At 43.7% G+C, this 72,089-nt stretch overlaps 1 long non-coding RNA gene across 1 annotated transcript; it reads right to left on the bottom strand.

Moving 5' to 3' along the window:
• Window positions 1-20,693: 20,693 nt before the first annotated feature.
• Window positions 20,694-66,485, bottom strand: LOC126512917 (uncharacterized). The gene is made up of 6 exons (XR_007595189.1): window positions 66,386-66,485; window positions 65,771-65,939; window positions 48,927-49,051; window positions 43,068-43,878; window positions 22,217-22,285; window positions 20,694-21,307 (listed from the first exon to the last, which is right to left on the bottom strand). It is a non-coding gene; the product is annotated as an uncharacterized lncRNA (long non-coding RNA).
• Between the last annotated feature and the right edge of the window lie 5,604 nt (window positions 66,486-72,089).

Raw genomic sequence — 72,089 nt, 5'->3', positions numbered from 1 at the left:
GAAGCCCATAATTCTACCTACCAAAGACAGTTTCTCACGGAAGGTTGGTTACATAAAGCGGGTGGAGTGGGAAGAGCGCTATAAAATCCCACTAACTGTCAAAAGGTTTGCTCCGGGGGACTTTGCCTAGGAATAAAACACCGCATTTCCTTATTTCTCCAACCGAGATAAGGAAAGACAAGTCCTCCTACCCTCCCACTTCCCTCTCCCTTTCCCTTAAAAAGTAGACAAAATTGTAGGATGCCAAAATATTAGGCAAGCCTGGCTATAAAGAGATCCCTGAGTCTCAAAAGGTCAACTCTCTACAAAAGCAGCACTTGGCAAGTCTCGGTAAAAGCTGTGTCCCTCTGCATTTGGGTCTCATAGTCTCCACTTGGTGTTTGACCTTTACCTTGCTCTATAAACACAGACACCAACCTTGCTGCTTGACCAATAGGAATGAGTGTTCCAAGCAAGCAGAAACAAAAGTCTCTAAAAGCATAACTCAGAAAGCATCGGGGCCGAACTTTACTACAGAAAGCCAGGAGAGGCCTCCAGAGACATGGAATCCCTGGATATAGCTATATTTACTTTTCCTTGTGTTGGCTCAGCCATTACAATGAGGTTGCTTTTATTGGGGAAGTATAAATTTATTTGTTTTGATTTTTATTTTGTTAAACTGGGTTATATAAGGCTGTTCTCATTCAAATCTATCTTTACTTTGAGCATTATCCCTGCCCCCCCTTTCTTACTACCCTTCCCCCTCCACTCTGTTAGTCCCCCTTGTTCCCCTAAAGAGTTTCACTTCTACATTTGTGTCATATATATAGGACCACAAATGACAGAAAACATAGCCTTTGACTTTCTGAGACTGACTTAAATTCGCTTAAAATACGACTATTTCCAGTGTATCTATTTTTCTGCTAATGACATAATTTCATTCATATTTAGGACTTAAAAATAACTTCACACAGACACACACACACACACACACACACACACACACGTATACAATTTCTTTATTCATTCCTCTGTTGACAGGCACCAAGATTAGTTCTATAATTTCACTGTTGTCAACTGTGCTGTATGAACACTGAGATGCAAGCTTCTTTTTGATATGTAGTCTTTTGGGTAAACCACCAAGAGTGGCATAGATAGGTGTGATGGCCGGCTTAATTTGTTATTTTATTTTTGATTTTGTTTGTCAGGTAGGAACCTGATTTTTATAGTGCCAGGACTGGTGTCCATTCGTGCCTGCAGTGGATACTGACTTCTGTCATTCCACACCCTTATCAGTGTTGGGTGTCAGTAATCTTCTTAAAGACTGCCACTCTGATGAGGACGAGATGGAATCTCGGTGTAATTCTCATTTGTATTTCTCCGATGGCTAGTGAGGTTGGGCCTTGCTCCATATGTTTACTGGCCACACCTATTTCATCTTTTGAAAGCCACCTCTCATTTTATTAGCCTTGTTGGGTTGCTTGATTCCTTGTTTAGTCTTTTGAGTTCTTTGTATATTCTAAATACTAATTCTCTACTAGATGGATAGCTAGCATAGTTTTTCTCCCATCTTGTAGACCATCTCTTCACTCGCATAATTGCTGTTTTGCTGTGCAGAAGCTTTTTAAGTTTATGAAGCTCCTCGTGTCAATCATTGTTGGCCTTCTTTCCTCTCCACTAAAGTCCTGTTCAGAAAGTCCTTGCCTAGGTTGATTCTCATCTGCACTTCCTTAGATTAGGTTTATTCCAGGGTTTTGTTTTATGGTATTGGACAGTCACGACTAGTACATTTCCCTGACTTCTTCAGTACATTTGTTACTATTTAGAAGGCTATGGGTTCTTCATATGTCACTTTGTATTCTACCAGTTCCTTAAAGTGTCTACGAGATGGGAGGTCTCAGACTCTCTCACATATAGAAACACCGTCTGCAAACAGAGATACTTTGACTTCTTTCCTCCTATTTTTATCCCTTTCATCTCCCTCTTTGTCCAGTGTTTTTGAATTGAGGACACACAGTTTCGGCAGGAAACCAGATTGTCTGTGTACCCCTTGGTATCATTGCCGTCCTGTCTTATTCAGACAGCTCCACGGTGCCAATTTCTGCAGTTTCCAAGAATCAAAGAAATAAACTCTTTCCAGGGGTCTATGCAGCATACGGGCGCCTTCTAGTCCCCATTCCTTAAGCAATAGGAAATCTTTAGTGTACCATGGTGTACAGCCCAGTATTCAGATACCTTCCCAGCCTAGATTGCAAGCCCTTTCAATCAGCAAGTGCAGTGCACGTTACTGCCTTGGAATGGAAGATAGAAAAGAAAGAACACAATGTCTTCTCTCCACAGGAAGTGCTGGCCAGCCACTGATGGCTTCAGAGCTTATGGTATTAGTTGCACTCCAGCTGGGAAGTTAGGGGTTAAGGCTTTGGGCTCCGCTTATAAAAACACAAACGTAAATCAGATAACTAACTTAGAAGCAATTGCCACGCACTTTCCTCTATTCTTCTGCCAAGGAGCACCTTATCATAGCCTGCTTTCCTCTGGAGTCTGTCTTTTAAGTCTCAACGATATCTTCTCCCGAGCCAGGAAAGACAATAAGCATGCACCTTGCATACTGCAAAAGGGGCTGATACGTGTACTGGGTACCCCACATTACACAAAAGAGAGTCTGAGTTTCCTAACCAGCAGGCTCTACAGACTTAGTCAAGTCTGCCTGATGAACCTCCCAAGAACATATGGACTGTGTTAGTGTTTAGTTTAAAAAAGAAAGCAAGCAAAAAAGCAAAGCTAAAGTCCAGTACTTTTTATTACAGCAAGGCCTGGTTCCTTTTGTGTGCTAGTTAGTACAGTATCTGTGGTTATATGAAAATAAACATCCTTAACATAATTAAGCCCGACTGTCTGTCGAATGTTCTCAAGGTCTACAGTGAGCGCTCTTGCAGAATAGCCTAAACCTATCCATGCTCAGTCCTCCCCTGCGCAACTGAGTCGCACCTCTCCAATTGTCTTCAGTTGCTCCTTTATGTTATACATCTCCTGGTCTGTTTCCCACACTGCTGGGAGTGAAATCCACTAACTATGCCTATTTTTCAGGAAGTTTGTCCTGCTACCTTCCTTTACTGTGAATTCCAAAGGAGAGACAGAGATCCTCTTGTTAGCAGAAGAGACTTGAGCTATTGGATTCACTGAGAAACACTGGAGACCGCTAGATCAGTGCTTCTACACCAGAAGTGACCGCTAGGACAGTACTTCCACACCAGGAGTGACCGCTAGGACAGTACTTCTACACCAGGAGTGACCGCCAGATCAGTGCTCCGACACCAGGAGTGACCTTCCCAACCTATGCCTAGGCACCACGGAGCCAGGCTTTTCAACAGCATTAAGCCCAGATGCAAGCCATCTCTCCACCTCTATAGAAGCTGTAGTGTGTCACCAGATCAGGAAGAGAAGGGAATGCCAGCTGTCCATGCTTAGACTACAGCAGCTCTGCTAACTCCATGCCAATCAAGACTGTTGGAGCTACTGATCTAGCAAGACTCCTCTGTCTACATTTCATCTGAAGTAAAAGAATAAGGAGAAAAGGCAATTTTCACATAAATATGAAAGGTCCAAACACTAGAAAAGGTGACAAATATTTCCTGGGATAACGACATCTTAGGAATTCAGTCAGAAAAAAAAATTGTTGAAGAATGGGCTTGCTAAACACAAGATTCTGGATACATGAAGCTACACTCCCCAAACTATGAGACTCACTCAAGTTCCCTATGGTGATGTTAAGTGTGTCACTAAAACAAATTCTATAGTCAGATGAGCTTGGGGAAACCGCAATAAATACTCAAGGCCATCAAATCTCAAAATATGCCTGCAGAGTATTACCGTAAATATTCTTAATAATAAAGACCTAACTTTTGCCCACTCAAATTTTTCTAAATAAAATAGTTTTATATAAGGACTCTTTATTTATTTATTTTCAATAAATTGTCTACAAATATTCCCCTAGGACCTGGGTATTATGTATATGGGCCCTGTGTATGCGGAAGCACTCACCCATGTGTTTGTGTGGAGAGTCCAAAGGTTCATACAGGCTTTCTTTCTGTATGGCCCTTTAACTTCCTTTTAGAGTCAGGGTCTGTCCTTGAATCTGGAGCTTGGAGTTTCAGCTGGACTGGCTGGCCAATGGTTCTCTGGGATCTGCTCCATAGTGCCGGATATGGATGCCCCACGACACTGGCTTTTCCTTGGGCACGGGAATTCCTTGTGTTTTCATGAAAGAGCATTTTACCGTTTTCATGAAAGAGCATTTTACCAACTGATTCCCCTCTCAAACCCTAGCTGGTACTTAGATATTTTACAAACCCTTTCTGTGGGCCAGGTGGTGTCCTCGATACTTTAGAACAATTAATTTACTTGATTGATTTTCATAACACACCTGTGAAGTAGGTCCTATTGTGTATGTGATTTATGAAACACAGTCTCGCTGCACAGCCCAGGCTGTGCTCTAACTTGCAACCCTTAACATCTTTATTTGACAGATGAGAGAAACTGAGGTACGTGCAGGACTGCCTGTGTCGTTCTGCAGTGAGGTTTTATGGTGTGTGGGTTTTTTTTTTTTTTTTTTTTTTTTTTTTTTTTTTTTTTTTTTTTTTTTTTTTTTTTTGCAACTGATATATAAAGCAGCGGTTCTCTACCTGTGGGTCACGAACCCTTTGGCAAACCTCTATCTCCAAATATATTTACATTACAATTCATACCAGTAGCAAAATTACAATTATGAAGTAACAACAAAAATAATTTTATGATGGGGGAGGAGGGTACACCACAGCATGAGGAACTATATTAAATGATCACAGCATTAGGAAGGTTACAAACCACGGATGGAGAGTATGGTAAAGGAAACAGTCCCCAAGTAGGCTATCTGGGGAAGGAACCTGGTGGGAATCAGGCTTTGTTTGGAAAATCCCTTAATCAGCTTGCGATTATTCTAGGCACCCCAATGATATGTATTTCCATGCTGTGGCTCCAATAAAGTCTTTCTGTTAGAATGATCTGAAGGCAAAGTTAAGAAGAAGAACGTACTGGGCCGAGAGTGCCAGCACAGATTGCCAAAATAAAGTGCACAGCAAGAGACAGCGTGTACTTGGAGGCACACTACAGACACAGTCAGGGACTGCAGCCTCGTGGGGGATTTAGAGAGCAGAGCTCCTGCCTCTCGCTTTACACACAGGAGAGAAAACTGGGCCTGAGAGGAAAGTCTTCCTAAGAGCTCGCAGAGGTAGCTCATTCCTCTTTCTCTTCCTGATGTAGATGTCTCTCTACTCCTGAAGACTGAACAAGTCACACTGTGCTACCCTGAAATGGAAACAAGCAAGTCAGCCCTATTGATGGCAGTGACCTTGAGAGCTGCTAAAGTTCACTAGCACCCCCAGCCGTCCTCAACCCTTGCATTGGTTTCCTTAAGTGATGAATACTGCTTTAAAAATATGTATTATTGGGGGGGGGGTGTGGGAGGAAGAGAATGCTTGGGATGCCTTGGGAGACCAGAAGAAGGTATCAGAGCCCCTAATGATGGACTCATAGACGTTTTGAGAACCAAACTAGTCCTCCACAAGAGCAGCAAGTGATTTAAACACCGGGCCATATCTTCAGGCCCACAACTTCCTTAAAGAGCAAAGGACATTTCATCCCATTGAATTCTCTGGGTTAATTTTCGATGTTTAAACAATCCTTAATCCATATATGAATGCAATATCATGCATTACATGATAAATATATCCAATTTTTATTTGTCAGACAATTAAATAAAAAGGAAATGGTGGTGTTTAACAAAAAAAAAAAAAAAAAAAAAAAAAGAGCCTGTGAACAAAGTACAAGTTCTGAGTCTTTAATTTCTCCAAAGTGCTTCTGCTTGCCACGGCAGGTAGCTGTACTATACAGCACTCTTCCGAAGAAGGGAGCTCTAAATTGCTGGGAGGTAGAGATGAGCACCCTTTGAAGGTTAGTGTGGGAGGGAAGACTAGGGAGCCACCCCACAGCTGCAGAATCTGCCAAAGTCCCTGGAAAAGTAGCATAAATTCTGCCCCCACACATGTCACTGTCGCTGAGCCAGGCGTGCTAGGTCTAAGAACAGGAGCCTTAAAGAGAGCTCCTGACGCAGGCCTGTGTGTCCTCCTCCAAGCCCTGAATCAGGCCAGGCAGAGGGGAACAGGTCTGCCACAGAGCCCTGAGAGCTTTCCTCTGGCCTGGTCCAGATCAGCCCTGGACCTGTTGGCTACCCGATGCCTGTTTCCTGTGTCGTGTGTCCAGCTGCACACAACACAGAAGACACAGCTGGCTTGCCTCTCCCCAGAAGGAAACTCAGCTAAGAGATGAGCTTTCTAGACCATGAACACTAATCTAAGGAGATGGAAAATAAGCAAATGCAGATCTGCATGAGCAAACAGGACAGAGGGGAACACAGGAAGGATCAGACACACAACAGGGTCAAGGAAGCAGCCAAGTGCTTAGAGCATGCAAGAGAAACAAAGAGCCCTCGTAATGCGTGGAGAACAGAAAGGTAGGGTGGAGGGATGGCGAGCCTTGGTATCACAGAGTGTTAAAGAAATTCCACCTTGTTTGTGTAGGCTTAAGTAGCTTTTTTTTTTTTTTTGATGAGCCCTAAGGGGAAAAGAGTCAATCAGCACTCAAGTCCCACCCCTTCCATTAGGAAATCCTCTCCAACCTCTCTATTTCACATGGATGTCTCCTTTCTGTGTCGTGTTCTTAAATGGTTTTGCCTATGTTTATTTGCCTGTTTTATCTGCTTTTGGGTTGGGGGTGGTGTGTGGGTGCCAGCGCACAGATGTAGAAGTAAGAGGACAACCTTCAGAAATCCTCTCCTTCCGTCGTATGGGTTCCAGGTATCAAAGCCAGGTCATCAGGTTCAGCCGCAAAGGCCTTTATACACTGAGCCATTTTACTGTGTCTTTACTTTACTGTGTTTATCTTGTGTTCCGAACTGGACACAAGCAGTTTGAGTCAGGCCAAGGTGTTCGCTTGAAGACCATAGCCCAAAGTTCAGGTGTGCCTCAGAGTCTCCAGTGGTCTTCTAACAGCAAAACAGAGAGGGAGTCAAAAGTCCAGGTATGAGACACTGAAAGAATCAAGTGGGTCCTTTAAGTCAGCTCACGCAGAGGGTGAAAGCAGGGAGAAGCTAGCACCGTGTGACCTGATCGGGACGTGAGAGGCCATCCATCTCAGAGGGCAATATGTGAGAGAAGCTGAAAACAGAAAATCACACAGTAGGGGCCCCAAACCCAGGGCCAGCTTTAGGACAGGTATGCTTGCCTCTCTGGCCTTATTTATTTATGCTTGCTGTGTGACTTTCCCTAGGAAGACATGAGGACACTTCTATTCAGCCCAGACAGGGGAATCAATGGCTGACCAAAGACGTGATGCCATTCAAGTCTAGCTTAGTGAACCGGTAAGTTTAAATGGTTACTATAGCGTATGGGTTAGGGGGTATCCATACTATAGAGTATGGAAGTGGGGATGATTCAAAAGCACCTGGAATGTGAAAGCCCACACCAGCATGGATGACAGTTATGGAAACACCTTATCCCTAGAGCTCTCTGCAGGGCTGAATCTGAATTTCAGATGCTGCAATAACTTTCTGCGCCTTATACATTTCATTTACTTTTATTTCCTCATATGTGGGCACATTCGTATGTGTTCCCATGTGTAATGGTTACTTCTTGAGTCTCACAAGGCCGTTTCCCCCTCTAAAGACAGTGTTTCAATTCAAAGAAAATGCAGTCATTCTACAGCAATGAGCCGAACTTTCCATTGTCATCGAGTAGTCCCTGGTCCCCAAAAGAAAACAGATTTGGACATGCTGTTTTGAAGAGGAATACTGTGGGACTATAGTCAACACTTACATTTTCTTATCATCCTTGACAGGGAGAGCGGAGGGATTTAGAGAACGAACAAAAAAATATTCAGATCTTTGATATCCTTCAAGGTACAATGTAAGGCAGTGTGAACACTGGGGAACAAGATAGAAGCAACCCCTGGCTCCACCAAGCTCTCCGAACAGCCTGGAGATGTTCTTTCTGTCTCCCGGTTCCTCTTCCTCATCCACTCCTTCCTTCTTTCCTATCTGTTTTTCTTGTTTTAAAGGAGTAACTTCCATAGGTTCAAGTAAAAGCCCGCCATATCTATTTCCTATAGAGCAAAACTCTGCTTACCGAGGTAGAGACCTCAAGGTTACTCTTCTATATTGTTCAACATGTAGAATGAAAAAAAAAAAAAAAAACCAAGCTACTGGCTCTTCAAAATTACAAAGAAGAAATCTCAATACTTGTAAGATTACTTACTTATGAAAACAGTATTCAAGTGTTAGCCTCCCGTAACCTCTATAATATTATGAAATAATATATATTTCCTGTATCTAATCATAAACACACACACCATCAATGGTTCTCTTGATGTCTGCAGAATGTATACTAATACCAGCAAAGCTTAAGACATTAGAACGTTATACTCGTGTGCTGGTTACTCTTGTCAACTCAACACAAACTAGAGTCATCTGAGAAGAGGGAACCTCAACTGTGAAAATGCTCCCAACAGGTTGGCCTGTGAACAAACCTGTAGGGCATTTTCTTGATTGATGATTGATGTGGAAGGGCCCAGCCCACTGTGAACAGTGCTACTCCTGAATTGGTGATCCTGGGATATGTAATAAAGAAAACTGAGCAAGCCAGGGGGAGCAAGCCAGTAAACAGAATTCTTCCATGGCCTCTGCTTCAGTTCCTAGCTCAAGGCTCCTGCCCTGCTTGAGTTCCTAACCTGACTTGCTTCCTTGATGGAATGTGAACTGTAAGGTAAAATAAACCCTTCCCTTCTCTTTCCTTCCCTTCCCTTCTCCAAGTCATTTTTGGTCATGGTGTCTTTACCACCACAATAATAATAAATAAAAAAAAAAAACTAAGAAAACTAAGCCAATGCATCCAGCCATAATCAGATTATGAGCTAGACCTTTTATCCAAGAGCCACCAAGAAAAGAACACTGCATGAATGCCAGTTTAAAACACTAAATTCCAAGTGAGACCCTGGAACCTACCAAACTACAAAGCTTTCAAAGAATTGTTAAGAAAGACTGCAAGTGTGTCCTCTTAGCTAACAAAACAAAGGTCAGGCAATCCTAAAATACTCTGTTCTTCCTAACATTGTTCAGCTGGAATTACAGCCACAGAGCCTATTGTGTGTTTCCTAGAAGTCGGAGCTGGCTTTTCAAAAAGTTAAATAATTCATTTTACAATAAGCCCCCCAAAGGCATACCAGTTAACATTTAGGCTAAGTATGTGTGACATCACCCACAGCTGCTTTGTCTGGACACTCTCGGCAGGGCTGCCCCCTCCCCTCTGTGAGTGCTCTTGGAGTCCGGCGCAAAATCAGCTACAGAACCACATTCTCTGCCTGACAGGCCCCTGTGATGTGATCGTCTGCTTGGAAACCCTCGTTTTTTCAGAATAGCCATGGTAACATAACACATTTAATACCAGAAATGTCAAACCAACAACTTAGCAATAAATAAATAATAAAAACACTCTAACACTATCATGTGAAGAGATACCATGCCTGACAAGTTTATAAGTTGTGTGTGTGTGTGTGTGTGTGTGTGTGTGTGTGTGTGTTGGTTTTACTTCTTCTTTTAAATCCAGGGTTACCTGAGATCATTTTCACGCACATGTATAAAATGCTTTAAGCATATTCTTTTCCAGAGATTTTTTTTTGAGTGTTACATAAGAGCCACTATTGCAAGCACACATCTTTGGTTTTATGTAAAATTCATTCTAAACATCCATGAACATAAAAGAGGCATTATTAGTACAAACGTCACAGCTGTCTGTGTGAAAGAATCAGCTGAGGGTTGCATTATTGACCCTGGGTCTAGCAGTGAGAAACTGAAAAATAAATTGGATTGGGGAAAAGATCACTCAGAACTACCCAAGGCCCCTCAGAATGAAAGTGATTTCAACCCAGCTTGTATTGGCCTAGTTAAGCAAGGTTACAGTTTGGTACTTATTATTTCCTTTATTCCCAGTGTTTTATCACAGAAAGACTCTCTTCTCAGTCTCCTTTAGGATCAGACCAGGGACACAACCTGCCTGTGTGTTATATGTGTGAAACCAGGGACACATCAATTTACACCCCACAACAGTGAAAGTGGGGTACTCCATTAGCTCCTAAGTGTTTCTGCCTGCTGGCCATCTACCTACCAAGGAGCTAGAGATATGAGAACCACGGCCAGGTCATCTGTGAGAAGCAAATATCTGTCCTGTCTCAGGCTAGGGCAGCAACCACCAGCAGAACCCGCTAGGAGAAGCTAAACATTAAACCCAGCCATTCCCAGGCAGTTTTCTCCAGGCTCCTTCTATTAGGCGAGACTCCAATTCCCACATAAATGGTCATTCCCACAGCAAAGGACTCTGGAGCCTTGTGACATTTGTGTGGTGATTTCCCCCCATAAAAAGCACACATCAGTGTTTCTCCTGCTGAAGGACTGGGCTCTGTATGTACACACTTCTTAGCCCCAGGAGGACCTGGTTAGGCAGCTCCCAGCTTTGAGTGCTCAGTGTGGTCAAAGGAGTTTTGTTCTTTCCCACACAGACTTTGCTTTGTGTCATTGGTTTCTATTTTCGGACATGGGTGTGCTTACATTAATTTGATGATTCTCCCTAGAAGGAACACATGGAATGTGTAACGCTGCCTTCGTTCTTAACAGCTTCCGTAAAGTGAGGCTGCTGGATCCCCTACTATTCCCAGAAAAACGGGGGTGGGACATTTGGGGATTTGGATCTTCTTTTGCTGTTTAAACATTTTTTTTCTCTTTGCCATGGAGAACTCTCCATATAGCATTTTCCAAAAGGGTTAGCCAAGAACACATCCTAAACAGGAAGCGTTCCATGTGTTACCATTTAGCGTTGACGCATCACTTAAACATGGGAGCAGTTAGAATGCACGTCCCCCCCCCCGGAAGTGTGAACTCGTGCACATGGCCCCGGACAGGTGTCTGGGGTTCTCTTTCATCTCCTAAGCACTTGCATGTTGTAACCTAGATTGAGTTCCACAAAGAGGAAAGAGATGAACAAAGTTGTAAATTCATTTTCTTGGGGGAAAGCAGGATGGGAGTACGTAAATTGAACAGAGAGGTGTGAGTAACTGGAGAAGCATTTATGTGCTATGGTGCTGATGGGAGACATTAGCTTCATTCTGGTGGTTTCTTAAATGGTGTGAGGAGGACTAAGAATGTAGCTCACTCTGCAGCACCCTTACCTTGCTTGCATGACATCCTGGGTTCAATCTCCGGTGTGAAACAAATCAGATAATGGTGTTACACACTTTCATCCGAGCGCTTTAATTCCTACAGCCCTTTAATGCTCACGTTGCAGGCGGCTTGGCCAGATGGCCAATGCCATCCTTGCGAAGGCAGTTCAGGGCCAGCCTGAGATGCATGAGACATTGTCAAAAGCAAAATGGTATGAGTAGACCTCACCTTGATGACTCTGATAATGAATCAAGAGTGGTCTACTAGGGAAGGGTAAAGGAATGGAGAAGGAAGGGCAAGAGAGGGTAGCAGGAACCACAGATGCAACAAAGCCTAATGCTGGCAGGAGGCTGCTTGTTCATTTCCTGCCCACAAGACTCCCCAAATGATCACACAGAAAGCTGGATTCATTGCAATACTGTTTGGTCAATAGCTTAAGCACATTCCCAGCTAGCTCCTACATCCCAAACTAACCCATCTCCATTAATCTGGACATCACCACGAGGTCATGACCTACTGGCAAACTTTAGGTGGGGTTCAGCGCAGGAGTCTGGCCCTGGCCCTGGCAGTTACATGACTTCTCACTGACTCTGCCTTCTTTCTCCCAACGTTCAGTTTCGTTTTCCCACCTAGTTCTGTTCTGCTAAACCACTGGGCGAAACAGATGTATTCATTAACCAATAAAAGCAACACATAGACAGGACTTCCCACCCCAGCATAATATCTGCGTGTATGGGAACGTCACAGTGAAGTCTATTCATATGTATAACTTATTGGCAATAATAATTATAATAATAGTAGAATCATCTTACAACATTCTCTTATCACCCAAGATTTCTTACTTAATTTCTAGCCTCTGTTCCCCTATTAGAAAGTGATGGGTTTGTTTCCAGTCTGTTTACATTTTCAACTTACGTCTGCTGGCCAGATTGAAAAGTGTTCTCATTTCTTTTTACAGCAGATTTAATTTTACTTATTTGCTTTCCTTATCTCCTCTAGTCATCACCCGTGAACTCTGGCTGCTTTCAGTATGCAGTTCTGTAATACTTTCCAGAATGGAAGAGACTGCCTTCCTGGAAATATTAAGAGACCTGAGGTAAGAAATGATATCTCCATTCAAAATACTTGGGCAAATTGAAATAGTGCAATACTTGCTAGGGTGCTGGGTATAGCTTTATTTTAGAAGATGCTGATTTAAATTACTTTGGTTTTAAAGGTCAGTGATGGGCTGATGCTTTCATCTTTTCCCGTTACCAACAACTACCCATCTCCCTTCCTTTCTCTCTCTCTCTGTCTTTTCTTCTTTCTAATTCCTCATCCTGTAACCGGTCTTGAAATGCCTATGATAACTTTGACACCAATAACTTTGGTCAATTCATAGGGCTTTGTCACAGAATGCGCTCATTGGATTTTTTGAAAAAACATTAAATTTACAGAAGGTCCTTAAGTCACAAACTTGGCCAAGTGAGTTGTAAGAGATGCATTGGAAACCATCTCATGAAGATGCCAAGAGGACAGAGAGGAGTTCAGAAGATGTTAAGTCAAGTGAGGCAAGCCATTCCAAGCTGTGGAGCAGAGGTAACATGATCTCAGCTGTGCTAGGAAAATGATCAAACCTTGGTGAAGAACAAGGTGAAGCTGACACAAACTCCACAGAGAAATAACAGAGACAGGAGATTGCCTCTTGAAACTGACTCAGGGGGTGACAAAAGGAAAAAGACAATACTTCCAGATCTTCCTTCCCCATGTTTATTTGGGTTTTTGTCTTAATTTAGTCAAAATTTGACAATCTGTCTTTATATACGACAGCATTTTTTCTAGTTACCTGATGCTAAAACTGATCCTTATTCCTGCTGTTTAAACTCTGGTTTCTCCCTTACATTGCATTAAAAAAAAACTCAGGCAAAGCACCAATGAATGAAAAATATAGAGTTGCTGGAAACACTCTCATCCTCTTCCTGGACTCTGAGCATCCATGCCCCAGTCCCCAACAAGCTACTCCATCACTTAAGACCCAGAAAACCTTGGGACCACAGAAGAATACTTCCCAGAGAAGACTTATAGATGCAACCAAGCATTCCAGAGTGTCAAGCTTTAGAGAAAAACTTGGATCCCACTTGATTCACTTGGAACCATGGCAGGGAGGGGAAGAGAGAGAGAGCTATCTTATCTCAGTGAACTAAGGCCGCATACATAATAATAGTTCTTGCAAATATGTGGAAAGACTTGGTCACACCCCTACCCCTACCCCTACATCTACCTCTACCCCTACCCCTACCATTAAGGCTCAGTGATCTCTACAGAGGATGAGGCAGAAAGGGTGTAAGAGCCAGGGTGACAGATGACTTCAAGGAAACACAACAAGGTAGGGGAACTCAGAGACTGACAATATGCACAGGCTCAGACCAGATAAAATCTTGCTATGGAGGAGAGCAGGTGGGCACAAAGCCCCACCCCCTCACTGAGGAGCTAACTATTGGCATTTGATTATTGCTCAGTGAGGAAAAGTGAGTTTTCTTCAATGGAGTGACACCTGACATACCCAGGAGTAGTTGGCCAACATAAGTTGGACTCCATGGGTCTTCTATTGTGTTTTGAGATGGGGGACATGAGGATGGGTAGGTAGGGAGGTAGGGGAGGATCGGAGGGGAATTGGAGAAGGGGAAGGATTATTATCAAATAAAATACATGATATTATCAAATAATAAACAAAAACATCATTTAAAAAGAAAGAAAAAAGGTGAAAGGGAAGGCAAGGGAGGGAAAATTTCCCCTTTGAAATAAAAAATAAAGGTCAGAAAAAGGAGAAAAGAAGAAAAGGAAAGAATGGGAAAGGAAGGAAGGGGGAAGATGGGGGAAAGAGGTAAGGATAAGAGAAAGGAAAGGAACTTTAGCTGATGGCAAGTCAAGCCTTGCAAAAGACACACACTGATTATTCAGTTCTACCGTCTTCCCATTAAGGACCCATAACTGAGGAAACTACAAGATCCTGGAGTAATCAGAATGCAGAAAGCATGGTAAAAGAGGTAAAATAACTTGCCGATAATCTACACTAATTGTCTACACTTGTTACAGGAAGTGAGCAACCCAAGGTGGTTGAGTAAGGCATCATCAAGGAGCTAAAACTTGAATGAGGCCTTCAAGGAAACATTGCTTTCTATTGGGTAGAAAAGAAGAGAGCATGTTTGAGAAGTGAGATGCCCCATGCACTAGCAGAAAACATCAGTGTGGACCAAACAGAACATACTCAGACAGGTCCCACGCAGGGATTCAAGTCACCTCAAGGGCCTGTCTTTAGAGATTTAAATACCACGAGCAAAATGCTATAGTTCTCTCTCTCTCTCTCTCTCTCTCTCTCTCTCTCTCTCTCTCTCTCTCTCTCTCGTGTGTATGTATGTATGTGTAAAACTGTGAGAGAAAAAGTGAAAACAGAGATACTACTTACATGTAATCTGATTTTGTAAATTACATGAGACATCAGATTCCCCAGACTTCCAACACTAAAAAAACACCAGAATGAGTCTATGCTGTAACACGAACAGCTTCTTAATGTCACTACTCTCTGTTAATTATTCATAATTCATAATTTCAGCTAGGGATAGAGCTGTCTTGTTTAAACCCTAATCCTCAATGCATTCTGGGTTTTTTTTTTAAGTTATCAGTGTGTGGCTCCAAAAAAAAGAGTAAACACCCCAAATGTTAACCATGTTATCTGAAACCTAATGTTATTTTAAACTTAAACCGTCCTAAACATGAAAGACGAAGAGTTGGTTCAGGGCTGGGAACACAGCTCTGTACATCCGGTACATCCGGTCACCTGGGGTAAGACTTTTTTTCTAAACCTTTCATTTCCATTAGCTGTCTTTGGGTCAACAACTCTGAGTTCTGATGTGGTTGAGTGTATTTGTGTACAGTGACCCTTGAGGTTCATAAAAGAGGCAGCCAGCCTCTCGCCAGCTCTGACTAATGTCCACGGAGAGAGAGCCCCATAAACTAAACATACTCCACGTTGTTTGCACAGTGATGGCGATCCCTGCCCGCTGCTTCCCTGATGCCGGTACAACTGGTGTCTAAAAAACTAAGCAGATCCCATTTCAGTCTGAAGCTGGACCTGATGTGCTTTAAGCAGCGTAGCCATGGAGATACTCTGGGACAGCTCTTGGCTTGGTCATTATTCCACTAACGCCACAATTATTTCTGTCTACAGAGAAAACACAACGGCTTCTCTGGGCAGCCGAGAAGAGGGACCCATCACGGGAAACAAACAGGAAGAAAGGAAAACAGCCTCCCTCTGTCTTCTATCCCATTCACAATCCTAGCGTACACTCTATGAATTAATCTATATATTTTTTGCACATTGAAAACCTGAAATTCTCCTTAATTGAACTTATCCTAGAGAAATAATTAAATATGCATCCAAATTTAGCGACAAGGAATGTTGATGACCTAGATAATCGACTACAGTTATACTAGGTTTCGAGGCTCGGCAACGGAAAGCACCATAAAATGATGATCTGAAAGCTCTGTAGGGCGCAGGTTCCATGGGTTTGCCTGGCTTCTCTTCTTTTAATCTTTGCCAAGCTAAAATCTAGGTATTATCTGGGTTTTGATTTCCCTGTGGAGATTGTGGGAGAGAAGAGGTCTTTGTTTCCTCTGGTAATGGGACTGGGATCTCCACTTTCTTGCTGGTTTTCAGCTGAGGATTCTTGCCAACTTGTACAGCCTCGGCTCCATTCTCGTTCTGTGGAGCTTGACGAGTGAGGCCAGTCCTTGCTGCATGATGTCTCTGAGTCTCTATCTGTCTCCTCCTCCTACCACCCTCATCCAAGGGCTTGTGTTGGTACTACCAGTAATCCCAGATGGAGACTTCTGACCATAAATCCCTCCTGATCATCATTTAAGATAGTCACGGAGTCCTGGGATTGGGGCGTGCTGATTTTTGGAAGGCTACCACGGTGGGATACCAGTTAGACACAGAATTTACATGGAAGTAAATGGGATTTAAATAAATATGATGACATTAAAAATCTTTACTCGTGTGGGAAAAATGCTAAGTAAAATATTGCATTGACAGGAGTCAGGAGATTATAAACTTGAGGCCAGCCTGCACTTCCAAGCAAGACATTATCTAAAAAGGAAAAAAAAATGTGTGTATGTTTTGTGTGTGTGTTGTGTGCCTATGCTGTATCTTTATATGTGTGTCTGAAAAATAATAAAATAAAAAGCAGGCTTTCAGATATATTGATGTTTTCATCGCATTTTTAATAGTGAACTGAGTCTATAGTTTGCACATCTATGTATGCACACCCATGTCTACATTTACAGGGCATGTATATTTCTACTTAATTGTAAATGTTTACTCAAAAATGTTTAGTGCTTATCTCTGAGGTAAGACATTTCTGGTCAATATGTTTAGATTAACAAATACTTTTGAGCTTAACTAAAATGAGTGTGAACAGCTTCTACACCACACACATATTTTAAAAACCTCATTTACAAAATACACACACATTTAAAATTAGCTTTCTCTTATAAATTGAATGCAATAGGCAAGCCTTTGCTCCAATGATCCAGCATAAACACCAAAAACTGCCCTTTCTGTCCTCGGTATCATACTCATTATCATGGAACTGAACCTAGATACCATGGGCAACCCAAACCCAGGCAGCCTTCTGCACGCCTCAGACATCCATTCTCTCTAGCCCAGTGTCCCTGGAGTCATTAAGCCACGCTCTAACAGAAGAATCTCCCTATCATTGTTTGTGTCATCACTAGGAGATCAGACATGGTGTAGCCTGAAGCATCTACATGCCTGGGTTGGGTTTGGTTTAAATTTCACATAGCTAAAAATAAGTCTTCCTCCTCCTTTCTGGTTTTAAAGTATAAGCAGATCTAGTTTTTGCTGTACAAGGCTTCTAAACGAAACAATTTACTGTCTCCCCGAAGGCAGCTCACACAGCTCCAGAAGAGGCTATCGTTAACAGTTTATCTGTGCTCTGGCTGCTGTTTCCCTAAGAACGCGCTGTATACAAACTTTGCTCCTGAGGTTATTTCTGCTGGTGCCAAACTGACTTCAATTCACAAAAATCATGTGGTGCGTTCCCATGTAACTTGGATGTTTTGTTCTAAGGAAAACAAGGAATATTTTCCCTCCTCAGCACCCATTCTTGTTTATGGAAGATCCACCTCCACCCTGTAGATGATACTCAGGGCCAGCTACCAAATGCATCTTCCAGAGTTCAAGCATTCAAGACCAGACTACAGACTAGATTCTGTCTGCAGACTGTCAGAGCACACAAGGGCGTTATAGTGTACCTCGGAGACCATTACCAAAGTCTTGGGATGGAAACTCTGGGGGTCCTAACTCTATATCTGTCCTTTGCTATCTACATGGCTATCCGTGACACTGAACTCTTTGTAAAATGAAGGTAATGGAACTGTTGGGGGGAATTGTTTAATTGTGAATTAAACAGACAGAGTCCTGGACAGGATTCTATGTTCTAGAAACGGCGTCACACTAGTTGTAGTAGAACAAGGCAACGATAATTGTGAGTACCATGGAAGGGAGAGAAAAACACACTGGGGGCAGGGGCAAAGAGAGAAAGAGACAACACAGAGGGAGAAGGACAGACAGAGACAAGCTCCTTCTAGGGCCTTTGCACTTCCCTAGAGCAGGTCACACGCCCGCTCACAGAAATGCGCACATGGTCTATTTTCCTACTTCATTCGGGTCTTTGACAGAATAACAACTTCTCAGGAAAGCTCGTCTCAGTCACCCAGTTTAAAATTATACCCCTGTCTAGCACTCCCCATCTCCCTTCTCTGCTCATTTTTCCATTGCCTCTTAGCATATCATAGTTTAATATAGTTTATTTATCATGTTCCCTGTATATAAATCTCAGGAAGCACAGATATATTTTATCTGTCCTCAACAACTATGAATACTGTGTGATTCACAGCTGATCTCTACAAATGCCTGCCTAATGAAAGGTGGTCACTTTCCTCAGGAGTGAAGGCTTTGCCTCAAACAGGGCAGCGGGTATTGCAAAGGTCCAGCCTGAACTCCCCAAGCAATCCTAATGAAAACCGCAGAGAAAGCGTGTCTCCACCCAAGCACGGCTCAGTAGAAGTTCTAAAGAAAGAAACGGGCAGAACAATTGTGTGGGTGTTGAGAGACAGGGTTTTTGCATCTCTTTTTATTTAAAAACTACTAGGTAGATGTTTCTATTGCAAAATGAGAGGCATTTGGATCTCTGTTGGCTGTCTCTAACAGCATTAAAATATCGACTTGTGGGCAATAATTCAGGAACGAGCGTTGTGACTTTTAACATATAAAATTTTGGACAGTGAGGTTCCCATTGCATTTTGGACGGCTTTCAAGGCAACAGCTGCTATGGCAATATTAGCATCTCTACTTCCTGTCTGGGTTTCTGGGAAATAGAAAGCCCATGGGAGATGTAGCTCTTATCTCCTCATCTGATCCTTGGGATGTAGTGTTTGGCTTAGGTTTCTCATTCAGAAGTCTACCTGAGGACTCCTGGACTCCGAAGATGGAGCTTGCCTTAGGTTAGCACTTGCATTTCCCTGGGTTCAGTATAAACTGCTGAAATAAACATGTTGGCAGATCAGTCTTTCTCAAGTAACGGTTCTGTGATTCCCAGATCAAGGAAGGTATGGTGACGCCTCACAGCCCAGCCTTCATGCCTGAGTTCTGGCTGACTGATCTTGTGCCTACCATGACATCTGTCTTCCAGACAGCAGGATGAAGAAAGAGCCTGTAAAAACGCACGGCCCTGCCTTAAAGTCGCAATGTGGGTGTGTCAATCGTCATTTCCGCTCATACTCCAACTCCTAGGACATCTTGGGGGAGGGGTTTGTTTGTTTGTTTGTTTGTCGCCTGTTTGTTTTCCTGAGCTGTTTTAAGTCCAACTGACAAAGACATTCTCGATCAAAAGGGGAGAGAAAATAGAAGCTGGAGCACACCCACCAGGCTTCATCACACAGCACCTTTCTAGACACACTCTACCCATTCACACACTTCTGGCTAACGGAGCATGTGTGCCTCATCCCTGGCAGATTCAACACAATGTTCGAGCTACTTGCTGTATCTAGCTCCAGACTCTGGTTCCCCTGTGAGGAATTGTCTATCCACTAAGCCCAAACATGACTCCTCGTGATCTATTGAGGAGTTGCCTGCTGCTTCTACACACATACTCAAAGGGGCACACATATACACACAGGATCAGTCATGGCAGAAGAGAAACAAATTTTAATTTTTTAAATGTCTACTTGAGAAAATTGGGACTGCTACCTTTTAAACTTGGTGGGACTATAAGGACATTTCAAGACAAGCATAAACAAAGGCAGTTTATGACTACCTAGTCAACATGGCAGAAGATACTACGATACTATCTTCATAAAGAAGAAAGTCATTCTTAATCATGCGCATAAAGAAAAGGATAAATTTCATAGGCAGAGCTAGGAAGGAACCCATTGTGTCCAACACAATAAATCAGCAAATTATCTGAAATTAATAGAGAAGAAAGTGAGGAACAAGCAATAATCCCACTAACCAAAGTAACAATCAATGAATTTACAGGAACTTTATGGCATCTTTCAATAATAATCTCCCATGTAAATGGCCTCGACTTACCAACAAAGAAATTCAGATTAGCTAATTAAATTAGCAAACAGGGTCCAGCTATCCATTGTCTCCAGAAAACACACCTCATGACAGAGATACCCACAGAGAGTCATAGAATGTGGTCAATCAGAGATACCCACAGAGAGTCATAGAATTGTGGTCAATCAGATACCCACAGAGTCATAGAATGGTGGTCAATCAGATACCCACAGAGAGTCATGGAATAGTAATCAGTCTATCAAAAACCTAGAAGCTGGGGTTGACACAGATGTTCAATTGAAATGTTATAAAAGTTGGGACTCTCAATTTCATCAAACAAACACTAATGTTTGTAAACCATCACACAAGTCCTGTTTATAATGGGTAACTTGAATATCCTACTCTTGTCTTTAGATGGGTCATTCAAACTAAAAATAAGAGAGAACCGTACAATGAAATGACAACATAGATTAAATGGCCTCGAGAGATGCCCTCAGAATTGTCCACATAGAATATGGAATCCCCTTTCTTTTTAGCAGCCCACTCTACTTTCTGCAAAATCTAAAACAGTTTAGAGCACAGAACAGTTATTCTTCCATGTATATTATTATTATTATTATTAAATTTATTCATTTATTTTACATGCCAACCCAAGTTTCCCCTCCCTCCTCTCCTTCCATTCTCTCCCCTTCCCCCTTCCCCCCTTCCTCTCCCTATCTACTCAGAGAACATTTCTTTTTTCTTTTTTTTTTCTTTTTTTTTTGCCAGCTGATGTTGCTGCTAGGGTTTTTGTCAAGCCTTATCTGAAGTTCTTCTTCTTTTTTTTTTCTTTTAAATTAAATCCTTCTCATTCTAATTGTTTGGATAGGAAAGTGCTATACATTTTTCCCCACTCCCCTTCCACTCACAAATAATTGTTGTCTTACCAGATCATTGTGGAACAAAACTCAAGAGCAATAGCAAGAGAAATACACAAATACAGAGACTGAGCAGCGCACTCCTAAGTGACAAATGGATACTGAAGAAATCAGGGAGGGAATTTTTTTAAAAAAACTTTTTGTTTGTTTGTTTGTTTACTTATTTTTTGTTCGTTTTTATGTCCTGACCAAGATTTCCCCTCCTTCCCTCCTTCCTCCTCCTCTGTTTCTCTTCTGAAAAGAGACTCCCAGAAGCAGGAAATAGAGTCAGAGCAGCCCTTGTTCCCACTGTTAGGTCACAAGAAGACCAAGTTACACAATTGTAATATATACGCAGAGGGCCTAGGTCAGTCCCATGCAGGCTCCCTGGTTGTCAGTTCAGTCTCTGTGAGCCTGGATGAGCCCAGATTAGTTGGTTCTGTGACTTTCATGTGGTTGTCCTTGACCCCAAAGGCTTCAATTCTTCCTCACTTGTGGCTTTTTTAATTCCTAGAATTAAATAAAAGTAAATCAAAACTTATCAATACCTTTAGGATACAAATAAAGCAGTTCTAAGAAGAAAGTTTACAGCTATGAGTACTTACGTTAAAAACAAAAACCAGATCTCAAATCACCTAACTGAAAATCTTAGAAAAACACCAGGCTAAACCAAAAGCAGTAGAAGGCAAGAAATAATAAATACTGAGCTGTAAATTAATGAAATTGAGACTAAAAGAACTCTATGTAGAATTAATCAACCAAGAGTTGGTTCTTTGAAAAAATAAACAAGATTGACACATACCCCAGAAAAATTAATCAAAAGGAGAGAAAAGACTAAAATTAATAAATTAGAGACCCAAAAAGGGATATTACATCATATTCCAACAAAATCCAGAGGGTCATTGGAAAATACTTTGAAACTTTATGTTTTAAAAAAAAGGAAAATTGAAAAAAATAAATAATTTTCTATTAGTATATGACCCCAAAATTTATTCAAGAAGATGTTTAATTTAAGTGCTTTAATAACAACCATTGAGATTAAAACAGTAATAAAAAAAACTTCCCACATTTTACCCAACTGTGAAGCCTAAAAGCAACAATAATGACTGGTCTGGCAAGACGCACCCACTATTGTACCAGTGGGTGTGTCTTGCCAGGCCAGCTGTTATTCTACAGGAATTAATAGAAGTTCCTTGGAATATCATGAGAGTAACCAACCACTTTCTGATTGGATTTAAGTCCCACTCCACAAGACAAAAGCTGTATCTGGTACCATTGTTGGGCCAAGACTTATGGCTTGATAGGTCACAAACCCTAGTGAAAATCTACTACTAACTACTTGGGGAAAGAAAGTCAGTTGTCTAATGGAGTAGCCCCTGGCATGTGAGCCATGATCCTTGGATAAGTAGAAGGCCATACCATCAACAATAGTTTGGTGTCACAAATTAGTCTCTTTGGGTGGATGGGGAGGGGTAGATCCAGGAACAGCTGTGGGGGAGAGCAAAGATGAATGCCATCAAATACATTGTGCGTGATCTCAAATAATAACAACAACAAAAAGTTAAGTTTTCCACAAAGAAAGGCTCAGTATTGCATGTATTCGCTGCGGAGTTCTACAAAAACTTTAAGGAAGAGCTAAAATGCTTATCAAACTCTTCCACGAAATAGAAAAAAGAGCATTATCAAACTCATTCTATGACAGTAGTGTCCTAATATCAAAACTAGTATAAATTTTGACAAGGACACACAACAAACAGAAAACAATACACCACTTTTCCTGATGAACACAGACGCAAAAATTCTCAAAAAAAAAAGTCTTGTAAACCACATTCGAGAACGCATTAATAAAATTATATATCATGACTTAATTGGGTTCATCTGTGGAATACAAGGTTAGTTCAACATACAACTCAATAAATGTAATACAGAATATTAATAGAAATCACATGACCATCTCAATTGAGGGAAAAAGGTATCAGTCAAAATTTAGCATCCCTTCTTGATTAAAAAAATAAACTCTGAAGAAACTAGACAAAGAAAAACATATCTCAACATAATAAAGACAACTTATGACAAACCTATAGCCAGCATTATACTAAATGGGAAAAACAACGAATTCCCACAAAAGCCAGGAGTGAGACAAGAGTGCCCAGTGACTACTCTTAACATACTCCTCAATGCCTTAGCTAGAGAAGTAAGACAAGAGAAGGAAATAAGAGAGATACCAATGGGAACGGGAGACGTGACAAAGACTCTGTTGGCAGATGGCATAATACTCCTTACAAGAAATCTTAAAGACTTCATGAGGAAATTCTTGCACTTGATAAAGACTTTCAATGAAGTATTTTGTAGCAAAATACAAAATCAATCTGCTTACAAAAATCGGTACCTTCTCTGGGTGCCAATAATAAATACTGAGGAAAAAAATCAGGGGTAGGGAGAAATCTAGTTCACAATAGCTTCAAAAGGGAAGAGAGAGAAGAGGGGAGAAAAAGTAGCTATGGAGTAGGATGTTAAGTCCTCAGGACTAGCTGGGGAGTGCTATAGCTGGGTCTCACAAATACTGCGTGTTTTTTTCTCATATGTTGAATATAGATTTAAATTGATATGTGGTTATATGTTTTAGTTGTGAAAGCAGACCACGGGGAGGGAGTCTTAAGAGAGGGGGGAGGGGGAAGAGAGAACAATGGAATCCTCGACAATGAAAGCAGAAGGTGGACTTTTGAGGGAAGAAGCAGCCACCGAAGAGAGACAAGAGGAAGGGAGTAGGGAAGGGGGGGATAAATAAAGATACATATAATGACAGATATGTAGGGGGAAATGCCCTAACGAAACCTATTACTTTGTTTGCTAACTTGAGGAATTAAAATAAATAAGCAAGCCTTGCCCTAGGAAAGGTAAAGAAAAAAAAATAGCATGAATTGTGTCCATACCAGTCACCAAAGGCCCCAACTGTGACCTGAAATGTCCCCTTGACTTGATCCCTCTGAGGTCCTCCTTTCGCATTACCCGTCCTCCTGGAGCAAACATGGCTTTTGCAACTTTCTTCCTGCTTGGGGCATATTTGGGAGTTGGAGTATTTTTAGATGTGGAAGAATTGCAGTCTTTTAGAAAGAATTGTGGTTTCATTGGCAATTAAATAATTTCTCAAAAAAATATTTTCTGGTTTCTGACTACTCAGTCCCAGTTGTTTCCACCCTTATATATATTCTCATGCGAGCAGAGCTGCATTTTGTCTGCAGACACACCACTCTGAATGTGCCTAATCTTGTCTTTTCTTAAAGATGTATTTGAGTGTGTGTGTGTGTGCATGTGTGTGTGCGTGTGTGTGTGTGTGTGTGTGCATGCACGTGCACCCCAGAAGAGGGCTTGGTATCCATCCCCTGAAGCTGAAGTTATAGAGTTGTGAGCCACCACTGTGAGTGCAGGGAACAGAATTCAAGCCTTCAGAAAGAGCAGAAAGTGCTCTTAACCACTGAGCCATCTCTCCAAGGCCCAGAGTCCTGTCCTAATTGGTCTCCCTCCTCCTCTTAGGAACATCTTGGGTACCTTCTGAAACAGCATATTTGTATGGAACAGTTATATGCCTATTTTGATTTTAGGTCCTGGTTCAACTCCCATTATTTGAACTCACAGGCTTCGGGCAAGTGATGAGATCGTGTTGGTACTATATCATATGATAATGTGGCCCCTTTAGAGTGAGAGTTGCCTTTTATGATGGCTCAAGGTCATGCAGCTAAGAGTAGCAAAAAGGATCTAAGACATATTAATATTCTGAGTTTTCCCAGTCAGTTTCACTGACATCTCTAATTTAATAACATGCAGTCTATCTTTCAAAGTTTTAATAAATAATATTTTTCTGAGTATTTTTTCTAAACACAACAAGATTACCAGCTTCTTAGTCCACCACATTTACCTGTGCTTCTTAAGACCCGTTAAACTATTCTGTTTATTTTGCATTTCATCGTGGTGGGACTCCTAGAGGAATATTCTCTGCTGTGAAGGAAATGCCATCAGCTATAGTGGTGACAAGACTCAAAGGGCAAGGACTTAAACGAGATAATTTATGGGTCTGGAGAAACAGCTTGGCCATTAAGAGTGCTTGCTTCACAACTGTCTTAGTTAAATGTCTATTGCTGTGACAAATACCATGAGCACCAGCAACTTGGGGAGGAAAGGCCTTTATGACATCTTACAGGTTACAGGTCTTAGTGGAGCGGACTCAGGACAGGAACTTGGAGACAGGAAATGAAGCCATGGAGGAATACCGCTTGTTGGTTTGCTCTCCACAACTTGCCCTGCCTGCTTTCTTATACCACCTAGGACCACATCCCCAACGATGTCATCACCTACAAGTGGGCTGGGTCCTCCCACATCAATCATTAATCGAGAAAATGTCCTATGGACTTGACTATGGTGATCTGGTGGAGATAGTTCCTCAATTGAGGGTTCTCCTCCCAGATAACTCCAGCTGTGTCAAGTGGACAGAAAATCAAGAAGGACAACAATCATGAACCCAGCAGCCATGTAGCAAACTGGGCACTCTGCACATTACTGTGACCCCAGCTCCAGCTCAGCCAAAGACAGGAAGATCAGTGGAGCTTGCTGACTTTCGAGCTAGCCTGGGAAACATAGGCCCCAGGTTGCGAGAAAGACCCTACCTCAGAGTAGGAGGCAGCAGACGATAAAGAGGATACCTAATGCCCCTCTTCTGGGCTGTGCACACAAGTCCCTGGACACACTCAGATGGACACATACACAAAAATCAACAAATAACCTCTTTAAGAAGACAGTTTTTCTATTTTATTTTATTTCATTGCATTTCATTGCATTATTATTCCTTGGATGTCTGTTTGTTTTCTGACAAGAAACAGAAAAAGTGTGGTTCCAGATGGGAGCGGTGTTGGGTACTGGAGGAGATTTAGAAGAGGAGGAAGTATAATCAAAATATATTGTATGAAAAACAATCTATTTTCAATTTTAAAGAGACCATTTATCACATGCTCTTGACGGTAGGGCACAAATCTTTCATTTACAAGCCACTGCAAGCCGAGGTGTGACTTATAATCTGTGATGTCAGTAGCTGGTTATGCACGCTTGTCTTCTCCAGGCTGTAAGAGATGTGATTTTGAAACTTGGTGTCTTGTGTTTTGCTTTCCTCTCTTGCCCCAATGTCAGCAATCCAGGCCTGCTAAGAAATATCTATCCTCCCCAGCACGAGCAATCCAAGTTTAGGTCCAAAGTAGCTACTCCATCTCTTGCATGACTCACTGCCCAGTGAAAACAGGAAGCGTGACCAGGACATACGCACATTCTTTCACTTTAGGGTGCTATCTGAAAGTAATAGGTGTCATGTTTTACCGTACCTTGAGTTATCTTAACTTACATGTTCGCATGTACCCGAACAGCAACATTCCCATAAGGAACTGAAAGTTTCTTTAGTGGGGAGAAAAGAAATAATGTTTGACAATTGCTTGAGCCCTTTTCTGTGAAAATTCCTATTCCTTTAGCTAAGGCATGGCCTCCCAAGTCACTATTTTCTCAAATCCAATGTGAAGTCCTATCAGTTTCGAGGACCCAACAAACCCACTCCGTCCAGGAAATTCGTACCCCTCTAGCTGCACTTTACTGAAGGCACGGGCAGTGAAGAGGCAAGATTCCCAGTGCAGCCATCAGAGAAACTTCCGACTGGAGAGTGGACATCTGTTGGTGGGAGCCTTTCCATGCCCAGCCACCCACGTCCTGGGGCCTTTCCAGATCCCTTGTAAGTTTTCCCTCCCCACCTCCTGTTTTCTTCTTCCTCATCACACATCCTCCCCTTTCAGCCTACATTCAACTGAGGCAACTTTGCCTTCTCCTGCCTGTCAGCCTGTGCTTGAGGGGGCTCGTTCTCCTCGTTAGCACCTTAGGAAATACTTTTCCTGAGTAAAGACAGATATCCACCCTGAAAGGAATTCTGATGATGTCAGTGGCAAACTAGCATTATCGCAGTACTTCAGAAGACTATCAGGAAGCCCAGATATAGAAGTCAAGGTCAAATGCCCAAAATCCTAGTAAATGTCTCCTGACAGAAACTTAGCCTGGAAAAAGTGTACCACATAGGTACAGAGCTGAATGCTATCTTAGCATTTTAAAAATGGGTCACAAAGTAACTTTTCCTGTCTTCTTAGCCTCTCACCACATAGTCGTCTGTATTCTTCAAAGGTCTTTAATAATGTCCCTATGAACCACACATCAGTGATGTTATCTGCTCAGGTGAGCTGTGCTGCTGTGGTTTAGATGTCAGTAATAAGTATCGATGAACCCCAGTTTCAGAAGGGGCTTCTGTCTTCCTGTTGGCTCCCTATTGCCGTACATCAACTGTTCATATCTTCCTTCTCAATGCCTGTTCTCTGTTCCCCATATTCTCTCTCCCTATTGGTTTAAAGTAGACGAGTCTGCTAGCATTAAAGTCCACAGGCTCTACCTGACGTTGCACTTGACACTGTCCATCCAGCTTTCCCGGCATCTGCAACTGACCACCATTCATGGGTTTCCCAGATGGGGCAGATCTCAGATGCCACCAGCATCTCGGCCCAAACATGGAGAGTGGTAGCGTGTCTTTGATGCCTCTGGAGGTGGAGGCGAGTCTAGAGCCCCCCGCCACTCACAGACTGCCCCTAGGTTTGGATCAATTCCTGTAATGACAGAAATGATAGAACGCTTCTTTTTATAAGAAGTAGACTTTCAGGTTTTGCTTTCATGGAATGTCTCGAATGGTCAAAGGAAAGAAGCTCTGCACTCCTCTATTTAACTGTCGCAAGCAACTCCCACTGGTCTAACTCCGTCCAGATGTGGGTACCCAGTGCCCATGTAAATTAGACGGCTTTCTTCTTGGCCCTGTCGAGAAGCTGCACTCTGACTCACACAGGGGGAAAAAATGGAAAGAATGTGTGGCAACTCCACACAGGACATGCTATTTTAATAGTCCACGCTCTGTTGAAGGGAAAACCGGGGCTTTTGTACTGCAAACAGCAGCATTTGCATTTCGAGGGGCTAGACACTATCGCTCAGTACCAACCATGTCAACATGGCCTTTCGTCCTGGCTGACAGCTATTCCCGTAGCTGAATTTCTGGTTTGGGTTCGAAGTATTCTTGACTAAGAGCCACATCTGTTCTCTGTCCCCAGCCTTGCTGTGGGGACTTTCTAAAAGGGAATAATTATTTTGAGATAATGGGCTCTCTGTAGTGCCTACAGCACTTTCTGTTCTATTCCTCTCTCTCTCTCTCTCTCTCTCTCTCTCTCTCTCTGTCTCTCTCTCTCTCTCTCTCCCCTTTTGTCCCTCTCCCTTCTGCCTTCCCTCTCTCACAGTGAGCCTAAGTCAGGCAAATACGGACACCAAAAGTGCAATGCAAGAAGCGATTCACATTGTTTATCATGCTTCATATCTCATGGAGTGTCCTGTGCTGACGCATGTCATTAATCTCTGTTTCGCTAAATTTGACTCTAACAAAATGGAGAAGGAAGAAGAGAGGAGGGAGAAAAAAAGAAAGGAAGGGAGGGAGGGAGGGAGGGAGGGAGGGAGAGAGGGAGGAAAGTAGAAAAAAAAACCAGCAACCATCGTCTCAGCTTTTCTGGGCCCACTTCTGGGCTCTTTGAGAAAACCTGCTCCCTGTGTGACAAAATAGAAATCATCTTCAGGCAGCCTTTACCCAAATCCACCTTCTTCTCGTGAGACAGCAGGGAGACAACCCACAAATGTTGGGGGTGCCTTTCGATGCCAGAAATTTATTAGTATTTAATTACATTGCTGGGATGGCATGCTAGCAGGCCCTGGCCCTGTTCCAGTCCTGGTACTCACAAGTCTTGCCCTCACCCATCCCAGAGTCTGCCTGAGACACAATGGGGAGCATTGTGTCTGTATGTGTGCCTATCCCCAGCTGAACGTGTGGATGAGGAGTGGAAACCGGAGGAGAGGATAACTCATAACCGAGCCCGTGTCATTAAAGCCCAAGTGCCCTCGGATGACAAAAGCTCCTGCTGCTGACCAGGTTCTTGGCACACTCCAAGTGCTCTCTGATGCATCATCACAGTTGATCCCGGCAGCCATCCCATGAAGAGGGCTGGGAACGCTGCACTCGGGGTTCACAGATGGGAGAAATGAAGCAGGAGTGGTAACTTGCCCAAGATCACACAGCTCCCAAGAAGAGAGAGAAAGGAGCTGAGCTCCTGCTCTCCAAGCCCACGATGGCTCCTGTGCACTAGAACACTTACGCTCAGAAACAAATAGGACCTCTATTCTCTGTGCCATGACTGTTAATAGTCTACCTCTGTGTATCAAAACCCTCAAAAATACACAGGTCCTTTAGACATTTAATTCTGAAAAATTACATCTCAAAAGAATGGCCTGCGTACAACATATATAAATATCCATGTAAATAAATATTAGTCAGGGCGGTGGTGACGCACGCCTTTAATCCCAGCACTTGGGAGACAGAGGCAGGCGGATCTCTGTGAGTTCGAGACCAGCCTGGTCTACAAGAGCTAGTTCCAGGACAGGCTCCAAAACCACAGAGAAACCCTGTCTCGAAAAAAAAAAAAAAGAAAGAAAGAAATAGTCCACATAAAAATAATAGGCTTCAAGATATGGTTTTCATTTGTATAAAATCATTGTACCCTGCTCTTACCCCGCCTTCCCCAATCCTTCCTCTTGGACTTTTGTGGATTTCCTTCCTTCTACCAAATAGTCCCCTTTACCCACCATGCACATGGCCTACATGAATATATTATTTAAGTATAAATTTTGCATATTTTGTCTTACTTTCTCCTAAGCCCCCTCCTTTAGACTTCTTCCCTACTCTACTTTCATATTCTCTCTCTCTCTCTCTCTCTCTCTCTCTCTCTCTCTCTCCCTCTGTGTGTGTGTGTGTGTGTGTGTGTGTGTGTGTAGATAGATATGTAAATGTGTATCTATTTAAATAAGATTTTTGCTGGGCAGTGGTGGCACACGCCTTTAATCCCAGCACTTGGGAGATAAAGGCAGGCAGATCTCTGAGTTCGAGGCCAGCCTGGTCTAGAGAGCTAGCTCCAGGACAGGCTCCAGAGAAACCTTGTCTTGGAAAAAAACAAAAAAAAAAAAAAAGAAAGAAAGAAAGAAAGAAAGATTTTTCTTTTAATGGACTACAGAACGGTGCCAAATAAAATCAAAAGAGAAAAATCAATGATGACTGACAAGAGATCTTGGGAAATAAATAAAACAGCTTCAACAATTTCTGCCAATCATCTCTAAATGGCAGCAGAACAAGAAGTCATGAGATATTGATTTCTGTTTCCAGTTGGTTTTGTATTTCAAAAATATATTTCTTTATCAAACTGGAATTTGAAAAGGCATAAGTCAACTGAAATGAACTATGGTGTTTCAGATATATATTTATATGGAACAAATAGGTGTGTGTGTGTGTGTGTGTGTGTGCAAGCACATGCGCGTATGCTTCAAATGAAGGGAATTAACCTCCATAGGCGAAATGAGCAGGAAAAGTTTGGGGGTCCGAATTGATCAGGTTTAAGCAAGAAGAATTTGGAGCACATCCCATGGACTTGGAGTTTTGGGAAAGGTGAAAGTAAAATAAGGGTTGGGAGGGGAATAAAACCGCAAGAGGAGACTTTCACAGCCCAGGGTGCATTTTGAGAGGTGGAACAGAGTGTGCCACCTCTTCTCTGGGCACCTAGGCTATTGAAGCTGGTGAGTCAGTTCTGGAGTACCTGGTCATGGCAACCCCTGTACAAGAAGGGACGCATCTGTAAGTGCATGGGGAGTGGCTTGCTCACTCAGCATTTTACCCGTTCTGATGGAAATGCCTTACCATCTTTACTTTCCAGTAAGCTACAGGATTCGAATTTTGTAGACTTTTAACTTACCTCCATTCATGCAATGGCAAGTCAAAAGCCACGGGGCCTATGTTTATGTAATGCAGATACATTTCAAAACAAAACACGAGCCACGCCTTGCCTCTTGCAAAAGCAGTTGCACAGAATCGTAAGTCGACCCAGTCTTCGCTCGGGAAGACTCTTTCATTTTGTCTGGTCTGTATCCCAATTCGTGTTTTGTTTTAGAATTCTGCTCGTTTTCCTTCCTTGCAAAGGAGCTATTTAAGGCTAAGTCTCAATTTCCTCAAACACACTGGTTAAAAATGAATTATTGATTAGAGAGAATGAAATGCTATCATCCCGGATATCTTGTTTTCTTCCTCGGCTCCAGCTGTGGGCTTACCACTGGTCCTCTCTAATTTCTGCATGGAAAAACAAATGTACTGAAGGCAGGAAGGGACTGTGCCTGCAGCCAGCGGGCGTGGGGGGGGGGGGGACTGCAGGACTGTAACTCTGGTGGAATCCCTTCAAGATGGCGTTGCAACAGAAATGGACCATGGCAGTCAGAAAGAAATCTGTCATGCCAGAAGCTGAAGCTGAGACGGGTGGTGGCTGGCGACGGACTAATATAATAAGTTTTAATGAGTGAAAGTCAAGAAAGACTAAGAAGAAGAAGAAACAAAAGCACAGCTCTGTCTGCAAACGCCTTGGCTCGGGGACTACAGAGAAAGCCACGCCGGGAGCCGGGAATGCTGTGGGAAATGGAGAGAGGGAAAGAAGTCATTTCTGTTTACAAGCTGGATAAACTTGGATAACTCAGAGACACTCTGACACTGACTGAGTCATGAAGCAGGGCCAGGAGAACCAGAACTGACCGTTAGAAGGAAGCAGGGAGTAGCCAGAAGAAACCTCAGCTTTTTATTTTTATTTCCCTTATGCAGAGAAAATAGACCAACAGTTGTGGGCATTAAAGAGGCCATATGAAGATAAAAATGAAATATTTATAAATCCTACAACTAGTCAGGCCACCTTTAGAGGATCACATCACTACAGCACTTCCAGCATGAGGGTCAGAGCTGGGGCAGTGGGCCCCATGCAGGCTGTGGTTGTCAGTCTGAGATGGTCACCAGAAAGGGGACATATTATACAGGAACAAAAATGTAGCTACCATGAGGAGGAATCTAGGGGTTATCGTTTATGTTTTTTTGATGTCACAAACAAAGAGGCAACATTGCCCAATGAAGGGAATATTGGTTTTTGCCTTAAGCAAAGACTTAAGGAGAAGCAATACTCCCTAGCGAAGTTGTAGATCAACACAGATGATCAAGCAATTCAGAAGAGCTCTCTCAAACAACTCTCACATGCCATCTCCAAGAGCCTGTGTTCAAAACTTCCCATGGTTCTCCATGGTTGGGAGAACAGGGAGAGGCTACCCAGGTCATAAAGTCAGCTAGGGTCTGGCAAGGGGATGCAACAGGAAGATTAGATCCAGGAGATAAAGGTAGGAGGTGGATGCTAATGTGATACTATAGAAATAGTATTCTATATTTATAATGTATTTGCTCATTATATTATATATTTCTAAAGGTCTTTACAGATGTGCCCCTTTGCAATGATCTGTTGGAAGTATTATCTCATCTAATTCCTGGAATCAAAATACTTATTTTTCAAATTCCAACTCTTTCTCGTGGCAGTCTTTGGTCAGTTACGTCTCTGAGCTGAAGTCTCACCATCTGCGAAACAAGGATAACCAAAGCTGCAACTTTCAAGTGCCAATTTACAAAAGGACAATGAAGGTCAGCATGTGGCTTGCCTAACACTGAAAGTGCAGGCCCTCACAGATGAAAGCAGAAAAGGTATCATCTGGCTGGACATGGGAGCCGAGAATGCCTGCAATTCCAGCCTGGGATGCTAAGGCAGGATGTTTACATATTTCAGGCCAGTCTGGGCTACTGTTGTAATAGGAGCGGCGAGGCTGCGTCCCTGGCACCCGGCCACCCGCATGGCTAGCTTATGCCCTGAAATAATTACACAGAAACTGTATTCTTTTAAACACTGCCTGGCCCATTAGTTCCAGCCTCTTATTGGCTAGCTCTTACATATTAATCTAACCCATTTCTAATAATCTGTGTAGCCCACGAGGTGTGGCTTACCAGGGAAGATCTTAACCTGTGTCTGTCTGGAGTGGGAGAATCAAGGCGACTCCCTGACTCAGCTTTCTTTCTCCCAGCATTCTGTTCTGTTTACTCCACCCACCTAAGGGTTGGCCTATCAAGGGGCCTAGGCAGTTTCTTTATTAATAAGAAATCACTCCCACATCAGGCTACATAGAGAAAAGGAAGGAAGGAAGGAAGGAAGGAAGGAAGGAAGGAAGGAAGGAAGGAGAGAGGAAAAGAAGAGAAAAGAAAAGAAAAGAAAAAAGAAAAGAAAGGAAAGGAAAAAAAAGAAAAGAAAATACTTTATCCAACCAAACCCAAAGAGTTTTGGACAGTGGTGACCTGGAGCTGTGTGTCCATGTGTTTACACCCCATCAGAAGAACAAATAAATTTCAGAGTTTTGTTTTTGTTTTTTTGTTTTTTTTCAAAGGAAAAATCTGACAGAAAACAATTTTTTCCAGTGTTTGTTTTGTATCTCAGAGGCAGAACCACTCTGATTGCCTTCCAGGAAGATTCAGGTTTTACAGTTGGGAGAGATAGCCAGGTCTAAAAATATAAGAAGTGGGCACTGTTCGTCGGAGGAAGATTTGATCCAGAAGCCTGGACACAGCCAAGTGTACATGCTGTCCCTGGGGTCACATCACACAGCCCACCCCATAAAACATCAATGTCTGGAGTCTCCCTGGACTGACTCACTGTGACGAGAGTTGGAGACAGACGTGCTCCTTAGAGCACCTAAAACTTCTTTCAAAACTACTGCTGTCACTGCACGGAACATGTGTTAATGGATTGCAGGGTTGCCTTTCAAGTCAGGGAGCACTGGGCACAGTAGCCTGTCCCTGGCAGCTCAAGGGCATCCTCGTGTATTCTACTGGGCTGTGTGTGTTCGTCCTCCTGCAGCATTTTGAAGCATCTCAGGAAAGGATTTCCAGTAAGCCAAAAACATCTAGATAACAAACAGTTTTCTGATTGCCCTCTATGCTTCTGTTCTTACTTTTGTCTTCTCTTACCGTGACTGTCATCTTGCCCCTGCCTACCAATCTGTCTTTTTCTCTCTCCAAACCCCTTTAGCTCGCCTTTTCTCACCTACTATAGGAGCCAAGGTTTATAAAGTGGGTTGTAAAACGAGTACAAATAACACTTTAAAATGGGTGAATTTTATGATATGTGAATTATGGCTCAATAAAACTATTTTAAAGTGCATTACAGACTATAAAATCTTAGGAAAGGTGAGATAACACATTGGTCTGTTTATGTTGATAATAAACTATTGCACTCTTTTATGTAAAAATTAAGAAACACAGGCGGGCTCTGCTGAGACTTAGAATTCCCTGGACAAGGAGTGTGCTACAGAGCTGGTGTCCGGTCTTCATAGTTTTCCACAGCCATGGTCTCTTCTTCAACTTTGTTCTTAATCCTGAAAGTAAACGTGATTTTAAATGAGATGCAGTGTGTCCACGCCTTCTTTGAGTAAAGCCTCCCTCATCTTCCTCACTCGTGTGGCATTTGGGGAAGTGTTAGGTCCTAGGGACCAACATGAATCCCCAAGAGATTTGGGAACAAGTCCATCCCTGTGTGGATTTTAGATGCAAATCACTAGGGGAAACTATGAGTTTTTGTGCTTTCTGGCATTTTTTCATCATATCTCCATGACCGTCAACTCCAGTTTCCAGAGAAGCACGTGGGAGTCCCCTTAGCCCACCTTGGGAACGCTGTCTGTGATGTGGCAGTTCTTAACCAAAAGCTCCGGTTTTCTGATGCATTCTCTAGCTCTTTCCCGTGGAGAAAGCGGAACCTCAAACTCAAAGTGTAATTGCTCAAGACACAGCAGCACCTGGTAATGTATTAGAAACTCGAAACCTTAGGGTCCGCCCAACAACTGTGAGATTAGAAGCAGCCTTTTAACAAGACTCTGGGGGTGATTCGCATGCGCATTAAAGTTTGCAAAGCACTACTCCTGAGAGTGCTGTGCATCTGTACACCCAAAACACACAGCGATTCATCCACTCTAATAACCATGGCTCTCAGAGCCCATAGGTAAGCCATGGTGCCACACTAATAGGCCACAGAGAGCTGCATCTCGCTGGCCAGGAGCAGAGTGGCGCCCAGACGGCCGAATGAGTCTTCAACTTTCTCCTCAAATAGCCAGAGACCATAGCTGCTCTCTTCATCATGGTTATTAACCTCAGAATCTCATCTCTGGTGACTCAGAGCTTCTTTCGCATGTGCCGTAATCATCAGCCTGTCAGCCACATTCAAATCTGGGTCTCTTTCCTTTGTTGCAAAACTTCATCTGTGTTCTTGCCACTACCCTCAGTTCAAGCTCAGCTCTACTCATCTTGACACCGACTCATTCATCCTTTCGTTCCTATGAGCAACACTTGCTGCACTTCGTACCAGGTAGTCCTGGCATCATCCAGACACCGATTCATTCATCCTTTCGTTCCCATGAGCAATGCTTGCTGCACTTCATACCAGGTAGTCCTGGCATCATTTAGACACCGACTCATTTGTCCTTTCATCCCCGTGAGCAATGCTTGCTGTACTTTGTACCTGGTAGTCCTGGCATCTCCCGTATTTCTCATTCACTAACCACTGTGTAGACTATTGCATCCCTCCCATGCCCATAGGCTTATTTGCTTCCTAACTCTTAGTCTCCACTTCTTACATTGTATTAGAAACATTGTTTAAATGGATTGCTTCCATCCTTAAGGAACTAATACTATAATTAAGAAGGCAAGACTTGGAATTTTGAAATAGATGAAGAACAAGCTCTCAAGTTCACAAAGGAAGGATGAATGCTTCCTAGAATCCACACTGGACTGTGCTCAAGTCCAGACAGAATCTTCTGACTCACTTCAGGATCTAGACAGTTTTACTGTTATCCTAGATTTCAGTTTTCTCAATACTTGAAAGGATAAGAATAAGAAGTGTTCAAAATCCTATCTAGTCTTTGACGATTCAGATTCCCCAAGGATGGCATCCCAAACACATTCCCATACAGAAACATTAAAGAAGATATTCTCTAGAGATTTGAACTAAGGAGACTGTATATGATCATGATTGACAGTTTTGGTTTTGATACCAGACAGATCTAAAGCTAAGACCTCTCTTGGCCTTGACAAGCGACTTTATCTCTTTGATCCTCTGTCTCATCATCTGTGACGTGGGGCTGAGGTTGGCATCTCCTTCTTGGGTTGTAGTCAAACAGAGTAATTGGGAAGAAGTTCTTAGCATAGGACCTCACATAAGGCATGTGCTTAAAGAGAAACCAATGGTGCTGATGACAGTAATTTCAAGATCTCAGTGAAAAATACAGATCTTTCCAGTAAGGATAACTTCATCCCTAGTGTAGGAGAACTAACCTGATATGTAAGATTAGCTTCAAGGAAACTGGCCCGTGAGGAGGGAAAAAGATACTGAAGGCATCTCTGGTAAACGTAAACACCTAAAAGACCCATTCTTTGTAGCTCTTCTTCAAGCTCCACCACCGTGGGCTGGGCAGATGGCTTAGTGGGTAAAGTGATTGCCATGCAACCATGAGGACCTGAGTTCGACACCCAGAACTCACTCCCTCCTGCCTCTCTCTCTCTCTCTCTCTCTCTCTCTCTCTCTCTCTCTCTCTCACACACACACACACACACACACACACACAGAGACACACACACACACAGAGACACACACACACACACACACCAATACATGATGCTTTACTTGTAACTGAGATGTTAGACAGGCAAAGAAGAAAATCCCCAGAGTTTGGCTGAGCCAATCAGTAAGCCCTAGGTCAGCAAGAAGAGATCCTAAGAAAACAAGGTGGATAGATACTGAGGGACAACATGTAGGGATGTCCTCTGCCCTACCCCACATGCTTACACATGTATACACACTCCCAGATCATCTCAAGAGATTCCTTTTATACACACATGGTTAGTATTTCTTCCCACTCTGATTAAACTGGAGGAAATGTGTGATAGTGCTCCTGTGGATGGAAGACAGGCAAGGAGCTAAGGTCACACTCTGTCCATGAGTTCTGACTCAGATAATCCAGTAGAAACATATTGAGGGTTGCTAAGCATTCCATGTCACTGTTGGTATAGCTATAACTGAAACTCATCTTTTAAGAGCAAGGATCAAGCCCTTCAGGCGTTGCAAGAAGCATATGGTAGCTATTACTTAGCCTAAACAAGAGAACAAGAGTCCATACAACCTGTGTTTATCCTAATCTTCTGCAACCTCGGGGTTATACCCTCCAAATGATGCTCCAGTTTGACCATTGGAGGCAAGCAGTATTCCCAAGAGACCTTCCAGAAGTGGACATAGGGAAGAACTTTTCCTAACTGACCAGAGCTTCACTTCTGATTGGCAGTCTTCACTTGAGACTAGGGCGTCTGGGACGAAAGGATCACCTCTGTGCTTCCTACACTGCTTCAAGCCTTGATGGAGGAAGGACATTGGTTAATTATAATAAAGAAACTGCCTTGGCCCTTTTTATTGGTTAGAACATAGGTGGGTGGAGTAAACAGAAGAGAATGCTGGGAGGAAGAAGCTGAGTCAGCAAGTCGCCATGGTTCTCCCACTCCAGACAGACGCAGGTTAAGATCCTCCCTGGTAAGCCACCTCGTGGGCTACACAGAATATTAGAAATGGGTTAGAACAATATGTAAGAGCTAGCCAATAAGAGGCTGGAACTAATGGGTCAGGCAGTGTTTAAAAGAATACAGTTTCCATGTAATTATTTCGGGGCATAAGCTAGCCATGCGAGTGGCCGGGTGCCGGGGTTGCAGCCCCGCTGCTCCTATCTCTACAAAGCCTGTACCCAAACAAACAAAAGGTTGAACGACAACAGAGGTCCCTAGTGAGGGGGATTTCAGCAAGATGTCTCAGCAGTACCCACATTATACACTCCCGTCATCAGAATCAGGCATAATTTCATCATCTGTAATCCTAGTAATTTATTAGACAAAAGGAAGAGATGGAAGATGGATGCAAACCTTCAGAGCAGACAGGTGGCCTAGGCTGTGACCAGATGGAGAAATAAGGCAATTAAGCTGGTAAGGAGACATCACAAGGAAGTTTTCTCAACCCCTTCCTTTCTCCCCTCTCTCAGAGGTTCGGCAAGTGATTGATTACTGAGTGTTGAGTATATTACCAATCACGGTATGTACTTAAAGGTTTCCAAAGTCCTGAAAATCTGCTCTGTAAATACTGCCATATGGGAGGAAGAAGCGGTGACCTGAACAGGGCCATGGATGATAAGCAGATTGTCTATGACTTGACAGTAGTCAGTCCAGGTAAATGAAAGTGTGTTTCAGGGACTCACCTGAGGAAACCCATGCAGTCAGAAATTCGGAACAATAACTCCTCTCTCTGGGTCCTATCTTCCCACCCCAATAGCCCAAGAGATATGTTCTGCAATGGATGTGAATGGTTTTCCTGGGAGTGAAGGGCTCTTGGCTCCTCAGTGACTGTGCTGGTTACTTTTACTATCACTGTGATTAAAAAAAAAATATTCCTGACAAGCCAGGTGGTGGTGGCGCACACCTTTAATCCCAGCACTTTGGAGGCAGAGGCAGGCAGATCTCTTTGAGTTAGAGGCCAGCCTGGTCTACAAGAACTAGTTCCAGGACAGCTAGGACTGTTACACAGAGGAAACGCTGTCTCAAAAGAAAAAAAAATCCTGACCAAAGCAACTTCAGGAACAAAGGGTCTGTTGTGGCTCACAGTTCAAGAGTACAGCTCATGGCGGCAGGGAAGTCAAGGAGGCAGGAACTCAAAGCATCTGTTCAGGCCATATTCCCAGTCTGATAGAGAATGATGAAAACATGTTAGTCCTCATGATAGCTTACTTTCTCCATTTTCAACACTGAAGGATCCCAACTGGGAGACCGTACAGCCCCACGAATCAGATAGATCTCCCCACAGCAGTTAACTGATAGAGACAATCCCGTACAGGCACATGCAACCTTAGCACTATTCCTGCGACCACTAATCACCAACATTTACGTCAGCAGAAACTGCTGCTTCACTACTAGAGTGTGTAGCAGGAAGCACTAATTAGAAAATGTCGGGATAGTGATGTGTAGATAGTTATTTAGCAGTGAGCTGGGGGGTGAGCCTTGATGGGTGGCATTCATTCATTTCTGCCATATAAATATTCCCAGTGCTGTTGATTTTTAAATTGCTAGCAATGTTAATGGGCCTGTAAAATTCCTAAAAATTTAACAATAAAAAGCTACTACCCCAGGGATATTAGGAGCCCCCTGGGAAATACAGACTTTATTTTGCTGTATTCTGGTCTCTAGGAAATGGGAGGATTACCCAAATTTTCTCTCAGAGTGCACATAGGGTAACAAAAATCTGGAATAGCTAAGACTTCCTATGAGTTGAACTTCATGACCCTGACGCAGGCACTGGCTTATTTACCGGATACAGGACACAGCTAGTTTGACAGAAGGTAGATTCTTGCATTTCACTTTTTAAAAAAATATTTTGATGTTTTGAGATAACACTCTCACTATGCAAAGTAGGCTGGCCTCAAACGTTTGGTAATCCTCCAACCTAAGCATCTTGTGTGCTGGGATTACAGGCTTGCAATATGACACCTGGCCTTCAGTCTGTTCTCACTTATCAAGAGGAGACAATTTTAGTCTTATTTTCCAAAAAGATATTAGTCCACAGAAGTTTGGGGCGATGGACATATCAAGGCAAGGCTCCCAGTAGCAATGTTCTGGACCATCAGAAAATCTACATGCCACCAGTACTGACTGGCAGATTCTAGACTAGATATCCCATAGCAGGGTCTGCCTCACAGTAGCCTCTGCCAGCAGTCTGACTACTTCTTCAGACACTGAAACCAAGATGAAAGATTCACAGGTAAGTCAAAGTATGGTGCAGGCTTTTGATCCCAACACAAAGACAGCTGTATAAAGCAAGTTCTAGGCCAGCCTAGGCTACATAGTAAGACCTGCCTCATAAAAAAAAAAAAAAAAAAAAAAAAAAAAAAAAAAAAAAAAAAAAAAAAAACATTTGGAGCACATTTTCTCATCAGATGAACATCAAAAAAACAGAAGGAAGAGGGGAAAGAAAGAAGGGACAGAAAGAATAAATTCTATACAAAATGCATTTGCCCTGGGCTCTCTTGTGAACTTATGACTGGGCTCTCAGAAAATGTGCGATTACCAGGGATATGGGTGGGTCCTGTACCCACCTCCTACCCCTAAAGAAAAGTTTGGGTTTGAGCTCTGTACTAGGGTGAGGAGATTCTTAACACAGACATTTTCCAAATGAAGAAGTTAGGAGCGAGCCTTGTTCATGAAATGTGGTGTGGATTAGCTCCGGCCCTCCCCTGTCTTCACAGAGAAGTTGGCCCTGGAATCTGACTCGCTGTTTCTGCAAAGAAAGCGCCATCTTGCAGGGGAGGACTGTGCTGCCCCTTCTGCCCTTTGCTTCCCTGCTTACATCACTGCCGCCAGCTCCAGCCGTGGGTCGTGAACACAGCCCATGCCTTCCAGGCAGGCAGGCCCTACTGGCCTAGCCTCTCTGTGCCTCTGTTTAGGCATCTATAAAATAGGACAACACTCTTACCACCCTGCCTCATTTGGTTGTGATGGGGAGTCAATAAAATCTAGGTAAGGAAACTTGTATCCCATGGGAATGAAAAACTTGCGAAAACTTTTTATGAAGGGGCTGTGAGACAGTGGAAGAAAGTGAATTCTAGAGTCACAGGTCTTTCTCTTGGCTAAAGATCACGGGCTAGTGATATGGCAGAGCAGACAAAGGTATTTGCCACGAAGCCTCAAAACCTGAGTTCTATCCCAGGAACCCACGTACTGAAAGGAAAGAACTGACCACACAGACTCACAAACTATTCTTTGATTTGTGCATGGGTGCTATGCAATGCATTGCCCTCACCCCAACACACACCCACAAATAAATAGATAACAAGAGTCGTGGAATGGCGGTGGTGATGGTGGTGATGGAGGTGGTGGTGGTGGTGGTAGTACTGATGGTGGTGGTGATGGCAGTAGTGATGGTGATGGTGGTGGTGGTGGTGATGGAGGTGGCGATGGTGATGGTGACGGTGGTAATGGTGGTAACGGTGGAATAGGAATGGTGAGGGTGATTCCTGTTAGCGTGGTTGCTGTTACAATTTAATACATTGTGACGGGCTGGGCATACAGCTAAGTGGTAATATATGAGCAGTGAATGCTCTGATTTCAATTCACAGCACTACAAGAAAAGTAATAAAGCTGATAATAGTGTAACCTGGATGCAGACCAGCTGACTAATAATAATTGCTCAGTAAATGATAGAATGGTTTATGTCAGCACCCAGCATAGCTTAAGTAAGAATGTAGTCGGGCTCCTTATTACTTCCAGTCTGGTTGCTTTCTCAGAAACTGCTGAGTACCCTGGCTAAGATTTTAAAGAAGCACAGTTTTCTATCTCAAACATTTGTATCATATAAAGTATATCATTTTCCACACATAAAACACCTCTTTGTCTCATGTGCTCCACACGCCAGCCTTTCGAAGCAATCAGAATACCCCATGAGGGAAGTCTACCACACAGTCTGCCTGACAAGATCTTCCTTCAACAGATAAGTGATTGTTCAGGTCACATAGCAAATCAGTGACAGGGCTGAGGTCAAAGCAGGGGACTTCCGGCTTTGCGTAGTGAGCCCCTCCCAGCACTTCCTCTGCGCTTCACGGCTGTGTCTCTGTTTTCAGTCAAGAGGTGGTCACTCACCCCGTTCTCCCAGTCAGCCACCACGCTAAGTCAGTCCTGCTGATGCGAGGATGAACTAAATAGGTGCTTGCCCTCTGACCAAGATAATTCAGGAAAACATTCCACCCCATCCCCAGGGGCGTCACCAGAAAATGTTTCTACCCCTTGTATAACCCTCAGTATTTCAAAAACTGCACTTGCAAGCAGAATAACCAAATTTCAGAAGAGACAATGATTCTCACTGTAGACATACCTTGTAAAATTAAAAATAATAACAAAATATTAAAATCATTGAAGTGAAATTTCAAAAGCTTAGCTTTCTTAACTTGCTGAATTTTTCCCTTTTTTTTCAAATTAACTATATTGCTAGCAAGGTTGGTTAGTTTGCCAAAAGAATTTGATGCCAACGTGTATTATTTTCAACACACAAAACTTTTAAAAGCTCTTAAATGTCTTTGAGTTGAGGTATCCTTAGATAACTCACCCTCCGGCTTTGCTTTGACCCCAGCCTCTATGAGAAGAAGATATAAAACACTGTGGGCTCCAGAATGTTCTGTCCTTGGAAGATCTCCATTTGATGTTTTTGGCCAAAAGTCCCATTAATTCCCCCATGACTAAGGCACTTTGGGGTCAGCAGAACTTGGGGTCTATAGGGATTTCAGAAGAAGGACAAGCTCAGGCTGCATGGTCCAGAAACTTGGGGTAAAGCCAGACCCTGCTACAAGGATTTAAAAGGGAGTTCACTCAGGGCAGCCGTTTCCTAATAATTGTCCTGAAATTAACACCGTCCTTCTGCTATGCCCAATAATGACAGAGGCTCTCACTTCATAAGAGGTCAGTAAGGTTTGTAAACCGACCACTTTACAAACGGTTTTTATAAATCCTATGAACAATAAAGGAGTCATAATTCCTCCTTCACAGTGAGATGCTAGCTAGACACAAGGGTTAAGAATGTCTACTAAGGTCACAAGGAGAGCAAAGGTAGGACTTGCAGAGCACTCTGCTCTCCCGACCTCTCTCGTCTGCTGCCTCACACTCTTCCCCTCAGGGTGGTGAGAGGAGAGATAAAGACTCTGATAACAGGAATCTTCCATTCCTGTTCTAAACATATTTTCTAATTACCACCTACATACCCAGCGCTATATTAGGCACTGAGGAATGTTAACGAAGAATTCTGGGTTTGGCTTTGGCTTTGACTTGGGGGGAAAATTGCCTCTTTTTCCAATGATCTTTTTCTTGAGCCACTAAAACCCAGCCGTTCCTTTCTGGGGCTATCAGATGGAAAGAGAAATACTTTTTTAAAATATGCAACTCTATTCACAGTAGTTTTGATTCTCCTAGACCCCATTTAAGATCATTCCTGTCAAAGTGATAATTCAAAATGTCTGTTCAAGAAATTTGAGTCCCTTCGTGTACACTGTATTTTTGTTTTGTTTTTGGAGCACAACGGATTGCCTTTATTTCCACACGCATGCCCATTTCAGCATTAAGGGGTCCGGAGCAGAGTGGGGAGGGCGGCAACAAGACTAGACCCACCGATCTGAAGTTGCTGTGACACAGGGCTCCTCCAGGTCCCTACGCAGGTTTGAGGAACAGCAACACTGAAACCTGAGTCCGTAGAGTCAGGGCACCGTGTCCTAGCTGTCTGTCAGGCTCCACATCAGACCCAATGGGTGAGAAGATGCCGCTGGTGTCATGGTGACACTGAAGAGGCTCCATGTGTAAGAGTAATTATAAGGAAAGAAATCAACTCAGAACCTCGCTCTCTGTGTGGCCTTTCTCCCGGCGTAATCAGCAAGGATCCTGAGAGCTGGCAGGTCTGAGCCACCCTGAAAGCTGTATTTTTTTAAAGAAATACCAAGCCGTTCTTAAAACCACAAAGACTAGCACTGGCCTTTTCGTTCAAATGTCCTGTGAGTCTGGGTTATAATTAGCTGTGAATTCGCTGTCCTGGGCAGGGCAATCAGAACTGCATTGTCCCGGGATTTCAAACTCGGAATAGGGTGGAGGAATAGACAAAATGAAGAACAACTTTCTAACAAAACATCTCCCATGCTATGTGTTGCTTTAAAGGTGAAATCCTTTCCCAATATAGACTTTGGGAGGAAAGCTTGACATAATGGGACAGTCATACTAAAAGGTTTACTGTGAGACACGCAGCTTGATATGAGTCCAGGGGGCCCACACTGGTACCGCTCAGCCTCAAGTCCAGTTCTCAGATCCATGCAGATTTGTCCTCTTCAAACTCTACGCATCGTTTTAGAGACTGGATTTCATCTGAGCATTTGATTAAGTTTTCGTCTTCTTTTACTTAGAGAATCAGACCAATGTCTTCTCCCTAAATGACCTGGAAAGGGAAGGGAAACTGGAATAAATTACATCCTAATGAGTTCTCAGAGATTGCTACACGTCCACCTGGATTCCACTCAATTTGGGAGGCTGAGTGCTCGACACACCCACTCCATGAAGCAAGAGCGGCTGGTAATTCCATCTCGGATTTCACAGTCGGAAGCTGGACCAGTCCATTAGCTCTACTGAGTCACAGTGCGTGTTTGGACTTGTCTCTCTACCCACCCTTGTGACCAAAGAAAGAGTTTCAATTGGCTCATCACCTTTTTAAAAAATCTTCATCAATTATTTGATACAGAGTCTCAGAGGATCACAGATGCATCAGCAGTTCTCCAAGGAGCTTGTGAAACTAATGGCAAAAGTCAATATGGTGGTGGCAAAAGGATGGGGAAGAATAAATACAGGGCCAGCAAAAAGATTATTACTGTAAGTAAACCAAAGTTCAAATAGGATCCATCGAGGTAAATTACTAACAGCCCCAAGAATTTAGTCTTACAAGAAAACCAAAAGGTGAACAAATATTTAATTTGTTAAATAATTTAAATAAGCCACAATAGTTAGTATTCTGCTTATCTCCCACCGCCACCAGCAAGGCCACGGGACTCCTGTTCTTTACTTCCTGCCCTTCTTCCTCCTTCCACCCTTCTCTTTTTCCCTTTATCTCCTCCTTATTGACTTTTGCCCCCCGCCAAAAAATTTCACCCCAATGATGCTGGTCTCTTGTTTAAACACAGCTGATTTCTCAGTCCCAATAAAGCAAAGGTATCATTTCTATGATGTCTTAATCAAAATGTATCACAGGAACAGCCCCAACAGAGACGTCAGGGAGTCCCAAACTTCCTCCTTAAATGTCCGAAGGCATCCCTTTACCTTGTTCCCAGCATTGCCATCCAAGTTCCCATGGCAGTTCTTTCTTCTCTGAGCACTTCCAGCCTGTTCAGCTGTCTCCCCAGTCCTCCCCACAAAGCAGCATGGTCAAACGCACCACAGTAATATCACCTGTTCCGGATTCCAATTCCTGTCCTGTTCCTGAGCTAGGACACTAACCAAAACCAATGTGGGGAGCTTTATCTTGTCATACACTTTACCATACGCCATCGAGAGAAGCCAGGGTCGGAGCTCAAGGTGGCAGAGACCTAGAGGCAGGATTGAACTAAAGCAGAGACCATGGGGAAATTCTTCTTAGTGGCTTGCTTTCCGCTGCCTTCCTTCTACAGCCCAGGACCACTAGGCCAGCAGTAGCATTGCTCATGATAGGTGAAGCCCTGCTCTATCAATTATCAGTAAAGAACATACCGTACAGATATGCCCAGAGACCAATCTCGTGTTGGAAGTTTCTCAGTTGAGGTTTTCTATTCCCATGCGTCTCTAGTTTCTTTCAACTTGGCAAAAAACTAAACATCTCAGGACCTCAAGTACACATGATCAAACACAAACCTCTCCAAATATATACTCCAAATACCAAAAACACAAACTAAAGAAACAATATAAAGCTGTCAGAGAAAGGCAGCAACTCACAAAGGCAAACACATCAGAATAACACCAGATAGCTCATCCACAACTCTTAAAGCTAGGTAAGCCTGAAGGGAAGAAGGGAGTAACTGCCAACCAAGACTGTGATATGCCCAGCAAAGTTATCTTTTAAAACTGACAGAGACATGAGGACATTTTCAAGGAAAGTTAAGGCAGTTTACGACCAGCAAGCCGGTGTTGTAGAAGATGCCTAAATGCATATTGTATACAGAGGAGGAAGAAGGTAGCCTCAGACCTCAGAGGAACAGGTGAACACAGGAGAGTTAAGAAAAAAAAAAAAAAACACAGTATATCAACAAACACATAGAAAGGAAAGTATATAAAATAAAGTTGGCTTTATTCTAAGAATTCAACCTTTGCTTTAATCCACCTCTCAGCGCCAGCTGAATGTCCTTTTGGGACATTTAAAAAGAGAAGCATCTTGTCAGCACAAACTCTCCTACTAAAGCTCTACAGGGAGTGATAGTAATAGGTGGTCAAAACAGGAGGTCAATCCAGCTCCTGTTGGGGCAAGGAGATGGTCTGTCCTTCACAGGACGTTAGTTCATCACAATGCAGATTGGGTGTAGGCCAGCTGCTTAGGTTCTCACCACAAGCCCTCAAGGAGTGGAAAGAGAGTTGGGGATGTGGCTCAGTTGCAAGAATGCTTGTCTAGCACATACAAGGTCCTGAGTTCGGTCCCCAACACTGCCCAAACCATGTGTGGTTGCATGGGCCTGTGATCTCAGCACTTGGAAGGTCAGAACTTCAAGGTCATCTTTGGATATGCAGGGAGTTGAAGGCTAGGAATCATCAGACCTTGTTTCTAAGTGAATGGATGAGCATAGAGTACTGTAAACTAATCAATTTCATCAACAATCACTCTGCAAATGATGTTTGTTGGGTACCTTTCCTCGCAATTAGAGTAACAACATTGAAAGGCAACATCCTAACTTGAAAGATCCTTAAGAGTCGTCATGGAAACAGAGCCATCCACATACAACAAAAATAATCATTTCGCAGACTTTTAAGTGAAGGCAAAGCCCTTGAGAAATAATTGAGACAAAGAAATTATCATCAAAGAAGCAGCATATGTTTGATGAGCCACGATGTTTGAGTATGGCCAGTTAATTGGATGGAAAGTTATAAATTTTTTAAACTCAGAAAACAATGCCTTTGAAATCTCTGACAGATGTTGTCAAGATTCCTATGAACAGATGTCTATAAAACACCAGAAATGACCTATTGAATAGTTCTCAATGGTACTGCTTGCTTCTTTCATCAACTTTATGTGAGCTAGAGTTGTCTGGAAACAGGGACCTCATTTGAAAAATGCCTCCATGCAGGTTGCCTATAGGCAAACATGTAGGGCATTCTCTTGATTAAAGACTGATGCGGGAGGATACCGTGTATTGCGGATTGTGCCGCCCCTAAGCAGATGGTCCTGGGGTGTATAGGAAAGCAAACTGAGTAAGCCAGGGTACAAGACACTAAGCAGTCACCTTCGTGGCCTCCGTTTCAGTTTCTGCCTCCGTTTCCTGACTTTCTGCATCATAAACGATTGTCTGGAAGTCTGAGATGAAATAAACCCTTCCATCCCCAAGTTGCTCTTAGTCATGGTTGCTATCATGAAAGAAGAAACCTAAGATACTTGCCCTTTCCATCGGTTGTTATTTTACTGAATTTGCAGATCAATATGTTGACAGTAGACCTGTGGGCAACATGCATCTTTGCCACCCTTAAAGGGGAAATTTCACATAGGAAAGAATATGCTTCAACAAAATATTACAACTTACATATGTATAATATTATATAGTAACTATTAGGCACAAATTGCAAGGACCATGAAGCTAAACAAGGAAAATTTCATTGAAGATGTCTGGGTCCTCATAGTATTCTGACTATAAAATAATTACAAAATTTCAACAATGAATAGATGATGGTTTGGAGTTCCTTAGTGTTGTGTCTCATCTTTGGTGGATTGCATTCTGCTTTACACTTCCCTTCTCTAACCTTAATTATTTTATGTTGCATGTTAAGTTTATGAGGAGATTGAAGACCAAAACCAGTGAGTATTGGCATAGGGAATCCATGCTGAGACAGCCCCCTTCTGTGCCACTGTAATGCCTATTTTCTTATCACTTCCTTTGGGTGGGAGCATCTAGGTGCTGTTAAAAGTCAGTTTCTAGAAAGACGTGTGTATTCCTTGAAACATAAAGGTTAAATAGATTTAAGATGTCTCCTAAATCTTATGTTTGTTTGTCTCATACAAACAAAGAAGGGCTGCAGAGCTTAGAAATCTCCCCTTTAGGGGCTGGGGAGATGATTTACTTGTACAGTGATTGCTGAGCAGCGTGAGGACTTGAGTTCAGATCCACAATGCAAAGGTAAAAATTCAGATGTGCCAGTCTGCTGCAATCCCAGCACTTTGTTCATTCCTGGCAGGACAACAGGATCCCTGGTGCTTGCTGGCCGGTCAGTCTAGGAAACTGGTGAGCCCAGATTCAGAGAGAAGTCCTATCTGGAAAATCTGATATGGAGAGAGCTTGAGGAAGTCAACATCCTCCAGCCTTTATGTGAATGTCACTCACACATATGAACACACACAAACACACACATGCATGCATGCAATAAATACATATACACATACATTTTTTAAAAAATTAATTACACATTTTAACTCCCATCTAACAAAGACAAGAGACAGGTGCTTCAGTCCCCACTCCACCAGGAGAAAACCACCCTGCCTTCTTGCAATCCTAGGTTAGCTACCTAGCTACTTGTGAACTGAAGTTTGAATGTTTTAAAAAATATAATCCCATGTAGTCTTGGCTTGTGCAACCAAAGCCAAGTCATTCGGTCTTGCCATGATTTGATTGCTTGATTTGTAATAAAGACAACAGCTTCAAACTCAAAGGGTGTTAGAAAATTCAACATTGTAAATTTATCAGATAATTTATTTATCAGATAAATAATTGTATTCATGCATACATACATACTATGAGAGAAAGGTGAATTATGGAAATTATTCTGCCATATTGAATTCACTCCACAATTAGCTTCCATATAAACATATTACCATTTTCATAATTAGGCTGTGATTTTCCCCCTTGTGAGCCGGGAACCAAAGAGTTCAGCCCAAGAGAGGGTATCGGAAGTTACAAAATGGTGAACAGTTCAACGAACATTTTATTAGCTTCTGATGATCATGTATATCTGGGTTAAGACAGATTTTCACCCACCCCCACGCCATACACACCAACACATACAGAGAGAAAAACAGAGACAGAGACACAGAAACAGAGAAAGAGACAGAGAGACAGAGAAATACACCAAACTGTTAGGTATTTACTTTGCCTATAACTGAGCCATTTCAACTATTCCATCTCAAAGACAGATAAGTCAATTAATAGTGATAGTCAATGACTTTTCCATACCTCAGTTTATTTTATTCTAATGTTGATGTGTCAGTCAAGGCTCAGAAGGAACAGAACTGAATATATATTTCAAAGGGTATTTACTAGATTGACTTACACAGTGTGGGCTGAGTCATTCCACTGTGGCTCCCAGCACACTGGAGAGGTTGGATGTCTCGGTGGTCATCATCTGGCACAGAAGGCCTGGAAGCTTCCTGGGGACCTTCACACCACACTAGAAGACTGGAGTCAGCCAACAATGCCAGCATCAGCGACAGCCACAGAGTGGATGCACTTACCAACAAGGAACTAAGGCGGGCTAGCCAAAGTATCTCCCTTTTCCCTCACATCTCTTGATGTGGGCCTCTGCCAGAAAGCTCTTCCCCACTCCCAGACCTACTCAGAGCTACGTCTCTTAGTTGATGGTGGATCCAATCAGACATTGAAGGTGACCCATCACAATTGCAAAGACACTTAGTCAAGAAAGATTTAAATGACTTTCCATCACAGCCTTGTGGGTGTCACTATAATAAATAGAGAGGAGATGGAATCCCACCCTCACCTGCACTCAGGCCTCAAAATAGTCTCAACTGGGAATCATCAGACCAAGTGGTTTCCGCTGTCCTTTCTCACCCAGGAGTTCTATACTAGCACTCCATTGATTCATAATACCTTCAAAAATCTAGGAAGTTCAATAGAAAATAATCAACAGAGGTCTCGTCTGGCATTTGCTCTGGGTTTGGTGTTGAAGGGCAAAGCTAGAACTTTCTGTTTCGTTCCACTTTCTCTAGGGTGGTTCCTTTTTCCACACTGACGTAGACTTGCTTTTCCTGGATTCTTCATTTTCAGCTTGCTCGAATAAATGACTTTCCAAACCACCTTGACCTCCTTCCATAGAAGTTTGGTTTTTCACAATCTGCTGACTTTTGAGATTGCAACTACCAGCTACCCTGTACCTTCTCCATTTTAATTATAGCCTCCATTCAAAACGAGAGGGGGGGAGAGAGAGAGAGAGAGAGAGAGAGAGAGAGAGAGAGAGAGAGAGAGAGAGAGGAGAGAGCTGGGAATGGATGTTAACCCTTAGAAACACATTTCATGAACCATGACTTCACACCTTCGGTCTGTGTGAAGCTGAAGGAGAAATAAAGGGTCACATTACATCACATGGTGGCTCAGAAGAAAGGCTTGGAGCCATGTCATTGGGGACAGTCCTTGCTAAACCAGAATATCTAGTCACTTTGACCTACAGCAAAGAAGTAAGGGGTAACCAGGACTGATGCTCGCTCCTGCAAGCCGCTGAGCCAGCCACGAAAGCAGCACAGCCACTCAGTAAGTTGAACTGCATTCAAGGCTGTGGACTAAAGAGGAATCTGGGAAGAGAGAACCAGGGGAGGGTTTTATTTGTTTCTTTGTTTTTCCTTCTCCTCTTCCGTTTTCCAGAAGGACCTGAGACCTGCTCAGCCAACTGGCAGAGTTCCTTGCAAATTTAGCAGAAACTTTTGTCCGAAGAAAAGGGAAACCACTGACTCTACCTCAGGAGCTGCCACTCGCTGCTGGGAACCAGGCTAGTGGCAGCCTACTGGCTGAGGCCCTGTTTTCCGCCAGCGTGCCTATGGTTTGCATGGAAAAAAATGGTAGCATTCTAGAGGTCAAAAGAAAATCCCTTGTTAGCAACCAGGCCACCTTCCATGAAAGTGCAGGCTCACCAGCTCTTCTAGGTATAGGAGATTATCTAGTGGATCAAGGCAGAGATTAAGAATAAGAGAACAACAAACATTTCTATGGCCTTGGGGTCATAAGCCCATCCCCCATGTTAAGCACTTTATAAATAAATAAGCATTTATAAATATTTAGTAGTTTCAGTAACCTTAGGAATGGCTTCTATGAGAAGTCTAGTTTTTCACATAAAGGAGCAAGAGCATACAAGAGTCAGCAGAAATCATCATTGTTACTTAACAACAGAACCAAATATAGATTTCATTGTGTCAAATGTACTTACTTACTAAGGACTGTTCTGGGATTTGTTCTTCAAATAATATTGTCTCAGTGAGGGTTTCTATCGCTGTGATAAAAGCACCATGACCAAAAGCAACTTGGAGGAGAAAGGGTTTATGTATCAGCCTATGGTTCCACATCTCATCTGTCTATTGCTGTCAAGAGACTGTGACCAAGGCAACTCTAATAAAAGAAAACATTTAACTGGGGCTTGCTTAGAGGTTTAGTCTGTTGTCATCATGGCAGGGAGCATGGGAGTATGCATAACACTGGAACAGTAGCTGAGAGTTACACACTGATCTGCAAGGGGAGCTGGGCCTGGCATGGGCTTATTACACCTTAAAGCCCACCCCCAGTGACACATCTCCTCCAAAAGAGTATGCCTACTCCAACAAGGTCATATCTCCTAATCCTCCTCAAATAAACACTATTCTCTGGTGTCTAAACATTCAAATGTCATGGAGATCTTGCAGCCCTAGGTTTGTAGGACCAACACCACCCTCCACCCTCTCACCCCAACTCTGAGGCCCCTATGTCCCAGGAGATCACTGATGGGGTGGATGTTGGAGAGGGCCAACACATAACCCTGATTATGCCTGGATAGTTGCAGGGTTGGTCAGTAAGGCAGCTATCCCCTGTCTTCACCACCAGGGTAAACTCTCCAGTATTGCCCTGGCTAGCTCACCACTTGAAGCAATAAGCAAGGGGGTGGGGGAGAATGGAGGCCATTCTTATTCAAACCCCCACACCATCCATCAGCAAGAAAGTCAGGGCAATAACTCAAGTTGGGCAGGAATGTGAAGACAGGAACTGATACAGAAGCTACAGACAAGTGCCACTTACCCTTCATAGCTTGCATACCCTCCTTTCTTATATATCCCCAGGGCCATCTACCCAGGGGTGGCACAACCCATACTTCTCTAGGCTCCCACATGCACCACAGACTTGCCCACAGGCCAGTCTCAGTTGAGGTTCCCTCTTCTAAAAGTTAGTGTCAAGCAGATGTAACACTAGCCAGGTCAAATCTTCTTTAGTGTTGTAATAAATAACTTAAGAAACAAATTTTGTAATGTTTGCCAAGAACAGAAAAAGATTCTACACAGTGAAATTCTTAGCAAAATGATAAAGCTGAACATCTGGCCTTGCGTTTAAGACTCATGAGAAACCCAATTGAATGCTTGCTTTCTGAGCTAAGCGGACTTGAGTTGGGATCCTGTCACTAATTAGAGGTAGTAATGGGGCAAATAGTTCTTGCCTCTGTGCCTCTATTTCTTGACTCTTGAGTTGAAAACCCTAAGAGAGACTGCTTTATAGGTTGAAAAGATTACATGATATTAAGTAATATGCCTGTACGTGACAGGTAACAGTGGACAGAGGTGGTAATGACACTGCCAGTAAGGAGGTCACAGTGGCAATGGTGGCGGTGATAATGACAGTGGTGACAGAGATGGAAATGGTGTTCTTCATGGGTACTGATGATTGGAGTGATAGAATGATCATTGCTTTTATTACAATAGAAATGCTCCCTCCCAGACTTAGGTGTTTGGGGCCTTGGTTCCAGCTGATGGAACCATTTGGATGGTTCGGGACACTTTAGTAGATAAGACCTAGTTGGAGGAATTGCTCCCTGGGGTGTGGTTCTCTTTCTCTCATCCCTTTCGTGTCACTGATTCTGTTTCCTGTCCACCATGAGATGTTCCTCTACCCTTCGTTCCTACACTAAAATGTTCGTCTGAAACACATGGAGGTAAGACACCATGACCCAGGCTGAAATAAATCCTTCCCCCCAATGAGCAGTTTTTTATAAGGTACTTTGGCCACAATGATGAAAGGTTAGCAGAATCATAGCAACCGTAGTAAAGGTGATGGTAGTGGTGGTCAAAATAATAGTGCTGGTGACATACTCTCCGCCATGATGTGATACATGCCCGAGTACTCTTGCTACAAAACCCTCTTCTTGACAGAGCCCCACCCACATTTCCACCCAAATCTAAAATCTCTTTTATGAACACTGTTTGGCTTTCTATGCGAAGCTGATGGCTGCAAATCCTGAACCTCTCTGTTTCCTACACAAATACCCAACATGATAGCTGCAATTCTGTCTTGTGCTTCTGTATTTGTGTTTCTAACACTTCTTCTACATTTCCAGCTCCTTGAAAGTAGGAAGCTTGTATCTTATCTTTGCACCTCTGGTACCTAGTGCAACATCAACACAGACACCGAACAAATATTTAGAGACTGTGGTCCAAGGAAGATTGAATAATAAACAGTGCATGATACAACCAGCTTATAAAAATGCAATACACATAAAATCATTGCTTGTGAATTTTAAGAAAAATTTAGAACTATAGAACGCCATGTATATGATAGAACTGTATGGTTTCAACACATTCACAAAATAAAGGGACATTGAGCCTGAGTCCCACAGCCTGCATAAAGAATCTCCAGGACAGTCAGATCAAGGACTGTTTTCCTTGTTAATGAATGTATGAAACCAAGTGCTAATTCAAGTTGAGAACTAGAAATGAGCCTCCAAAACTTGAAAGATATTCTATGGTCATTGACCTAAGTTCTTTCCTTATCTTCATCTACTGCAACAAATGATGGAGGTCATTCACTCATGGGCTACAGACCGAGATATGAGCACACAGGCAAAAACAAAAACAAAAACAAAAGACAGTTTTTACCCTAAGGTAGCTCAGATTCTGGTGGTTGAAGGATAGAGGTCAGCAACGGGTCAGAAAGTGTCGTCAGAATACTTAGGGGTAGAAAGGCATCTCATTGTTTTACTCCCAATGTATCGCAGAGGGACAGTACGTAATAAACTACAGAGAGAACGGAATTGTGAGCTGGGGATGCAGCATAGACACGAAGCACTTTCCTGACATGCTTGGTGGCCCAGGTTCAGTCCTCAGTACGGAAAGAGGGGTGGGGAGTAAAAAAAGAAAAGAAAAGAGCGGGAGAGAACAAAATTATGAAACAATACATAGACCAGGCTCAAATTTGTCATAATTATTAGTTGACGAAAATTGTCAATCTAATCGTTAGTAAACACACTGTCAATTTCGGTACATATGGAATGGCCACTGTGTACAGGCCTGCCATGGTCCACAAGCTATGCCCTGAGACTACTAACACATAATACAAAAAGTTAGCTCTTCTAAGAGAGGTGACAATAGAAACCCAGGACAAGGTGATTGTAAAGAAACAAATTACTTAAGAGCCGAGCCTACTTGGTTGGTATGTTTTCTCCATACCTATCCCTTGATAAAAATACCATTTTTCTCTTCCTCCACCGTAGTTCACTTTCTCAGAAATATGCCTTATATCTGCTTCCTCTTCTTGATGCCAGAATCACTTCCTAGCCTAGAAGTGAGAAGTTTCTGCAGTTTGCTGACTTCTGTCATCATATTTACATCCTGCAGTGTGGGCTAGCTTATCATCTCTCCCCCATTAGGCCTTGAGCGTCACCACCCTCCCCTTAACAGCTCCCACAACACCTATGAAGAACTCCAATCAGGGTATGTCCTTAGTAATTGCTTGCCAAACCGGTGAAAAATGAAGTAATGAATGAACAAATGAACCAGCTTCTACTCAGTGTCCCCTGCACCAGATTGTTGAGATGTACTATTGTTTTAATTTATTTGCTATCAAAGGTTAGTGCTTGCCTTAAATTCAAGCTGCTGGAATCATTTAATCTCCCTGTATTTGGTCCACATGTGAAATTTCAACCAACATCAAATGAAAGTTTGATTAAACAGACCAGGAACAGCATGTGGAATGACTGTCCGTTCCCCCGAGGCAAGATGTGGATCTGGAGACCAGAAGATGCCACACTTACAGAGCTGAGAGCTCCCAAAAGGAGCCTATGCCTTGCCTTTGCCCAAAGAAAAACAAGGTGCCCCTCACACCCCCTCAAAAACCAACAGCTAAGTTCAGAGAGCCAAAGTGTCTGTTCCTTGTGTCTGAGCCCCCGTTCTCTCAGCATTACTAGGATGATTCCTCATCTTGAGGGATATGGCATTGGAGGTTCTAGTGCTATTGTAAAAAATATTTACAAGCTGAGAAGGCAAAAAAGACAGAGCAATTTCCCTTTCCGAGCTTATTCTAGTTTCTCAGAAGCCCTTGTTGCCCTTGAAGCTAGTTTCCTGGAGTAGGGAAGGTTCCTGGGATTCTGCAAGCAGCCACAGTTATCGGGTTAGCCATCAGAAGGCTCCTGGTATTGCCCCAGCTGGGATTCCTTCCAAACCATGTCTGCACCACCTGTGACTCTTCAGTCCACATACTTGCCAGAAGACCGTCCCAAGCCTGGGGGAATGTAGAGAGCTGCCATTCCACAAAGAGCCACCAGCCAACTTTGGCTGAAGAAGGGCAACCTTGTACATTGCAAAGGAGTTGGGGCTTCCAGCTAAGGGCATTTAGCCAGCCCTATTACGCAAATCTGGGATTTGTGCCCAGAGAACCTGCCCCAACTTGCTCAGGAGAGAGCAAGTCTAGGGGAAGATGGGAAAGGCTCTCATTCCCCACCTCTTTCCAGCTCCAGTCTGCTCCAGCTAGCTCCAGCCAGCTCCAACCAGCTCCAGCCAGGTCCAGCCAGGTCCAGCCAGCTCCAGACATCTTTGAAGTTCTGAGCTTAGAAGGCACTACCAGTACAAGTCTGGGGATGTTTGTTTGTTTGTTTGTTTGTCTGTTTGCTTTGAGTTGCTCTGTTTTTTACAACTCAGGGTCTTTCTTGGGCTCGAGAAGGCTCAGGCTTTGGAAATCAATAAAGTCCAGTTCACATCCTGACCGTGCACTAGGTTTATAAGCCAAAGGAAGTTATTCGACTTCTCTGAACCTTTGTGTTCCTATCTGAAATTTTTAATAAACCTAACCCAGAGAATCAAAACCTCAGAGCTATTGAAATTTTAGACTAGATATTAGTTTAGGGTAGTTGGTGCCCACTAGACACCAGTAGAACTCTCACGCACCCGCTTGTGACAGCTAAAACTGATTTCAGACATCAGTAATTATCCCCCAAGGGAGGGAACTAAATTACACCCAGCTGAGAATCGGCTACCTAACCTAATCCTGTAGGCTCAGGTTGTTCACGTATTATTGCAATCCGGGGTCTGGTTCCTATGAGCAAATGCACTTGAGGACTCTTAACTGCCATTGTATATTCTCTCTCCGTGTCCTCTCTACCCCTTCAGCTCTCATCTAAATACACTGGTGGCCACTTTCAGGAGCATCCAGGACTCTCCGACATAACAACACAGTGAGTCTGAGCACAAAGCAAGATGGAGGTTTATCCCTCAGAAATAGACCTGAGAGATGACAATAAGCCAGCTTCGTTGTCTCTTAGACAAGCCTGGGTGTATCCCACACTCTTCTCAGGAGTCTCCAGGGAGATCAGATTCCAGGCATCCCTGTCTTGCTGTCTACTCCCCAACAGATATTCCCTAGGTGTGCTCCCAAGACTCTTCTTACAACTTCCTCTGTCCTTCCTTCATAGTTTTTAAAATAATAAACTAAGAAATAAAAATCATACCTTTTATTTCTATAGATGTCTTCCTTTACTCTTTCATCAGACATAACATTTCTTAGCCGAGTTGTGGGGTTTCAGAGTTCTATTGTTTTGGTTTTGTCTTTCTAAATTCTTACAATAAGTTAAAACAACTGCTCTGTTCTGAGGACTGCTAGAATAAAGGTCTCCACAGAGGTAGGTGAGAGTCTATGATTCTTACTTCTCAGCTGGACTCATACCTCATCCACCCACCTTCCACCTTCACCCAAAACACACACACACACAGACACAGACACATGCACACATGCATGTATGCATCAGTTGCTGACTTATAGGAATGAAGATAATATGTCAGTCTCTTTGAAGCATTATTGCAGAGGAAAAAAAAACAAGGTCTTTGTTAATGAACAGGCTTTTTTTTTTTTCTGAATCCCTAAAATGAGCTGGACAATGAGAGGACATTCAAAATCAAGACATGGTTCCCTACCGAAAGCTCTACACGCTCAGATTAATTACCAAACCCGAGATTACAGAAGAGTAGCAGGTGCAGATAAGGCTACTTCCACTCAGAGGAATCCCAGAGACCACGTGGAGGAAGTCAGGCTTGAGTAATCTGAATGTAGGACCTACTAGCATCAGCGACAGCCAGATGCAGATAAAAAGAAGCATGGTACTAAAGAGCACACCGTTTGGGGAACCCACAGGCAGTGTAGGATGGCTCTAATACAGGTTAAATGTATGTCTTTGGGAATCAGGAGGGATGGCTAAGTGGTGCGAGAGGAGGTTGTGGAGGAAAACTGGCTGAGCAGGAAGCCTCTGCCTTCTGTCTCATTTTAGGGAGGTTGAGGGACATCCTTGACTGACAATGTGGGGAGGCGTCTGAGTTACTCATCTTTCTGTTTCAGTGATGACTGGAGACAAAGGGTCTTATCTGGTGTAACGGTGTAAATGAATGCAAAACAGATTGTAAAATATATACACAGCTTTAATGGGGAAATTAGACTTACAGTACCCGAGGACAACAGGAAGCAGGAAGGGGCCCGAGGAAAGCCCGCCCCCTAAGGGGCTGGCTTAACCCTACAATCTGGCTCATGGTTTTGGAGCTTTTAGTTCATGGTTGCTTGGCCAAGTGGGATGCTGGAGCAATAATACAGCAGTGTGAAGCACTGGAGAGATGCTCACCTCACAGCAGCCAGGAAGCAAAGAGAAGCAGAATAAGAGGAGACAGTGTCCCAAGAGTCCCTTCGAAGACCACCCTTAATGAACTAACTTCCTCTAGAACACACTTTTTGAAGGTTCCATTTCCTCCTCAACAGGTCATTAACACATAAACTCAGTGAGACATTTAAGATCTAAACCATAACCATTCTCAAAGCTCTCTTAAGAGTGAAAGTAATGTTCACTTAATAATTTAACAAAAACTACCAGGTTCTAGTGCATGGAATCTGTGGTCTTAGGTCCGAAAGTCATAGTAAGAGAGAAACCAGTTGGTTGATGTCAGACATGATCTGGTGTGCTCTTTGGAAGAGAGCTGTATGACAACAGAGAGAGAGAGAGAGAGAGAGAGAGAATAATCCTTACATTGACTCAACTGTGCAACCATCTAGTTGCACAGCCAGCTCATGCATCAGAAGCAGCCTGTTTGACCCTGGAAAATAAGGTAGGAAGGCCCTCTGAGACAAAGCATCTTGACAGATGCCAAATGTGATGTCTGAAAACCTATAGATACTCACACAATACTACCTGTCTTGTATCTGGCAGGAAGGAGGCACAACTTGTAATCTAACTCATGGAGTCTCTCACTGAGAATAAGCCAAAAATGTCTTCTTAACAAAGAAGATAAATAGGTCTTTCACCAGGACCACCTGTAACTGTCACTCAAATTTCCCAATCCTTGAATAACCTGTTAATATTGGTCTATTTAACAAGCAGACCCATTCTACAACTGCATCATTAGCCCCAGTTCTCCTTCAGTCATTACATCATCTACATCCCACGCGGAAACCTGGAAGGATCTGAATGCTGTCTTTTTCCTTCTGGCTTATAAGATGTTTTCTCCTTGCCAACCCATGATAATATAATCTATGACTTAAGGAGGGCAATCTAACATCCCAGAGGATTCCCTCCAACTCAACAGGTGATTGCTTGTGATGAGGTTCTGGGAGTTGCTTCTTTGGAAACTGCTGTGGGATAATGCTCTTATGTACTATAAAGATTTGTCATTCATATTGGTTTAATAAAATGCTGATTGGCCAGTAGCCAAGCAGGAAGTAAAGGTGGGGCAATCAGAGTAAGAGAATTCTGGGAAGAGAAAAGGCAGAGTCAGTCACCAGCCAGACGCAGAAGAAGCAAAATAGAATGCCTCACTGAGAAAAGGTACCAAGCCACATGACTAAACATAGACAAGAATTATGCGTTAATTTAAGTTATAAGAGCAAGTTAATAATAAGCCTGAGCTAATAAGCCAAAACAGTTTATAATTAATATAAGGCTCTGTGTGTTTCTTTGGGATTGAATGGCTGCTGGACTAGGTGAAACAGAAACTTCCATCTACAGGATACCCTGTTAGATAGAGAGCTAAGACTCCCTTAAAAAAAATTATACAACCGCCAAAAGCCCAATCTGAAAGGAATTTCCAAGGACCAAGACACCAACCCGCTTAATTGGCAGTTCAGCCTCTCTTTAAAGGTCAGAGAAGACAATGTGGAGTCAGGAATCAATGTCTGGCATCCACACTGGGCATGTTCCACTGTACCTCATGAAATCTTACCACCCATGGCCATTGAGAAATTGGCTATTTTTTTGAACAAGTTTTCCTGTCATTGGTGGCCCTTGGTATTGATGGCATGTGTTGGCCAACAGTATGAAGAATCTAAAAGAATGGATGCCCTTTTCTATGCATGCACCATGCCTTCTGATGCTACTTCCCTTCCTGTCAACCTATGTGGAACTTACCAGAACACCCAAAATGCTATTTCCCAAAGTCTTATAGACTATAATGAAATAATTAGGAACAAAGCTAGAGGCTAATTCCTGGTTTTCCTGACTTTCCTCACAACAGACTTCCTACTCTCTTAAAGTCCCCTGTGCTCTAATATTCCAGCAGAAAAATCTCAAGGAAGAAATGTTGGGTTTCAACATTCAAACTTTAAATTATGCTGATGCCACTATATCACATAACATCCCGTGCTACCATTTATCAGTGGGCAAGACAGTCTCCTTCAGCTCAAACATTCATAGTGACAATGCTCATGCTAAACATGAACACAAACTAACTCAGTTCCAGTAAATGATTCAGGTCTCTAAATATGTATTATCCCTTGTAGGATGCACAGAAAGACTTTCTCTTGAAAGACCCATTAAAGAAAGGGTCTTTCTCTTTAATGCACAAGAGTGGTGAGGATGTTTAAATGTCATATTGGTTTTGACAGTATTTCAGAGGAGATCATTAATATCATTAATGCCATAAAAACCAATGCCTTTCAAAATGGTTTCTCTTAATGGGTCAAATGGTGCCAAGGAGGAAAAAAAAGCACAGCTATGACTTTCATGGTAAAAATTTAAATTCTGACATGAATGCACAGAGTAGGAAAACAAAAAGAAAAACAGTATGCCTGCTTCAGTGACGGTAGTTCTTCTGCCTCCAAGTGTTCAGGGACTCCCTCTTGCCCCAGAGTCCTTAACAAGGTCATTAGGCCTTTCTTTCCCAGGGTTGGACATTAACAGCCCTCACCTACTCTCTAATTGCTTTGGTCTGACTGTTTAGTGATCTTAAACACTACCTAGCCATGTCTCCTTCAGCAGTAAACTGAGATATCACTTCTTCCCGAAGTATCCCCAGCCTTCCCCACAAGGCTCCCTAGGCCGGTATCCCATGCTGCGTCACAAAAGCCTATGAACTTTCCAGTTGTCCCAAGAAGACTGTGTATGTCTTCTCAATAGTGGTCTTGCCCATTTTTCTAATGCTTTGTCCCAGAGCATTCCATAGGACCTGGACTTGGCAGGTGGAGGGGCCAGGGACAGGCTCTGGGTGGATGAATAGCTAAAAGCATGATTGACGGGTGACTGAACGAAGGCCTGTGGATACTCATCCTTGCTACCGGCTTCCCTCTGCCCTGTCAGTGAGTGACTGTCTCTCTAGACGTCTCCACAATACGAGAGACCAGAAACGAGGAGAAAAGAGAAGCAGGAGAGCCTGTGATGTTCAGGTTGATCTCTTTTTCAAATTCATTTTCACTATGCAGAGGGTTTGAAGCATGAGGGAAGGGGATGTCAACTCTAAACACAGGGTTCACCTACCACAAATTCACCCACTTACAGGCCTTTCTTCTATTCAGAGTTGAGGCGTGGTCACCACAAAGTTTCTTTTGTTTTGTGGCATTTCCGGCAGTCTCCCCACATCTGCTCTCCCAAGTAACAACTGATATGCTTTGTGCCTCTCTATGATCCCTTATTCTGGATCTATTTTCATAAAGGAAATCATCTGACGCGATCATTTGCATCTCACTTTCACTGAACATAATACTTCGCCCGTACTGTAGCCTGCATTAATACTTCATTCTTATTTATGACTGGATAACGTTCCATGTATATATCCATGCAAATATTCCATATTTTGCTTAGCCGTGTATCAGTCACGAACAATGGTGCTTTTAATATTCATAAAGAAATTTTGTATGGCCATAATGCTTTCATTTATCCCATGTAGAAGCCCAGGTGTGTAACTGCTCCGTACAGTAACTCTGTTTAACCCTCTGCAGAACTGCAACGCTATGCTTCCTCCAGTAGTGCATGCTTGCTGACACTACTGTCCTGACCATTTAACTATTGCATCCTAGTCACTACAAAATGGCAGTAAGGTTTTTATTTGCACTTCCTCTAACTGATGGCTGTAATGGAGTCAATGTAATTATTGGCTATGTATATTTCAATATTTTTTTAAACTTATAAAAATGTTCGTAACGTAAAATAATTTATTTCTAGTAGATACAAAGTGCTTATATCACTCTCAGGTTATGATAATAAACATGAAACGCAAAAATATACCAGAAAAACACCCTTGTGACTATAAGGGACTAAAGAAACAGTGGGCCAGGAACCAGAGATGTGGCTCAGTGGATAAACGCTTTCCATGAAAGTGTGAGAACCGGAGTGTGCATCGTAAGAACCCACATAATAACTGTGTGAGTGTGGCAGCCACCTGTAGGCCAACACTGGGGAGATAGAGACAGGAGGACACCCTACCCCTACCCCACCCCCACCTCCCACCAGAGCAAGCTGGTGAGCTAGACTAGCTGGAACCAGCAAACTCCAGAGAGACCTTTGCCTCAGAAAATAAACTGGAGAATAATACCCAACACACACACACACACACACACACACACACACACACACACACTGGACTGTCTTTTGGGGATAAACATGAACTTTGATCCCAGAATCATGTGACAAAACTTTTTATTCCTCTCTCTGAGCAAGTCGCTCAGCCTCCACTGAGTCCTGGCTTCCACATCTATAAAATGGAGTATTATGAATCCCTGAATCTTAGAGGTAATTCAGGGAACAAAGTGTTCACACAAAGCACAGGGCATGGTCACCAACACACAGTAAGCGCTCCGTAAGTTTTGGCCTATGAAACCAGGCATTGAAACAAATCCCTTTTAAATTGTAGGACGGTTAGGAGGTTTTTATTATGCAAATACAAAGTATGACTTTCAAAGAAGAAATCATTTGCTTCCCAAACTTAATAAACCACGAAACCCTTGTCACAGGTCGCCTGACAGGACAAGCAATCCAGCCAACTGCTTTAGAGCATGCTCACCTACCTACTTCCCTTCCCTCCCCTACATGCTGGAGGGTTGAAGTTCTGTTCCCCAGACTCCACCACTCGACCACAAATCTAAATGGGGAACTTGAGTGCTTGTGTTCCCCCACTTCTTCAGAAAGAGTTTTCCATGAAGCCATCGTGTTGGGAATAGGTAAAGAAAGCCTGTGTTCTTCCCACCACACTCTGCCTACTCATCCCATCAAAGACCGCTCTGATCCTCCAAACCCACCCTTTCATTGTTACAGGGGAGAAGAAAGAGCCCTCATCGCTGATGTTCTCGCAAGTTACCAAATATCCAAGGGGTATGTGTTGTATTAGAGCCTCCTGCATTGGGAGGGAACCTTCATAACAATCCCGCGAGGTTACTTTATAGTTCAGAACCCCTGGGGACTTTTAAGATAGGGAACCATCTTTCCATTGCTGGTACAAAGAGGGGCAGGGCACAGATCCAAAATTCATCAGTCTTCTGCAATTACAGCCAGCCAGTTCCTTCTCGGAGCTGGGGGTGTGCCAGCTGCTGCGTGGCCAACACTCAGGGAGTTAGACTGAGCAAAATGGTGCAGGTGGAGGGGGAGGAAAAGCTTTGGGGAGAAACCTTACAGGCCATGCACCCACCCACACACACATCGCTGCCCTGTAGAGTAACTGCAGAAAGAAGGATCCTTCCATGTCCAAGGGCAGAGCCGCTCACTCAGCCCAGCCAAACGCCACCATGATTGTTTCAGAGAAGTCTCCTGGAAAACAACTCCAAACATGAGACTGGGAAGCCCATCCCTGAAACAGCTTTCCAGCCCACACCGGACAAAAACTGGCCTAGGGAGATTCCAGGTGACGGAGGCATCACCAGGACCATACCGAGGTGACCTGGGAGCTTCTCCTTGCCCCTCCTACCTCCACGTGGCAAATGAGAGAAGGAGAATGAGAACCAGAAGGGGGCTCAAGGCTCCATTAGGTACAGCTGATTCCCCAGATGTAATAACGATCAGAGGCTGGCCGGAAGAAAGCTGTCTGTCCGTTACGATTAGTGCGGTGCCAACGTCTACGGTTCCTGAGCTAGCTGAGAACATACTTTTAGTTTTAATAGCAAGACATCTCAGAATTTGTTTTGGCAAAGCTCACAGAATGGTCCAGGTCTGATCAGTTACTATGAGGACCCAGCGGCTTTGTCCCGTGGGCAGGCATGCCCTTCAGTCCCTAGCCATAATGGAAAGGGAGGTGCCCACTTTCTTCTCCTTTCAAACTTCAAAATGCTCCTCTCTACATCCTGAGATCTGATGGTCTTCTTTGGAACCCCAACCCAAAAGACCTAGAAAATGTCCAAATTTTATTTGTCTGCCATAAACTTGTTAAATAAGATTTCTGGTATTACAGAGAGCAAAATTTTTTTTAATTTCATATATGTATGCCATATTTACATCATTTCCCCCTCCTCCCTCCAACCCATCCTGTGTCTTCCTCCCCCACAGCATGTATGTGTGTCCAAGTGTATTGTATGCATGTGTACATGTGTGCATACATGTGTGTATGTGTGTAAATTTAGGTAAACATAAAAAGAGTGTGATTCACTCTGACTTTTCAGATACAATTAGTGTTATTTATCCTCCTCCTTTCCTTCTTCTATCTCTGTATTACCCTTTCTCCCACTGCCCAGTTAAAGCCTCTTCCTCCATTTCCCCCATCTTTCTTTTTAAAATATCAATAAAAATTAGTAAGCAATTTAAAAGAGGAGGCCAGTTTGGATTCGCTGTCCCACTTCCGGCCTGATGGTGAAGTGGTCAGTGGTTAAGAACAGCAGCTCTGAGGCAGGACGAGCTGGACTCAGCTCTCCACTTCCTCCTCCTCCTCCTCTGTGTGATGGTGAACCACCTACTTTGCTCTGTCCTACCTTTAATATGAGGAAAATGCAGCTATTCATGTGCCCAACGGGAGAACTAAATGAGATAATGTGCGTTAATGCAGCTAGTGTGTCAGTGATTCATATTAGGTAATGATTGGTATTGTATGTCATAGGCGGGCAGCAGGCTTGCAGAAACGCATGCACTTTCATTCGGGAAAGCTGGTCTGCCACTTGGGGTAGTCAGTTCCCATCTCTGGGCCTCCAGCTTCCTCGTCCACAGATTAGAGGTGATCAGCCATCTGAGAACTGCTTGAGGCTTCAGAGAGCTACTGCATGAGACACATGTTTGCAAACTGTTACATGATATCCGATGTAATCTAATATGATTATCCTCCAGCTGACCCAAGCCTCTGGAGATGCTGGACAGAGCTGTTGACAGTTCTTGACAGTCTGGGTAATGGATGAAAACCTAAAACCACACTTAGGGCCTTCCAATGCAAAGCAAAAACAAGTCAGAAGCATAGAAAGTGAACTCAGAAGGCTATGAGACCAGTGTCTGAGCAATCGCTATGAAGGAATTACCTGGCTGATTCTGCTTATTGGCTTGGCACCCTTCAAACAAACTGGTTGTATTTTTTTTTCAGTTGACATTCAGTAACACTAGCTCCCTCTGTCCTAAACTCTATAATGGTTTTGTCCCTATTCAAGTAAGCATAAGTATTCTGCCTTAAATACGGTTTGTCTCTGCAAAAACCCCATGCTGAGATAAAATGCCAATGCCATAGTACTGAGCGATATGGAGGCCTTTAAGAGACGGCTGGTGTCACAGGGCCTCTGCCCTCTTGAACGGATGAATGTAGCTCCCACAGAGCGAGCTATACGCTGGAGGTGTGAGTTACATAGCGTGTTTCCCAGGCTCTTCCTAACTTCCTCTCGCTGTGTGATCTCTCTGGCTAATTGCCCTTCCTCCCACCTAAGGCCATCACCAGAAGCCAAGTGAAGCCAGAGGACTCCCAGACAATGAACATCTTTCCTTCACAAATGATCCCACCTCAGCTTGGCTGCTAAAACGGTGGCTCTTAACGTGTGAACCGAGACCCCTTTGGGTCGAACAACCTTTTCAGAAAGGTCATCTAAAACCATCAGAAAACACAGATACTTGCATTACAATCTATAACAGGATCACAATTATAGTTATGAAGTGGCAACAAAAATTATTTTATGGTTTGGAGGTTCACAGCACTAGGAAGGCTGAGAACCGCTGTGCTAAAGCTACGGAAAACCCACTGAGACCTGAAAAGAGGCCCAACGGGGCTGAAGAGTTATATCCTAAGGTATTCATTCACCTTGGGCTCGCCAAGCCTGGCTTGAAGCTTCGGCTCATAAAGGCAGCCAGAGACCTGACCACTTGGCTCATATCATGGAATTCATCCACCTGGTGGTGCCCCTCCTCTGAAGACCTCTGCCGTCTGAGCATTCGTCAAGGAAAAGAGAACCGAGAATCCACCCATGATTCTTCCTTCTTGGACTCTCATGACCTAGGGCATGTTAAAGTGCTTTCATTGACAGCCTCTTACTTCATGAAAGAGTCAGAAATTTATGAAACAGGAAGGGGGAATGGGTGTTGAAGAATCACGAAATGAAGGAGGAGGAGACCGTGCTCTCCCTGACCCTACCCTGCTCTCAGGTGCTGGAAAAGGAAGGGTGTGTCCAAGGTTGCGCCAGAGCGGCTCCGGAGAGGAAGCTGTTTGGGGAAGCAGTGGACTGAACAAGGTGGCCCACGTCAGCGAGACTCACCTCAGCTGGCCTTAGGTGAACGACTCTTCATGGACACCTTTAGTGTGAGGAAGGGTCTAGGGCCACATGTTGCAGCCCAAGAAAAAAGGGTCCCAGGCACAGTGGAGAAAGAGACGGAGTTGATGCTCATGCTCCACCATGCTCTGGCCTTCACCCCATTTCCTCTTAGCTGTGGTTAAAGAGAAAACACCACATTAAACTAGGCCTCCTCACACAGAGTCCTACCTTGTGATCCAGCCAGTCTGCCTGCACCTGAGAAGACGCAGGCCTGAGCTTTTGCTCCAACTCAGTTGCTCTCCCTCCTCAAACTGCTCCCTGCCCCTCTGCCTCCTGTCTGTGTCCTCCTTTCTGGTTTTGTCCTCTGTTACCTCTTTCTCCATCCATGCCTCCCATAGCCCCTTATTCAGATGCCCAACTTCCCTGCCTCCTTCCGTGGACCTCACTATCTCTGGCCCAGTTCTCCTCTCTGCTTCTCTCATTCTGGCTCCCTTCCCTCTCCCTTCCTCCTTTCTTCTCCTCCTCCCAGGTCCCTGCCTGCCCCCCACTTCCCTTCCTCCTCACTTCCTCATCACTCTCTTCCTCCTCCCGACTTCCTTCTTCCTCCCTGTGCCCCACCTCCCTGACCACTTGGGCTGGTTAGGTTTCTGTCAACTTGACAGGAGCCAGGGTCATCTGGGATGAGGAAACTTCAAGTGAGAAACCACCTCCATCATACTGGGCTGCAGGCGAGTCTGTGGGTCATTCACCTGATTAATGATTGATGTGAGAGGGCCCCGTTCACTGTGGGTGGTGCTGCCCCTGGATGAGTGATCCTGGGTTGCATAAGAGAGAGAACTGAGCGAGCAATGGGGAGCAAGCCAGTAAGCAGCAATCCTCCATGGTTGCTGCCTCTGCTCCCGAGTTCCTACTGACTTCCCTCAGTGATGGACTGTTTTCGGGATGTGTGAACCCAACAAACCCTTTCCTGCCAAATTGCTTGTGGTTGTGACATCCTCATCACAATGACAGAAAGCAAACTAAGACACGCTCCCTCTTCCTCCCCTTTCTCTCTGCTCCCCTTCTGAAGACACTCTGCCTCTTCCCTGCCCCTCCCTCTCCACTCTCCTTCGTTCTCTTCCCTTCTGTTTGCCTCCTCTGTCTTTCCTGACCCAGCCTGTCTCCATGCGTACTTTCAGATTTCCTTGCTTTCAGTTTCTATCAGGTCCAAAGGTAAAGAACAGTTTTATGTGCAGTTTGCAGAAAGCTCTGCTATTGGCAGGGAAGAACAAGGGAAGAGGAACTGTGGTTTGTGTAAAAATAAATAAGTAATAATAAGTATAATAAAACTGCCATTTTATCATAAAATTTCCAAGCATGTGGACTCCTGTTTCTCCTTCCTTTGTAGCCTCCCCAGAAGCTAGCACTGTGCCTAACAGGTAAAAAGAAATTCATAAATGTCTGTTGACTAAAAGCCTCACCAATAACTGAATAAATGTGGAAACAAAACGTCCACTTATTTTACTTGAGCGCACGTACCCGCAGTGTCCGCTGAATGAGAGAGCAGAGACATCCACCCCTGAAACCCTCTGGTGGAGACACATCCCTTTAGCAGACACATTAAAAGGAAATGGGGCTGCTACAGCCCATCCTCTCTTCAGTGGCCAGCATTTTCCTTGTTGACTTCATGAACTTTCCTGGCCAATCCTCTTTTATAAGCACAGGTAGAATCCCAGTCTCCAGTTCTGGACACATAGCCACTGGCTCTGCTTGTGTCTCAGCAGTGCTGGGGCACTCTCCCTTCCTTCCCCCTCCACCCCTCACTGGCTCATTCCTGAACCCTTCCGGCTCATCTATTCCGCAAATGTCAGTGTTCTGCCTTCCCTGTGACAAGCGGCACCCTGCAGACTTTCTGTGAGCAATCTCCTTTAATCCACGGACAACTCTCAAGTAAGGGTCCTTTATTATCTTTTCTTTTTACATGAGGAAACCAGGTGGAACCTAGCCAGATGTCCCCCCCCCCCAACTTTCCTGGTTTGCTCACTATTGAAGTAGTTCCCAGGACATCGACCTTGAAGGTTTAAAGTCAGAACAATCCCAGGCAAGCTGTCCCAGTTTTCCCGGGACTTGGAAATTCCCCGGGGCATGAGACTTTCGGTGCCAACACTGGGAAAACCCCCGTGCAAACTGGATGGGTTGGTTACCCTGCTCCAACCGCAAGCCTGGGGCCATACGACTGGTCCACATAAGAGCCAAAACCATTTCATCTGATTCCAGGGCCCCACTTTTACTCCCCCTTGCCCAGCTAACCTCTAACCCACTATTTTGAACTGCTTCTAAACCACGCTACAGTCACACCCAAACACTGCTGTACTAGTCGGTGCACCGTGGCTGTGATAAATACACGAGGCGCTCAATCAAAGGCTTATCTTGGCTCACAACTTTGGAGCTTTCAGCCATGATTCAATAGATCCATTGCCGTGGGCCTCTGGCGGGAGTGGGTGCAGCTCATCATGGTGGGAGCCCGCAATATTGCACAAGTTTCCCTCGGCCAGACTACCAAAGATCAGAAGGAAGGGTAAGGCCTCCAGCAGGGCACAGTTTCATGGCTTAAAGGGCCCTCCTTCTAAATGTTCCTCACATCTTGATAGCATCAGCTACAGACCAAACCTTAAACATCTGGGTTTGGGGGAGAAAACTCGTTATAATAGTTTTCCCTTGTTCCTCCTGTGGTTCTCTTTGAAAACAGGGGGAGGGGGAATCCCAGTTCTTTCACGTGCAGCCTTCCAGCCCCCAGCCCTCCTGTCAAACTGGACCAGTACTCTCTCTGTTTGTAGAACCAGCTGTGGTTCTACAAACGTCTACACCACCTCTGTTCTTGCCTCATGCCTTCCTTCCATCACTGGAGAAGGTCAGCCTAGCGTCTACTTGGGGTTAAGGTTGCCTGGAGAAGACAAAGAGGAGGCAGACACGGTACCCCAAATAAGCATCGAAATCTTATTTCAGGGGCCATTTCCTCTCAACCCCTGCCAGACCCCTTTCCTTAGATCCAGCGTGTCTATTGTCTAGTAGCATGACTTGAGGCACTGAAGCCATTCGATGTCATGTTTTCACCTGGCCTATGCCAGGTCTCAATTCACTAAAGAGATTGTCAGAGTGTGGGGGACAGCCATGTAGGCAAGCCTTTCTTCTGCCTCCTACAATACATCTGACCTGGGGACAGTCACATAATGGCTCGTTGAGAATTCCTCATCTAGTCAAATTAAATTGGTTAAAACAGAGTCTCTGACACAAATACTCGTACGTAACAAGTGGATTTTATTTTTCCCCATCTCTGAGTACAGAATAGTTCTTCTGCCAGAGAAAGCCTTAACTTCGAATTTTCCTGCCATCTGGGAGGGCCTGAGCCAATCAAGTTGACCCATTTACATTTCTTATTCCACCTCTGCAGAGGAGTCTGCCTCCTTCCTTTCCTCTTCCTCCACCCCCAGACATCTTAGAACCTAATCACTACCTTCCGAACCCTCCCTGTCAACTTCCACCCCCTCAGCCGAACGCACACACCACCTCAAACACTGAACCACAGTCAAATTTTTAAAGTTCAAGAGCTGAAAAAGAGGAGCAACTGAGTCATTTTTCCTTGATTCAAAGTGCTGGGGCTTTTCTAAAGCACCGTGGCGTCCTTTGTATGAGCCTGTTCCTGAAGCAACGCAAGCTGAGGGGTCTCACCACGCTGCCCAAGTTAGCAGTGGGGAATGGCGCGCTTTTCCTGCAAGTAACTGGGGTCACCGGGTCTTGGGTCACCTGTCCCACACATATCCTATGACACAGATTCCTTCCGTTGTAGAGTCTGCTTTAGAAGCAACCCTCGCCCCAGTCAGTCTCTGTCGCCAGCACAGCTCTGCCTTTGCCGGTATGAAAAGTGGAGCGATACATTCTTCTCCTTTCTCCTTCTTTGTTTTTATTTTCTTTTTCTCCATAAGTTCAGCCCCTGTGATAACACTATTAAGGAGTTATTTAAGAGTGTGTGAATGAGCACTGGAAAAAAGAGAGTGAGGAGGACTAGATGGAGGAAAGATCCTAATTCCTGGGAACCAGAATATAATCCCAGAGAATGGACTCAAACTGTTCTAATTTCTTTGGCGTTGCTATAAGAAAGCACTATGATCAAAGCAACTCTGGGAAGAAAGGATTTAATTGGCTCACACTTCCAGGCCACAGTCCATCACTGAGGGAAGTCAGGGCAGGAGCCAGGGAGGACTGTTGCTTATTGGCTAACCCTCTGGCTTGGGCTTAATTGGCTTTCTTCTACAACCAAGGGCTACCTGCCTAGGGGTGGGACTATTCACGGTGGTCCTATACCAATTAGCAGTGAAGATAGTGCTTTATAGACGCATCCACTGGCCAACCTGATAAAGACAATTACTCAACCCAAGTGACCTTCACCACGGGTGATTTGATATCAAGTTAACAGTAAACGCTAACTAGGATATCAACCATGCAGATGCACCTTCTGTAGACTATTATGAAAAAACCAGCAAACAAGGCAATTCTACACAACCTCTGACAAACCATCTCAGAATCCATGTTTTTATGTCTCTGTTATTTGTTTTTTCACATGTGATTTCTACCTACCCAATAAAATCCAGACACTCGGCTGCATGCTAGGGTGCAGGGATGAAACAGACAGGACATCCCTACTGTCCTAGACTTCATGCCCACAACTTCTGAGAACGGTGCATGAATGAAGTTGTTTCAGCCATTGCCAAGGGTCCTATGATTGAAATAAAGCTAGAACCATGGTGGGAACGGTTTGCAACATGGACTGTTTAGAAGCCAGTAGATGAAGAAGGAAGCTGAATGGGAGCAACAAGTCAAGGCTGACCTAGAGGAGCTGCTGGAGAAGGCACCCGGAACAGAATTGCCAGTGGATGCAGCTGGAGATGCAGGCCAGCAGGAGGACCAGCAGATCCCACAGCGGACCAAAGGCCACAAGTCATCAGGTGCAATGTCATGAGCTGGAGGAAGTCCTTTCTCCAAGAAGCAGAAGCTGTGCTTACAGAAAAAATCCACCAGAGGGCTCTGCGGGGAATCCCATCCCCCCCCTTCCCCCTCCCACTGCTGACGCTCTTCCTGTTGGAAGGTAGAAGCCCTGTTTCCCTCTGAACAAAAGCTTCTCTACAAACAGCCACTGGGCTTCAGTGGAAGGAAAGGAACCGATAGCAACCAGCACAATAGAGCGGCCCAGATGAAAGATGGAGCTGCCATCCTGGTGGCTTAGCAGAGAGAGAATATCACCCCTTCCCTGCTCAGGTCCCCCATCTGTGCCCAACTGACCTAGTCACCCTCCTTTCCAACTGGTTGGTCCAAGGTAGTTGTCCCGACCACAAGCCAAATGCCAGTTCTTCAAGGAGCACACTTGCCCAGGAAGCAACAGTTTTAAGTAGTTAAAAAACAAACTAACAAAAACCTTGTAGGATGCTGTAGTGTGACGGTTAGGGTGGGGGTGGACTGAAAGAGCAACAGGATTTTCGATTTTGGCCAAGACTGTCTTATAGGAATTACACGTGTTATACTTCAGCATCATTGAATAGAGGCAAGAATTGTCCCTGCCTAGCTCACGCTAGAAATGTGTGATTAGAAAGGAGGAGGTTGCTGGACTCAGAAGCAGAGGGTTGCAGGATGGTTCAGTGTATCATCTAGGTTGTCAGAGAGCCACAGAGCCCAGGGACTTTGGGGGCATATTCAGGAACGAGGGGGGTCAAGGTTATACACATCTTCAAGGTGTTTGAAGCTCACGTCGGCCTTGCGCATTCCTGCCCACTAGACTTCTTTCCCATCTGCTGGAAGAAGCCAGTTCTCCTGAGTGCTCAATCCCAAACAGATGAGAGTCCTGTCTGGTCCTTTGCTGCTGCTCTCTAAAAAGGGAACTTCCTGAGCCCCGGCCCAAGTGTGTCACCCACATCGGATGCTCTCCACCTGCAGCTGCATCCCAGCCCGAGAGCCTGGCACCTACGCAGCCCTCAGCGAGTGCTTATTTAACCAGAGTTTGACAAAAACACAGGAAGCACAGCCACGGAGCTCAAGGAGCAGTCTGTGCAGGGAGAAAGCCAGCGAGAAAGGGGTGGATGGCAGTACTGCGTTCCATCGTCCCAGGCAGGTCCCCCACACGTCCAGCCTGCATTAGAGACACTCTAGCAGCTGGATTTGTTCTCTCCTCTCATGAGGTGGAATTCAGAACCTTGGTCCCTTTTGCCTCATATCCCTCCCCATTTCGTAGGATGTGCTTGTGACCACAGAGAGCCTTGAACTACAAATTTCAAACCACAGGTTCCAGAGTCTC

Source organism: Alexandromys fortis, unplaced genomic scaffold (genome assembly GCF_014885135.2).
Source record: "Alexandromys fortis isolate MF-2015 unplaced genomic scaffold, M_Fortis_MF-2015_v1.1 scaffold_10, whole genome shotgun sequence".
Taxonomy (NCBI): Eukaryota; Metazoa; Chordata; class Mammalia; order Rodentia; family Cricetidae; genus Alexandromys; species Alexandromys fortis.
The sequence above is the reverse complement of the archived record's forward strand: the minus strand, read 5'-3'. Positions and strand labels throughout refer to the sequence as shown.